This window comes from Blennius ocellaris (genome assembly GCF_963422515.1).
Source record: "Blennius ocellaris genome assembly, chromosome: 8".
In the NCBI taxonomy this organism is placed as follows: Eukaryota; Metazoa; Chordata; class Actinopteri; order Blenniiformes; family Blenniidae; genus Blennius; species Blennius ocellaris.
In genome coordinates this window covers 21,278,405-21,350,493 of record NC_137657.1, presented here as the reverse complement: position 1 = coordinate 21,350,493, position 72,089 = coordinate 21,278,405, and the positions used below count along the sequence as shown (strand labels likewise).

The window sequence follows — 72,089 nt, the reverse complement described above, 5'->3', positions numbered from 1 at the left end:
TACCAGGGGGGTGACGGTGAGGTGGGGACAGGGGGTGAGGTATGTATACGGCTACAATTAAGGAGAAAAACATCCTGGTGCTTGTAAAGGGCAGTAATGTGACTCTAGGAGTGATGGATGCAGGAGGAATGAGTCTCGCAGGCCTGTGGGAGTATCTTATTATCTGAGGCAGGTGGGGGATCTGTCATTGAGGAAAATTAGAAAAGGGTGAGTAAAAGAGTGAGAGGAAAAGGAGAGAAATGGAAGAGGAAGAGATGGGAAAGATAGGCCTCCTGAAACTGGAGAGGGAAGATGAGACCAGCCAAAAGAAGTGGCGGATGAGCGGGCAGAAGGTGAAACTCAGGTTTGTCTTGCTGGTCTGTAGCAGCCATTAAGAGAGATGGGACTACATTGATGGGGATTTATGCATTCAATGCAAGGCTTTCCATTTGTGCATTTTCAATGCTGCAGGGGGAATTACATTATTGGCATACATTGGACATTATGGGTGTGTGCATGTAAAAATGTGTACTTTATTGCAATCATAGTTGCCCTGAATATTTTACTCAGCAACTATCTCATGACATTATTGTACCACTGCAGATCCACAGTAAATAATGTGTAGCTGGAAACACATTCCTGTGTGCATGTGCAGAACTTGCCCATAAACCCCTTTTTAATAAGTAGCGATCTATTTGAATTAGTGTAAACAGCAGCATCCATAGTCACTATTTTACCCCGGGGACTCTGTCAGACAGACAGCATGGGTGGTCAGTAGCAAGCAAATCTCAATTACACTGACAGGTGACAGTGAACTGAATAAATTATCATTATGCCTGCAGAGTACAGCCAAATGCATTACTGGCTGTGAGTGTCTGTGCGTGTTACTGCCTGTACACGTGTGTCCGCCTTTCGGGATGAACAGCCATATGCATGAATTCATTCGGTGGGGCAACAAATGCCAGGAATCTGCCTAATTGCACCATTAGAGCCTGACGAATGAAAACACTAACTTGTTCCACAATGGAGATTCATATGTTTCCGTGCGTTTGGTTTCTTAACTCTGGGGTCAATTTTATGATTATCTATGGCTGTGACATTTTGAACTGCAGTTGATTCGAATGAAACATTCGTGTCCATGGATCACTATGATTCAGATTGTACAAGAGATGAAATTGTGGGACAGTAATGCAGCCTTATTTCATTATCATAGGTGATTGGTAATGTCCAGTTGGAATAGAGGAAAATCAGGTAATCAAGCAAGGTTGACTCTACACTGACTTAGACTTTTAAGTTGATATATTTGCCGAGTATGCTATTTATCCGATTAAGCTGAATAGAGACGACACACAAGCAATGCTTCAGAAGGAATACTCAGAAATGTTAACATCTAAAATTCATGTCTAATGTGAGGTACTGAAAAATCCACCTGAAATATTTACCTTCATCATGCTTAACCATGTGTCACAATACATATGATAATTACAAAAGAATGAATTTATATTATTGCAAAAAAAAAAGTGCTCCACTGAAAGTCCAGTGCATTGCAGTCGAAACCATTTTTTCGTTGATGCATGCTGTGAAGAAATGCAGTACACAATCTTGAAAAAAGTAATTGGTATTTTACACATGCATGGGAACTAGGCAAGTACAGAATATCCCATTTACACCATGCTGATATGCTGTGTAGACACCATGCAACGTTTTCCCATCTTAACCTTATCTGGATAATCCAAAATTCCAAAAAACGGGAATAAAATGTCATGGTCCTCTATCTCATGTACATAACCGTGACATTTCTTGAGAATAGGGTGTAAACTTTGTATATTCCTCGGTCTGTCTGAGCTGTGCACGTGTGGTTTGGAGTGTGTGTGTGTGTAACCTTCTGTGTTTGTTGCAAGCATGTCGTTTGATGTTACTGTGTGTTTGTGTGTGGAGTTTTTTTTAAATTGACTTTCTGGTAGATGTCCTTGATTTGCAGTGTCAGTGGCATGCATTGACAGACAGACCAGTTTAATACCCAAAAAGATAATCCTTAGCCTCATGGAGGATTCAATGCGATAAGAAATTTATTGTTATTGGGAATGTGCCTTCATTGATATCATCATCTGCCAAAGGTATGGGGAAAGCATGCAAGAGCAAAAGCACCAAAAAAAAAACCAAAAAAACTGAAAGACAGAGAGTAAGGCAATTAGTCAGAAAATGAGACTGAATAGGCGTAGGCAAGAATATAAACTCATTCAGTTGGGCAGAAAGAAAGAATGACAAAGACAGTGGGACAGCAGGAGCAAGTGATAGAAAGAGGCAGATGGGGGACATTAAGTCAAAGTTAAGTAACCATCGTCTGCTTCTTTATCTCACCCAGATATGCTAATCCAGTGAGCCTCTGCTGATATGAGTTTAACAGCCTGCCTGGTGTGTGTGTGTGTGCGTGTGCATGTGTGTGAGTGAGAGAGAGAGAGAGAAGGAGAGAGAGGGAGCTTGAGAATGAGAGTGAGAAAAGACCCAGTTGTCCTTTTTCATCATGCTCCCAGTCACACCAGCTCTGCTCAGCCCATACAGAATGACACAGTTACTGTATAATCTCATTGCGATGGAAAAGTGAGTATAAATTACCTCTGGGGCACTTAGGAAAATGCAACTGTCTGTGTGTAAGTGTTTAACTAAAGGGTAAACATGAGCACAGTGCATGGGGATAGTACATGAGTTTGTCAGTGAGAAGGAAAAAAAGTTCTCCTTTGGGTCTTTACTTTGGAGATGGAGACTTCAAAGAGGTGTGTATGCGTGTTAATATGGGCGGGAATGTGCCAAATCAGAAGTCATAAAGGGTAAACACTGTATGTTTACATATTTACAAAAATTCAGAAGTTCAATGTGAGGTTATTGCTGCTTGAGTACGCTTTTGATGTATGTAGTAATCAAGGTAAAGACGCTGCCTAATCAATACCAACATACTTACATCAGCTCGAAATGTATACAAATAGTCTTGAATTTGTTGGCAGTGTTAAATGCACAGGCCATGACATGAGCGTCTGAAAGCAATGCAGGCAAGGTAATTATTTACAACAGCAGTAAATACATTTTCCAACATGATTTCATATTTTTCATGTTTTAAGAAAACATGCTTGTTTAAAAATCACAATATTTTCTAGCAGTAGCAATGAGTCTATCCATCTCAGTTCATCACAGGGATGCTTCAAATCGCACCCACACCCATGTGGGGAAATAAAGTCACCAATGTATCAATAAAGCATGTTTTTTGAAATGCGGACACACACACACACACACACACACACACACACACACACACACACACACACACACACACACACACACACACACACACACACACACACACACACACACACACACACACACACACACACACACACACACACACACACACACACACAGTGAAAACAAAGAACAACTCCACAGCTACAAGGCAGGAGTGTTAATCATTGCACCCATTTACTGTCCTAGTGGCTATACAATCAATCTATAATTTTAAATGATTGGTTTACTTTTGCCTATAACTACCCTTAAGTCCTTAGAGCTTTGCTAAAAAAATAAATGAATCAGGACTAAAGCCACATTCTAAATTTCACAAACTGAAAGGCTGCTTTTGAGAGATAGATAAAGAAATAGATAGAGAGATAGATCGATAGATCGATAAGCTTCTTTCTCAAGGACAATATAGAAGAGGAGGATCATCACAGCTCGTCTGCCAACATTTGTAGGTGTGCTGCATTACTGGAAGGGAATGAAAATATCTCATCCTTTTCTGGAATCCATATTGTAATCTCCATCTCAACCAGAATTCATCACAGGCTCCCAAGGGAGCAAAAACTGGCATCCTGACATCCACCTTTGGTGGTGGTTTCAAAATCTCTCCTCCCATTGGGATTTCCCCATGACCAGAACCACCAAGCTCCACTCATATGAGTGATACATTATCACAATAAATCATTAAACATCTTGTACATTAACTTGATATTGCCACATAATATTCTCCTATTTTAATATTTCATTCACACTTGCTTCAGTGTGAGTAACATATAAATGACTGTACAGAAAAGCTAGTTGGTGACAAGCTGTCTGCCACGTGCGTGAGGATGGTCATTACACAGGTTGGATGACATGTGCTCATTTAAACAGACTACAATGTTGGTTTTTTTCATTTGTTGATGACACCTTACCATTATGTGACCTTTTCACAATGTCAACACACATCTCCACACTTGATAACAGATTCAGCTGATCCAATGACGATTGTGTTGCTTGGGGTGGGGTTGTGCTTATATCCAGAAATGTGGCCTGATCACAAAACTAACCGCCTGTCTTTTCGATACAACTTTAATTTTAGTGCAACTTCAAGTTGTTACAGATCTCTAATTTGGTTATCGATAAAATATTTTTAAGGCAGATTAACCTGCCATATTATGTAATATATCAACGTTTTAGAATTTCACATCTGATTATTTGTGACACTTTATCGCATGGCTTCTGCAGAACTCGACTGTCCATTCTGGCAACCAGTCATTGTTACATGCAGGGTGATCACTCTGACTGTGTTACTATCAGTTACACATTTAGGGTTTTATTTACAGGTTCTTTTTTTTCACAAGGGCATGAATGAAGAAAACTGCAACTGCTTTGTTCTTGCATGTCTTGCCCGAGAGTGTCTCGGGTGTTGCAAAATTGTCATGCTGGCTTCAAACAAGCCTCGTTTGATTTACAGTGTTTATGGGACTTTGTGCTCGGGTACATCTACTTACTACTTTCACTGGGAGTGACATATTGCAAGGTGTAACCCTACACAACTGCTCACAGTCTGTAAGAAAAAAAAAAATAATGCATGGTCCACCTGCAAGCACAGACATGTAAATGCCTGCTCACACAAATGAATACACTCACACAGAGCTCGTTGCTGGTAGAATGACTATTTGAGGTCCTGATAGCTAAAGTGAATAAAGCTCCATTAACTTTATCACTTCCCTCTACATTTCTCTCAATTCCACCCCCACTTCCTCTGTTTATTTCCTTTCTTGGGTTTTTTTCTCTTCATCTCTCCCTCTTTTCTTCCTAACCCCCGCTTTCTATCCATCTAACTCTCCTTCCAAGCCCTTTCTCTAATATCTCCCCTGCAGCCATTTTCAGGACTCTACAGGGAGGGAAGCAATCTTAGATTTATTCTACCTCCAATTTCCAATTTGAGAGACCCCTGCTGCTGGAGGCGAATCTTCAGTGGGCCTGATGTGAGTCGTCCTGTTAAATTAAAGTCTGTAAAAAATGGGCAAAATATTTCAATAGCTCCCCATGTTTCTAAATAGAGTAACAAGAACCAGAACACCATCCACGCACAGTACAGAGAGTGGTGTGCATCAGTTTCCATCATGGTTTCCAAGGGATAAGATTCAGGGATCATTACAGTTTAGTTCCCACATGGCGTAAGAGGTAAAATGAGTCAAAGGGGCATATGAGACAGGAAAGAGCCCAGAGCTAAAAACTCATGAAATATTTTTTTCAAATGAGGAACTTGGATGGTAACTGAACTATCCCGCACAAAATGAGTACATCCTGTAGATTTAAGCCTGTAACCTTTAAAAAAAAAAAAAAATCCCTGCTTTATATTCATTATTAGTTGCTTGTTCATTGCTTTTGTTGCAATTACTTGTTGCATAATAGATCTGGGGCCACACTGTATCATCAGGCAGCACCACAAAAAAACATTCAACAGTTACAGTGGGTAACATTCAGAGTAAAATGAAAGCTCTTCTTTTAGTCTTTGTGTTATGGCTACTCTGACCCCCTGCATAATAAAACCTCAACTATTCCCCAAATGCCCTTTGATACTCCATTACCACTGAAAAGAATACAGTCTGCTTGTAGTCTCCATATGTCCATTCCCAAATCCTCACACAAAAGAGCCCTACGCGCGCGCACACACACAACTTCTTTTATTCTCTTTTTTTGCTCTTGATCTCTCAGAAACAAACTGTCTACCTCTCTCAAACACACGCTCTCTACTGCTCTCTCTCTCTCACACACACACTGTACTCTTGCATTCACACTTACACAACGCACAGTTCTCTATTCCCAGTATAAAGCCTGGAGACAGGTGTTGGATTAGCTTTCTGGAAGAAAAGAGCTCAGCTCCTTTGATAGGAGTTGAGCTGGCCTGGAGAGCAGGGAGGCAGGTGCACCACGAGAGGAAGAGAGAAAGGCATGTGTGTCTGTGCATGCATAAGTGTGTGTGTGTGTGTGTGTGTGTGTGTGTGTGTGTGTGTGTGGGGGGGGGGGGGGGGGGGGGGGGGGGGGGTGTGTGTGTGTGTGTGTGTGTGTGTCAGAGGATGCAGCCCAGTCATCCCATCTATTGAGAAGAAAAGAGGGGGCTTTTGGCAGAGCCAGCTCCTGTAATTGGAGAGCTTGGCGCGGCCAGAAGTGAAGCGTGGTTGGCTGTTGCCACGTGGTGACAGTTGCTTCCAAGTCTTCCAGTATACACACACACGCGCACACACACACACACACACACACACACACACACACACACACACACACACACACACACACACACACACACACACACTTAAGCTTTTGAAAGCCGTCCACTGACTGACAACTGTTCTGATTCATTTCCAATTTTTTGGCAGACAAATTTGCTACCTTCATCATAACCTAAAATGGAATTCACAACGTCGCCTCCAAAATTAAGGACAATCTATCCGTTATTAATCCTAAAACCATGGCATAATTCAATCAGGAATCAACCACACATCGCAAATACTTACATTGCAGACTCGCATACTATACAAACATGCACAAGCTGCCAGCCAGTAACCAGGGTAACGGAGGGAGAGCAAAGGAGGCCTCTTCCAGATGCTTTTGTTCTTAAGGACATCCCTTGGAGACAGTCTGCCGTATCGCCATGGGACTGTCTCTCGCTCAAACGCGCGCACGCACACATGCGCACACATACACACACACAGAGCGTGAGACAGGAGAGCCAGAGGGAGACCTGCATCTCTAATCCTCCAATTTGAGGCTTTTTCATTTAAATGACCAATTACAGAGATGTTGAGGGGGGTGGGGGTTAAAAAAAAAAAAAAAGGAGGGAGGGGCCACAAAAAAGAGGGGGTTTGAGGAGAGGAGGAACGTGAGGGGCAGATGGAACAGTACAAAAAAGAGCAGGAGATGGGAGTGGTACTACAGTGTGTGTCTTGTTAAAGCTCCAGCTGGATCCATGCAGGTGCAAGGCTGCATGTATCGAGGTCATCCCAGGTTCAACTTAATTTAGGATTATTATGCAAGATAAATTACAACACTAAATAAAAATATAAAACAAGTCCATAGAAACTTGATTTTGATTCTGAAATACAATCAAAATTACTTTTACTCAAATTCAGCTGTTTTGATGAAAACAAAAGAAACCTGTGGAGCGTGAATATGCTGATGATTACTCATACTGTAAATTATTAAATTAAAGTCACGCTTACGAGGCTAAATCACAATCAATCCATCAGTTCTGGTGGGAAAAGTAAGTAAACCTTTATATGCCTTATTAAATCAAATTTTGGCAGGCGTACAGGCCCCTCTGGTAGCTGAAGATCAGCTTGTATGGTGCTTTCTTGATCATAGGCCACCTGTTTGATGATTTGTTTTATTATTGATACAATACAATCTACTGAGTGTGCTTTCAGCCTCATAATATTTTGACTAGATCAGCATACAAAGAAAGTAGCATGTACGTCATGCAAATGAAAGGACATTATGAACCGATTTACCCAAAATCTGAGACTGTGTGGCTTTATGTGGGGGTCAATATCTTTTAGCCAATTGGTCTGATGTCTATTTGTGGTGTAGTTCAGAACAACCACTGACTGAAGCAAATAACAAATATTATGTATTTATCATATCTAGATGTGGCTTGGACATCTTCAGCAGCAAGTGAATATTTGGTCCTCAAAATTGAGGTGTTATAGGCAGATTCAAGCCTCAGTGAAGGTTGTTGGGAACGAAGGCTGGCCAGTGTGGTCTTATCCCCGAGATGAGCCACTACAAGTGAAACAGCAGCAGGGGTTCATGTTTGAACATGCAGTGTATGGCAGTTCCTTCGAGAGCTGCAATTAAAACGAGGACCTACACAACAAACAGCTGCTCATATTGTCAGTGCGGATCAGTGTAGGCCTGATATGATATTTACCATGCTGTGGTACCCATAATGGGTTTTTTTTTTCAGAAAATACGGGAATGACATGAGACAAAGGGGATGACAGGTGTGGTTTTAGAGCAGATTTGTCTCATAAACAGTAATGACAGCTCAAAACACTGACATGGTCCACATGTTTCCAGTTGTGCAATATTTTGCACCTCTCGTCTATAAATACATATTATGACAACAAATATAGAAACGGCACACCTAAAACGCGTGTCTTATGAGTTGTTATGAGCCAAGTTAAAAAAACTATCTTTGCAAACATTCTGGCATGATAATGCACACCTTTAATTCTCATTTTACTCTTCCACTTAATGCATACTAACAATCTCTTGATTTTGCAATCCAGCCACAAGGATGACAGATTTTTGAACGCGACACTTACCTGAAATGCAAGTGAAAAGAGAGGTGGGGCACAAAGTTTGACTTGGAGCTGATGAGGAAGTGGTTGCGCATGCGCAAGTGGGTATCATCGAAGTTTTCATAAACTTCCTGGAAGTTATCTGCACATGGAAGAATGCGTGTTTATTTTGCTTGAAGGCAAAAATTACCCAATTCTAGAATTAACTCTTAATCCGAAAATACCCACATCCAGTGTTCAATCAAATGCAAACCCCTTCTTCAAATGTGCTATCTGCCATACACCCTCCAGGACACAGCCCTAACCCAGTTTCAATAGCTTGTCTGATATTTGCTTTTTTGGCAATACTCACCCAAATGGCTTGAAAAACACACCAGGGAGCTGCGTGTGACAGAGAGTCTGCAGGGTGTGATCCAGCATGATTAATTGCCATTAAGTGTGTCTCTTATAAGTGATGTTGTGCCTGGAGAGCAAAGCAGGGACTATTACAGCTCAGACCCATACATCAAACCCGATAGACCAATGAATGATGATTACTCAGTGCAAATGCTTGAAATGGTACAATTAAAATATGAGAGTAGGTGAAGATCACAATAGGGACACCAGGCAACAGACCCAAAAAAATCTGCATGTGTGTGTGTGTGTGTGTGTGTGTGTGTGTGTGTAGTGCCTTAGGCTACGGTGTTGTCACAAAGCTTCAGCAAATTACTTAGTTTAAATTATGTATGACATATGATTAATACTTGACACTTGTTCCAAACACAGACTTTATGTGTGTGCAAGGCTTCTCATTACTAGAAAGTCTTTGGCAAAAATTAGGTTTTCAGTATAGGCATAAAAATGCATATATTCCAAATATGAATCTCGATTTGTGTCATTCTATATTCAACCTATTTCTGACCATAACCAATCTCAAAGTTTCATCATAGAATCAACATCAAAATCATCAAAAAAAACATATGTGATTGGTAAAATCGAAGAAAAGATTACATTTCTTAACCATAATGCATCAATTGCATTGTTATCACTTAAGCAAGTGAAGATGTATGTGTGAAAATATCATGGGTTCCTTTTCCCAGTACAAAATCAGCATTTGATAAAATGATTGCAACTAAAACCATTACTCACACATCAGCCTGGTGTCAGTGGGTGAGGCTACTTATATCACATCAGTGCAATTCTGTCTCCAATGATTCAGTGAAAGGTAAACGGTGAAGCAAATGTACATAATGTCAAACAAATTTACATTCAGTTTCTCAATCTAACAGTAGTTTGCATTCCCTTGTATATATGTTGCCTCAGTTTAATGTCCACACAGTTCTAACTTTGACAGCTTTGTCCCACAGAGAAAGATCACTTCCATCAGAGCGACACTTTTTCGCCCCCTCCAGTCAGTGGTTTATGAAATACTGTATGGTCCAAGTCCAAGTGGAAAGTCCGAGCTTCCAGCTCTCCTATGGCAGAATGACAGAGGAATCAATATGATGATAAATGGACAACAACACCAAGGCTAAGGTTCCTGAGATGGATAGATCTTGTGTCCATTCCTCTCATTTATCATAAAATATAAGAGAGGAGGGGAGGGCTGGCACAAAGCAGCTAAAATCATTTGTACTCACAAGAATGCAATTTATCAAGAATTTTGAGGAATTTCACAACAAACCTTGAATAATTACTTTTCCTGTGAAAGAGAAATGTATAGTTTGGTTGTGATGCACATGTTGTCACTATAAAAACATTTACTTGGAGATAACAGAGCTTCATAGTGATGTAGTGGTGAACATTCCCATCTCAAGATCCCCCGTTTGAGTCGGACTTGGAAGCCATTGAAGTTTTCACATTCTCTCGCACAGGACAAAAAACAACAACATGCATTTGAAGCTCTAAAGCTGTAAAACTGAGTACAGTATAGGTGATTGGCTGTCTTCCTGTGTTGGGCTGGTGACCGGTCCAGGGTCGACCCTGCCCTCGCCCATTGTCCTACGCTTCATGACCCTGAGTTGTGATTACAAGATGGATGGCATAATATAAAACAGTGTAATGCAGGAAACTAGTCATGTGAAATCTCATACTTAAAAGCTCCACTACGATGATCTGATATTTACACGATATATAAATATAGGTTAGTGGGCCTAAGCTATTAAAGCTGCACCTCCAACTCCAATACTCTTCACACAGATCGTTTGTAATGAAGACAAGGCGAATTCTACACACTATATGAAATGAAATAAATCCATGCTTGGAGCATGTACTCACTGTTGTTGCAGATCCCTTGAAGGCCAGTAGATGTCAGCCTTGTTAGGGAGAAGTCAATATTGACTCTCTTGGTGCTTACAATGGTACATGAATGGCATCCAGTGTGCTGTTTTGTGAAGCATAAATTATTTTTCAGTTAATCAGTATTTATGGAAACATTGCAGTGGCTATGGAAATGTATTCACCTGAGTCACGTGGAGGTGAAAGAACAGAGGGAGTTGTTTGCTTAAGAGATTTGCAAGAACCTTGAGACAAATGTGTAATTTGTAATGTTGGTTTATCTACTAATACACTGACTAGATTATGTTAACTGGGCCCACTATCAAAATAAACTGCAAAGTATGTCAATTCAAATTATCAGAAAAAAACTTGAATACTTTGTTTGAAATCTTACACTGCAACATGTGTGGAGAATTATTGCTCTTTCCAGGTAAGAAACTAAGATAAACACTCTGTAAATAGTTTTGAATGTATTTTAAATGCTTGAATTATATTTGATTCATTAGATGTAATGGAGCAGCTGCATATTGCAGCATGAAATGGAAATTTTGTTTAAAAAAAATGCTCTACACAAGACACATGAAATAAAGAGCATCTAATGAGCAAAAGGTATATTTTTTGTGGTTTGTGGCTCCAGTCGTTGACAATACCATCTCATAATGTGAAAAGCATGACAAAGTCTAGCATTCAATCAGGAATTACAAACTGATGTGAGACAAAACGTGTGCAGCATTAAAAAGTTGAAGGTTTTGGGAGGTCAATATGGTTTAGCCTCTGTCAGGGAGGGGCTCATCCTCACCACAGGTATAGCAGATGTGAAGTGTTTTTGTTTTCTCAGTTTATGTTTTGATCATAAAATATCATTAACTACAGAATGTAAAATTCACAGGTGCCATCTATAGTCTTTCATAGTTTGTGTACACTTTGTAGCAATGTTTTGCTGTTAGCTGACCGTCACCACAACCTGATCCAAGTAAATCTGCACTCTGTCAAAATGATGTACTCTTTTATATATGGTCCCATGATTCTAGTATTTAAGATTCAAGGATCAGGCTTAAAATCAAAAGGGAGGAAGACTATTAATTTTTCCTGCTTTGCCATAAAATGAGGCATTTTAGTTTCTGGAAATGTGAGTAATTTCATATCTTTGCAATGGAGCCTGCAAGGAGTAAATATGTAAGACGCTCACACTGAAAGGGGAAGAAAACAATACACACTCTGGAAGAAACCATGAGCTTAATCCTAAGCATAGCCTTTGGTAAGATGAAGGAAAACAAAAGATTACAAGCTTAGCTTAAACATGCATCTTTAAACCAAGGTTAAAGCAACTCAAATGATCATAAAGCTCTGCCTCTTTAAACACAAAATGTGCAGCAGGGCAGAAGCCTATGACAAAATTAAATCAGAAGAAGACATACTCTGAAGGACCTCTGGACAGAAGATCGTAATTTGATCAGGCAATTTGATATAATTGCTTTTTTTTTCTTTTTTTTTTAAAGATCTCTGCAGGTTACTTCCTCTTAGGCTGCATGCAGTGGTAATGTTAATTCAAATGGCCTTGGTAATCACATCATGTCATAGCAGTATACAAAAGAAACATGTTCCCTGTCAGAATGTAGCTGCAGCTTTGCTGATAATGTAGGTCACAGTGTCCTGCCAAGCCGCCCGGTAGCATTGCCCCACACATCACGGAAGTCTTGTTTCTGTCTAAGTCATCTACCAATAAGCCAACCCCATAACATAAGAAAAAAAAAAATCAGCGACATATGTCGTTCATTTCCTTTATCAACCAGGCTACATAATTCCCTGCAGTGTATATTCTTCTGTGCATCACTTACATGAAGCTGATATTCCACATTATGTGTGTTGCATGTGGGAATAGCATCTTTGGACAGTGAGATACTAACACATAGCTGAGACAGTGTGACATACCATTAGTAGAAATTCTCTATTGTTTCCATCCACTATAACTAATAATCCCTCTCGATCCCCCCCTCCCCTCCACCCTATCACTGTCTCTCTCCCTAATGAGCTGCAGTCTGTTATCAGTCATTACAGGAAGCCTGATTATCCAACTGGCATTCTGCACACACCTCCCGGAGAACTTCCTGAAGGTGACCTTTTCACGTCACCATAGAAACCGCCTCTATCTCTCTCTCTCTGTGTCTCCCTCCCTCCCTCCCTCCCTCTCTCTCTCTCTCTCTCTCTCTCTCTCTCTGCTCGGCAGAGATGCTTAGCTAGTACACAGACTGAGCGAGAGAGGGAGGGAGAGAGAAAGAGATAACAAAATGTTTTTTTTTCTTCTTCATAATAAAACTGCATTAGTATGCTGCAATGTAATAGCAGAGCCACAAATCGCTTCATGATGAAAGCACACATTATTTGTTAACCAGTGATAAACAGATATACGCTCGCCTTTTATTAAACAAGGGGCTTCAATCTCACGTGTTTTATTGCAGTCAATTTATGACTGTAGAGGTGTATTATTCCCTCTGCCATTGAGATAGTTCACACAAATCCACACCTTCTTGAGATGATTAAAATACTTAATTTTTATAGCAGCAACTAGACATTCAGTAACATTCTCAAGACTGAGTATGGCACAATCTCTTCAAAGGTATTTGGTAGTTGAGCATCACCAAAATATTAAATCCAGGGTAAACATTTAAGCTTTGTGTAGTTATATTGAAGGTTAGTGTCAGCTTCCAGAAGAGACAATACAATGTTAAGTCAAATAAACTGTGTGTATCCCTGACCTTAACACACAGCCTATCTGTGTGCCTATCTGTCAACACAACCCGCCACCACTTAAAACACAAAAACAATGTGTAAAACAGTACGATTCTGATTCAACCTTAGAATAAGTTTAATTACCTGCTGGACACTAACAAAGACAGCCATTACTATAATGTAGTTTTTGTACGGTGTCTAATTCATTCATGATTACATATATTTTAAAATGACTCATGGCTAAAGCCCTAGAGGATGTACATTCATAGGAGCCATAGACTTTGTCGTATCATCCAAAGGAAGTACACACGCTCCATTCTTTGTCGAGGTCTACACCCTGGCTCACGAAGTTGGATCGATTTTTTTCAGTCCATGTCAAAACTCAATTTTTGGTAGGATTGTTCTTGTTTCACAAATACAAGATGGAACATTTTTTTCTTCTTGCCTTAAGTTGGGGGTTTTTCAGCAATTCTTTTAAATTTTAGCTGCTTTAGAATGTTTGCTTTTTTTTCTGTTACCAACTTTTGTGCTTTGTTTAAATGTTATTTATTTATTTACATTTTTTGAAAGGAATTAGTCCTTTGAAAAAAATAGTCTATTGTGCAAATACAAGAAAAATATGAAGAGCCACATTGCATGGGAGACTCACTGGACACCTGTCCATCACAGGGCAAACACACACAAAGACAAAACACCTACAGTCAAATTTTAAATTATCAATACAACAATCAGGCATGTCTTTGGCTTGTAGAAAGAAGCTAGAAATCTCAGAAAAATAAAAAAGCTCTAGTGGAGTGTTCTCTCTCCGCTGATAAGAGCACTTACCAATGGGAGTTTAAGACGGGAAACAGATTTTATTGACGGTCAAATGATACAGATATGTGAAGGGAAGAAAAATTGGCCATCTGGTCTGAGCTGATAGATACGATACAGAATCAAAAACTGCTGGGAAAGTTCATATTGGGTCAGACATAAAAGTGTGAGAAGATTTACTGCATGACAGTTAATGGGGCTGTTTATCTACAGGCTGGTCAGGACACCAACGTTAACTCTCCTCAGCAACAATTTATACTCTGAGAACAAGAAATTGGTCTTGTTTTCCTCACGTTTCACAGCCTTTTTTCACCTGGGGAAGACATGTCATTGCAAAAGTTTACCCTCCTTCAAGGAGGCTGCAATAAACTCAAGTGATTCGCTCTGGTCTTTCTGGCTGGTTCTAGATATTTCCTTGCTACTAGACTCCTGATTGTAATGAGAGACGTATGATCAGGTTTCCTACTGAGCTAGTTGATGATGCATTTGTTAGATTAGAACAAAAAAAACCTCGTCTTTGTGGCATTTTGGGCAACAATGAGCCTCAGAGGGGTGAAGGGATGAATCAGGATGAAATAATAAGTGAAAGGTGAACTATTAATTATCTTATTAAAATGCACATTTTAGAAATGAATGAATGAATTGGATTTATATTCAACCCAAATTTACACTTGGTATGAGACAACGCATGAATGTCATGAGAGCTGTGAAGGAAGAGCAATTTGCTTGAAGGTGTTTAAAGCGGGTTTATCCTCAACCTTGAAAGCCCCTTTCTAACACATACACTTTGGATGGGACTGCACCGCATTAAAAAAATGATCTGCTGATAAACCTTTCACGTGTGTCACATTGTAAAATTTTCCAAAGGATTAAGAAACAAATGTTTTTCTAATTTCACAGTTTTAGACTTTGCACTGGAGTATCAGTAAATGCACTGCTTCATAAGCTGATACTGCTGCTCCTTTTGTGGAGCCGATAAAGATTTACATAGTATTAGGTTGGAGGTCTCAGTCTTTATACAGAAAACATTCAAACATTTACAAGAAATCACTTTCGAAAACAAATGCCACATCTCATTGTTACATTCTTCACCCTGTGTCTGACATATACATCCTGAACTCTGAATAAAATAAAGCTATTAGTTGCATGTGGGTAAACTCATATTCCCTTTCTCACAGAAACTCACCTCTCTGCATTGTTTTACTCAAGATATTGTCATGGAGACAGTTGCAGTGACTTCTGCATGCTTTCCTGTCTTGAGTACTGTGAGTGTTTCCTGTATGCAAACCTGTGACTTTCACACACACGAATTCATCGTCACACCTGCCCGACATTAATCAGACAGCTGCAGAAAGACGACCTGGTTTGACTGAGCCGACTCTGGTTTCCCCGCTGACAGAGGTGTTGCTGGAGGACTGATTTTGTCAGATTTATTCAGTGTCATGAAACTATTTTAGGTTGCATGCTGCTAATCCACTAATACTGCACTTCCACCATCAGCCACTGGAAATTAATACATGTTGATGGAGGCTTTCGAGGCACAAGTGCAATCACTTATTCTAGCAATTGATTGGTAGGGAAATCAAACATATTTAGAGACATTGTCAGAATTTATTTGTCCTCTCTTGAATTTATTGACTTTCAAACCTGACAGATTTCCAGCCTTGGAAGGAAAGTTTCTTTTTCACATTGCCATCATCTCACTGTGACCTCTCGGGAGGGTTTCTTAATACTTTGTAAGTATGAATACTAAATAAGAAGTATTTACTATAAAAATAAAGATCCTCATTTTGCATCAAGCTGTTTGTACTTGAGTCCTGACGCTGGACCGTCTCTTGAGGTCATACCTTCTTGAGGAGGGACACTGGTGGTGACTAACACTTCCTTTAACAGGTTACGTCAGAGCCAAGAATAGACCAGCCTGGAATGTGACTGGAATTCCTGAAAACCGTGTGAGATGTACCTCAATGTGCACCTACTGTGATGTGATGTACATGTCCTTGATCTATCTATCTATCTATCTCTCTCTCTATCTATCCATCCATCTATCCATCTATCCATCTATCCATCTTCCATTCACTGTCTCATTGATTCATTCATGAATGTCATTCTGCCCTGCTGCTGGTCCTTCCAAACCTTTCTGACTGCCTGGTTATTTATATTCTCCTCTGAATCATAGCCTATATTGTCATGACAGAGGCGCATGCGCAGTTAAGAGCGTGAAAACGTGAATCATCGACGGAGAAGGAGAGAGAGAGAGAGAGAGAGAGAGAGAGAGAGAGAGAGAGAGAGAGAGAGAGAGAGAGAGAGAGAGAGAGAGAGAGAGAGAGAGAGAGAGAGAGAGAGAGAGGTGACTGTAGAGTGATGGGACCCGGCTGAGGGAGCAGCAGCGAGTGATCACTCTCCGAGCTGCTAATGACAGGTAAATAAACATTTTTATTTCAAATTTTGCGATAAAGCTTTCAGAGCATTGCCGCCTTGAGGCTTTTCTAAAGAGCGTCAGTGTTTATTTCCAGTGTCGCTCCAGTTCGTGCGCGCCATCCGCTTGCACATCTGGATCATGTTGAAATACATTCAATATCTGGATTTAACTGCGTGACATTTTCAATTTAATATTTTGCAGTACTCAATTACTCCGAATATAAATTCATACGCGTTTTGGGCGTTGGTAACTTAATGAAATCCAAGTAAACTTAAGCCACATGATTGGACTCCAGTCATATTTTTTCTCTCATTAATTTTTCTTACTACCTTTTTCGCAGTAGATGATCTGATTCATTCATATTGCACATTTAAAGTGCACCTGTGTGAAGTGCGGCTGAAACGTACGTTGTGAGTGTTTTCGTCCTGAGAGGGGGGTTGGGAAGTGGGAAGACGGTCGGATGAGGTTTGTTTTCAGACTGGCGTCACACATTACGTGTGTGTGTTTTCCTGCTGGGCTGTGGAGGGCAGGATGGAGGCTAATAATGGCGCTCCTGCTCCAGCGGCTCCTCAGGCGCGCTGTTGGCACGGAGACACTCCACCGTGCGTCATTTCACTGATTCAATCATTTCAACTGAGAATTCACATTCAGAATGCAGCTCCTGCTGCAATAACCTGAGATCAGCCCAGTTTGTTTCATGGAAGAGGTTGGCTTCTGTTTTAATTGTTGCAGCTGCTCTTGGATTTTGTGCGTCAAAGCAATGCAAGAATAACAGCTGTGTTTTGTTTTTGTTTGTTTTTTGTCAAAACTTTTTACATTTGGGAGTTGGCTTGGTTGAAAACCAAGTTAGTTTTTTCAACATTACTTTTGAGACATTTCATGTTGGGTGTCAATGAAAATGAAGGTTAAAAACTAGATGACATAATTTTTTATTTTTTGTATCAAAGTAATGCAAAAATGACACATACTTTAAATTGTAAAGGCCCTATCTACAATCATAATAATTTCCCACCTTTTTATGTTAAGCTTCTCCCTTAGATCGTTATTTTTAGAGAAGGCATGAAGCAAACTATTTCTACTTGAATAATTGTGCTTTAATGGTGATGAATAACCTTTTTTTTTAAATTTAGGAATGTGTTACACATATGAATATATAGATTGATTTTCTATGTCATTAGGCTGTTTTAATAGAAAGCCACACAAAATTAATGACACACACTAGATAGAATTGTTTTCTTTTTCTTTTACCATTACTTGATTTTCCAGACAGCACATTCCTTTATGCTCATTACATTTTAGCACAAGTATCTGTTCTCCTTATTTCTTCCTTAAAAAAAGCCCTCGTGACAGTTTTCTTTAGCATCCATGGATCACAAATCAGATTTACAGTGAAAGGATCGTATCAGCTGTGGGGAAACATTATCAATCCTGAAGCTGCAGAAGTTCACAAATTTAATAATTTCAAAATGTATTGATCAAGTTACACTGAAAATGGAGGGCAGGACATTCACTTTTCTGCGTAAAAAAATGGAAAGTAAAAGTTTTGAAATGAATTAATCATTAAGTAATATTTGATCTTTATTTTTTTGTACATTTAACTCAGTTCCTGACTTCAAAATATTATGCTATGAAGTTCAATTATGATCTGTCATTACTTATGACTGAGCTTATTTACTATGCTTGCTAAAAAAAAAAAAAAACAAACAAAACCTTTATGAATAAAATTCAAGTCATATTTTCCTATTTTCTCACTTTGACCTTTTTACTTTATACTGGAGTATATCTCCAATTCTGCAGCTTAGTTCAGAACTCAGATCGATATGTCATACTTTCTATGGTTGCTTTTGTCAATTCTGGTCTTCTTTGGTTCAATGCAGGACTTCCTACGTTTTCGCACCATGACATTTGTATTATACCAGTTTTCTTTCAACCGTTCAGGTTAATTTCTCTGATGAGACTTTTTCAAAACTGTGGACGACACTATGGAGTACAATGGAGAGTTTCTCACCCAAAAAACTGACTTGTAGTCTTACTTCAGGGATTTAGCTGATGTTGTCAAAATAAAAGATCAGCTGCTTTATCAGCATCATGAATCCTGGAAATAGTTCCATCACACAAACATATAGTTTGCTCCACTTTTATCAGAAACACAACAAAATGTGTATCATGATTTTCACATTCAGTTCCCAGTAGAAAGTAAAAGCATGTTGGCTCAAGTCAAATTGTCTCACATAGATACATACACTTACATTACAATATATATAGCAAACATAATTTAATATCTATATGTTATATTTAGTGTAACACAATATTCAGATTTTAATGCAAACTGTCCTTGGCAGCTTTCATATTTCGAGGATTGTGATCTGAAGATCATTATAGTTAAGTGTCAAGAAATTGGTACAAGTCCTCATCAGCCATCATACATTTTTCAGTTTGTGTATGTGAATCTGATAGATTCTGACAAGTGAAATAATTACATATAATCACATATAATTACCGATCACATTATTAAAATGTGATCGGAAGTTGTGAAAAGCTAAATATTTTCATTTGGAATTATTTAATTTCCTGGTCACTGCTCTAAAATCCTGTGGTGATTGTACAAACCTACAGAGAATGGTGCAAACCCTTTTTGCACACTTGTACCATAACATGTGCATCTCGCTCAAAACAAGAAACAATAAATACAATTGTGCTGAGATTGGAACTAATTGTTTTTTCCAAAATAACTTTCTTTTCAGGAACAAACAAAAGGATTTTAGAAAATGTTTACAGCTTCTGGGACCAAATAGCATTAAACCAAAAACTGTTATTGTTGTGTTAGTTAACTGGTTCCAATGTGAAATATTTGGTCTTAAATTACATATTGCAATTGCTGTAATTGTTAAACTATTAGTCTCCATTACACTCATCATAAATCCAGCTTAAAGATGTTTTTACCAACTTTACCTGCCATGTATGTACAGTATGTATGCATGTTTGTATGTACATACAAAGAACAAATAATGCCAGTGAAAGCTATCCTTTCCTGCTTCCATATTCCCATACCAATGCCAAAATCCTATCCATACAGCACATACACAAAACAGACAGATTTCATCTCTCAATCAAGGCTGAACGCACACAGACACATTCTGAGCAAAACAATCCAAAAACACCCCGCCACACCCTTTGAACCACAGTTTCAGACTATTAATGTTGGCTGTTGTCCCAACACACCTATAGTCAAGGGAATTGGCTAATTCCACAAAAGCTATAACCAATAGTATGTCTGAAAAGGTTTTGTTATGATCAAGAATACAACATTGTCTGCATCTCTGTAAAATAAATGCACATTTTCCCAGAGTGGAAATATGACCTTGATGCAAATGTTGCAGCTGTTGAACGTAATGCTGTTTGTCATCGTCACTCTGCTATTATCATATTATATTTTTCATCATTTAGCTGCGGGATGAATATTGTTTCAAGCCTGCGAGCACACAGAGTCTTTGTAAGATCTGGACAGAGGCTGTTCATGACAGTCCTGAGCAGGTGCAAATTAAGCCATAATGTGATTAAACACAAGGCACTACGGAACAGTGTGTCACATTATACTAAAATATTCCACTAGTCATGCTTCTGCTACATTACCTGGCTGTGGTCCTGACACGTCCCATCTCCTGTGAGTATTTATGTTTGGTAATTTGTCGATGTCAGACACTGTACAACATCTTTTATGAACATCCATCAGCTTTGTGACCCAAACATCCTCGGGGGGAGTTGAAGTGACAAAAACAGGCAGACTAAAGTGACTTTCCACCAAACGGCAAACTTTGATGCAGCATGATTATTACTCACTTCAATAATCACTTAATATTATTTGTACTAACTCTGTAGACATATACCCAATTTGTTTCCCAGAAAACACTCCCAGTTACAAGCTCTCTGCAAGATGTGTGTAACCAAAGTCGCTTTATTAGGGATTACATCACTCGATTGATTTCCTTGATTCACATGGCTTTGCTGATGAACCAGAATGCCTATTAAGCCTCCATTTGTCATGCGAGCCATAAGATCACACAGCTCTGCTCTGGAACCATAACACAGTGTGAGTTATTGCTTTACTGGGATTTGCATTGTGACTTTTTTTTTTTTTTTTAATCAGTCGACATTTACAAGAAACATTACCAACTGTGCAATCAATATTTCATTTTCATTTTTGTTCCACAGTCCAACTCTATTGTGCGAAACAGAAAGTTGTGCTTGTAGAAACACAGAGCTTTGTTAGTACATGCATATCGGATTTTGTTGTGATATTTATCACTGGATTAACTATGAGAAGACAATGCTTGTATTTACTTCTTTTTTTTATTTTACAGTTTCTTGTCAGCATTGGAAACAGCAAAGCTTGTACAGTGAAAGAACAGAACATAATTGTCGTTAGTCTTCTTTTTACATAAAAACATATGTTGATAGATGTTTTGATATCTGTCAATGTGTGATGTGAAAAATATTAATGCCTCATCAACCTTTTTAAAAGTGAAAGCTACTTCAAATTTACTGAGACACATGCAGGGAGTACTTATTACAGATTTAACAAATATTTAGGCTTTTTTGTTGTTAGTATTGGAAGCTATTTTCAGAGTACACCCTATGAGCTCCTCATGTAATGATGTTTAAGCCCTCGATAGGAGGACTGGAAAGCGACACAAACTGTGGTACAAAACCTCAGATATACGAAACATTACAAACTACAAACCTACAAACTAAAATAGATACTGACTGCATTCATCACAATGTCAAACTAGTATCTGAGAATGTTATCGGTAAGTCATGTCACAGTTCACTCAGTTTCAGAAATATTACATGCTAAAAGGAGCAATGTTACAGCATGACAAACACACATTGATGCTTTAGAGAACGGGATTGATGTTAGCTAGCTTGCTTAGGTATCACTAGACATTACTTCATCAAATCATATATACACAAGCAAGTTGATCATAAAATGTGTACGTACATTTACCCTACATAACCACCAACCACTTACAAAGGGCTCATGCCCAAAAATGGTAAAGTGAAGTGAAAAATGCAGTGAAAAACTAGAAGATAATTGATGGGAGGAAGGATGTACCCTTCCTATATTTCACCAACCGGGAACATTGGTGTATAACCACACAACAGAAAAATTTAGTAGAAAAGAAACTGGAAAACATAAAACTACCTGAAGAATGACAAAATCAAAAGCAACACAAATTAGGCCTTCTGACCCTGCTTGCTCAGGGAGTAGATACAACTATAAGTGCACATTATTTCATGCATCACATCCTGTGGGCTACTGAGATGCTGCATTGGCTACCAATGTGTAAGAAATTCCCACCATGGCCTGAGCTAGCCCTTACTCTGTCCAACGCCTGTGGTTGTCTGTATAACTCTGACAAGATTCAATATGCATTATGTAATTTACAGAGGGAAGGGCATTTTCCTTTCGATTTACGGATCCATCTTCATGGCTGTATTATTGCTATTGCCAATGGGAAGAGAGAATCTATCCTTCATTTTTATGCTACTTTGACAGCAGATTATGGAGAACACAGAAAGTATTGCAACAAATCAATGGTCGAGAGGTGAAACAGAAAATTCAGAAACTTTGCTGTCTGCACTGAAGCTTTAATGAAGCCTTAAAACGGCTGCAATCACAGCATTTCTGGCCTTAAAAAAATACATCACCCACGAGTCAGTGACGTATTGTACGCAGTATATCACAAAATGTGCAATGTCTGAGATCTTGTCAAAGGCAGGTACTGAACAACCTGTTCTACACATAAATCTATAGAGAAGGTAACACTAACAGATATCAGCTTATATTCAGGGGATTCTTGGTACTGAATACACAAAAACGTGGTGTGGGAAATATCAAAACATTGAAATAACCTCTTTCACAAATTGGAGAGTGCCACATATTGCTTTCACCACAATGCATTGAAACAAAATGTTTGTTTATTTTTCTCCCATGAAGCTCAATATAAAAGGATGAATCTGTGCATGTCAGCAGTCTTTGCATTCAGCTGGAAGTGTAATATGTCACGGTTTATTTCCTCGCAGCCGACAAGATGAACGCATCATTAATCTAGACCCGCAGCACAATGTTACATAACTTTCTATGTGTGTGTGTGTGTGTGTGTGTGTGAGAGGGGACACAATTGTGTGTACACACGTAAATGTGTAGTACATGTACATCTGCATGCACAACAATTATGCCCAAGTGAAAGCTGGAAGCAGTTTGTCCACAAACTGTGTGGGTTATCTCTTAAAGGGGGTGGATGTGTGTGTGTGTGTGTGTGTGTGTGTGTGTGTGTGTGTGTGTGTGTGTGTGTGTGTGTGTGTGTGTGTGTGTGTGTGTGTGTGTGTGTGTGTGTGTGTGTGTGTGTGTGTGTGTGTGTGTGTGTGTGTGTGTTCTCAGGGAGACAGATGTGAAGGATGACTTCATGCACAGAGATCTGTGGGTCAAACTATGGAGAACAAGCTCAACCCAGTGGAAATTGCCAGCAGTACGGAGTCCGATCCTACCTACACCAGGTAACAGTGGAAACAGGAATACAATGATGCACAGAGGAAAAAATAAGGAGCAGCTGTGGCTCAGTGTGGAGAGCAAGGCTGCAGGTTTGATATCCCCTCCTCGCCTTGTATACATATGGCATAGTGTTCTTGAGCAAAAAATTTAACCCTGAATTGCTCCCAGTGGAGGTTGAATACTTTACGTGCGAGCTGCCACCACCAATAGTAACAGTCTTAATACTTTGTAACTGCTGGAGTTCCATTGTGTGAAGGTGTGATTATGTAATTATGCTTTTCTTTTTTTTTTTTTTTATAATATCTTCATGCCTTGTTTATCCTTCATTCAGTTTTATGAGGAATGCACAGCTTCTATCTGGGAACGTGATGAAGATTTTCAGATTCAGAGATCGCCTAGCAGGTGGAGCTCTTTACTCTGGAAGGTAAGGCTAAAATACATCTCATACTTACTGTTGAACAACCAAAAGGGCCAAGAGTTTTTAGAAACCCTCCTCAGATTTGCATCACTCCTTAGTTTCCCTGACTGTTATTCCTATGTGCTCCAGGTCTGTCTCGCGTTCGGGGCCCTGATCATGCTCGCAGGCCTTATTGTCGTTTTGGTGGGTTATGCCACTCCAGCCAGGATTGAAGCGTTCGGTGAAGATGACCTTCTTTTTGTAGACAGGTAGAGTATGTTCTATGAAATTGGCCTTCATGCACGAAGCATGAAAAAAAAAAAACGATGTCACAACATTTTCCTATTTGTTGAACTCGTTACACTTTCAGTGTTTCTTACAGGTTCTCTACCAGTCCCATGTCCATCCATTCATTGCTGAGTCCTTACTCTTCTTAACTTGTTGATTTTATTGGAAAGTGCTGTTGCTTGAAGTAGCTCCCATTGCTATGTATAATGAAACTATTGATCACACACACTATTGATAGCAAATATACAACAAATGAAGTGAATAACTGATAATGTTACTCTATAAAATGTATCTTCAAACTAACTGCCTCTTGTTTTGTGCAGCCACGCAGTCAGTTTCAACCGTGCGCTGGACGTTTGCAAGCTGACGGGCGCCGTGCTGTTCTGTGTGGGAGGCACCTCCATGGCTGTGGGTCTCCTGCTGTCTGCCTTTGCCAAAAGCTACTCCAAAGAAGAATTGTATCTGCAGCAGAAGTTTAAGGAGAGGTTGGCAGACCTGCATGCAACAGTTGGTAAGGCTTCAGTCTCCCGCTAGATCTCTGGGCAGAAGAAACATTACTCATACAAAGAGATTGGTTTCTCCATTTTCATTTTGAGGGAAATGTGCTTCTGGGCAGATTATGAACAAACAGGGATGGGGCGGTAATGCCATTATCTCACTGGGCGGCAACAACTCATGACAGGAAAATGAGAGAAAGAAGCAACCATTTTGACTTTGAATGAGATTGAACTTTTTCAACAAGATTCACATGGCTCAAACTTTTGCTATTTGCCACTGGCTTGAAACTGATGAACAAACGTTGCTAATCAAGGGCACAACAATTATGCCAGTCAAAACAAAACAGAATTTGTATACATATGAATATGGGGCTTCTCCCAAAACTGCTATCATCACAAGTAAGGTAAAATGGAGCTAAAAAGACGGTGCAGAAGCTGCTTAGTGATGACCACACAAACACCCTGAAGGCTAACTTGCAATTTCATGTAGTTTCCTGTTCTCAGAAACTAAATTAAGAAGAGTTTCAGGCATGGTATCATACCTCTGCGACAACTGAGAATATTTTATTTAGAAATTGAAGTTGCACATTTGCAAGAAACTGTGACTCAGAGGAGGAAACAACTGCGAATCCTTCGAGTTCCAAATATGGGAAGACCTCTCTTCTCCGAGAAACGATAAAAAACACATAGAACAAATCTGATTTTGATAGAATTTTTAAACCCAGGTAACCGGACACCAGTGCACCCATTGACACATGCACACAGAAATACACGCACAATAATGCAATTTTGCATTATTTATGTTTGCTCAATACAGTTGTAGATACAGTTTACAGTCTCGTGGCATTGCTCTCCTCTCTCACTGATTTCACTCCAACCATTGTTGCTCTCATGCTCCGGTTCCACCTGCTCCTCACATAGAGCATCATCCTCACTGTCATCTGAAGCATTTAAGATGCAGCATTTCAAAGCCTTCCAACGGAGTGTTAGCACTAACATTCAGCACCTATAGCTGGCGCCCCGGGGATGATTACCAAGTCACTGTTCATTGACTGCGCCCTATGTTTGGGTGGTTCAGTCATGTTTCTACAAATCACATCCAGCGTGTTCCTTTAGTTTCTGAGGCCCCTTTGCTATTGTTACGTAGAATTCTGTACAACACAATCAGCTGAGTATTAAACCCAAAATGAGACCACTCCACTTTTTCAAACTGACTTACAGCTTGTCTTGAACCAACAACCGTATCAATATTAATATCATTTGTACTCGCAGCCCAGTGAGAAAGAAGGACCAGACATTCATGCTTTGGTGTATATTCACTCTGAAATTTGTTTTAAACCAAGCCCAATTTTTTTTGCTGCCTTTACAAGGCTAATTCCCAGAACCACTTATGCATACGTCAGTGTTTTGAAAACTTCAAGGATGGGTTATTGTGTGATATTGTGATACCAACACATACCTTTCCATGGACTTACTTGTATCTGTAAAATATGCAAAATCAAATTTCATTCTAAATACCTCCACTAATAAAGTGACAGACCTGTTCCTGCTGCTTCACAGTTGAATGAAACTTAAAAAAAAAAACGTGTTTTTGTTGTAAATGAAGGTGTTCTTTTTAGGAGTAACAGTGGTGTGGCCTTGCAAGTGCACTAATTGCTCATGTTACAGGTACCCCAATAATGAGAGCTCCAACACCCGGAGAGGGAAAGGTGCCCGTCACTCTTTCCAAAGTCCAGAACATCCAACCAGTCACTACAAAGTCAGAGACCTGATCCCATCGGAGGCATAAAAAGAAGTGCGTGTATGGACTAACTGGTGTGCAGACTTTGTATGTGTGTGGGTGTATGTCTCTTTTTATGTGGGCAATTTGTTTTTCTCCTCTTTTCAAGAAAGGTCAGCTTACATGACAGATAGTATTGGTTATTTGTCTTTATTTGCCATGCTTGACATTAAAGCTCGGCTTCAAGTAGTTAGTAAAAAAGAACAAAGATTTTCTCTCATTCATGTTATGAAACTCACAATTATGTAATAAAAGCTCATGCTGTTTTTCAGTTTTATTCAGAAAACAATCTGCAAGAACAAAAGAGCAGCATCGTGGTTCACGGTGGTTCTTTTTTCTGTCAAGAGCGCTCATGTTTGATGAAAGTGACTCTACTCTGAACTGATCAAAAGTAGCACCGAACAATCTTTACCTCTGCCTCGTGAAAATCAGTTGACGGTTTAGCGCTGCTTGTATGTACAGAATATTTGCTTGTCAAAGTGTGTAATTGTTTGTTCACTCAAGAGAGTTGTCAGTCATAACTTGAAAGTTCACGCAAGGCTGATGCTACTTTGTCCAGTTCCACATGAGTTCAAGAGTCTATACAGATTTGAATGCTGAAATGTCAACTCTGATTCGACACAAACACTGATTAAAACAGACCTTAAGGGCAGATTTACACTGACATTTTCATCTGTCTTATTAGCCTTCTGACCATGTTTCTTTCAGTAAATCTTCAGACAGGATCAATAGACAAGGGCAGACAGACAGTGGACGGCGCATTGAGCAAGGCGGAACATCGAGAACAGCGTGACCTGTCAGATTACCATCCAGATTTGACAAATAAGGCACTCATCACGCGTTTTGTGTTTAGAAAAGATTCTTTTTTTTCAGACCTGAACACATACTGCTGACTTTTTTTTTTGTTCTCCTCGTGGAAAAAATCAAGCTTGTACATTTTAAACTAAAGTGTTGTCAGTGAGAAGTTAGAAGCTGGTGAAAATCAAGACAGGAAGATAAGGTGCAGAGCGGCAGCAGCTAACAGACGGGTTATATAACAGGCGGATGACAAGAGCACATCCCACACTCCAATGAGACATCAGCCACATCGTATTTGACAGCAATCACTGTGCTCATGTCATGAATCAAAGATGCTTCAGATACAACAACTGCCGTCCTGGTCCCACACACAAAACTTGAAAAATACATACTGTAGGTTGCTACACTCCGTTAAACATGCAATGTTTGATTCTGTTGAACTGAAGAAAATCATTGAAGCCTTTTGAGAGAAGTTGTGTAATTTACATTAAAGACGTGATGTTTGTTTTGATGTATAAGAGTTTCAAGTTCACGCTGTGTCACTGTACAAGCACAATCGTTTTTTATTGGGCCTGCGTTGCTGCTTTTTAAGATGCTGTACCTGAATGGATTGTTACTGCCAGAACATTATTTCTTTATTTTCACAGAAATTTATAGTTTAAAACAGTCATTGCAGGAGTTTCTAACCAAGTGCCATCAAGCTAAACACCTCCTGTTGTACACAACTGCTGCTGGTCTTACAAACAACATCTCATGTTCACTTTAGGACTTAATGAACCGATATGCCACGTACCCTCATGCAAGTTGACCTTTTAATATAGACTTTTTGTCTTTTTACTTTGAAAGAAAAAAATCTATAATGTCATTTCAACAAGATTGGTCAGATACAACACCAACATGTAGCTCGATCTATGAAACACAGATTACTAATAAGAAGACGTGCTCAAGAGTCTCACTATATTTCGGAGCTGCAAACCTACAGTACAGAAAGAAAGAACCAAGCTGTCGAACAAGCTGTTGTTGGGGAAAAAAAACTCCAGTATGATCAAAGCTATAGCAAGTGATCAGTAAATGTCTTGATTTGTAATTTCATGCTGTTTAATGCTGTGTCACAGTTTCACATCCATAACGGATATGATTTTATTCTCAAACATTAAGTGACTGATGTAACAGTGGATTCCCCCAGTGAATAAGTTGTACGCTGTACTTGTTAAAGATCCGATTGGATGGAGGAACAAATAGTATATTAGTCTCTTCATGTACATACATTATGTCTATTTTTCAAAGAACACAATAAAACTTGACAAACATGCAGCTCGACAATTGTGTGTTGATTGTATTTGTTCCCAAAACTGCTGTGACTGATTGCTTGCCGATAGCTTTTTCCTTTTACATTACACTCATTATATTAAGGCTCCACTGCAGTTCTATATACTAAACTGCAACTTTTATAATGAAAAAGAGAAACAAATAAACCACATCAACACTTAAATTAATTAAAAGTACATCCCGTCTTAATTCTGGCAATGTAACACTTCAATTTTCAACATCCAGGGCTTTGAAGACATATTCTCTGTGCAAAAATAGCCTTTAAAAGACAGGATTCACTGTGAAACTATACGGCTAAAAAGCCCACCCACACATCCACCTACTTTGGGAGCCATTGGGTTAATTGGGGTCTTAAAGCCTGCAGGTGTGACTGTGTACTGGACTGCTGACCTTTACAGGATGCACCCTGCCCGTCACCCAATGTCATCTGGGACTGGCAGCAGTCCTCCACATGGATAAAGGTATAGAAAATTAATTTACATCATGGAATATGTGGTCAGGTTGGTGCTCTGATTATTGATATTTTATTCACAATATTGACAACAGGAAGAGAAATTATGCTCAGCTGTCCAATGAGACAGTATATTCGTATATCTTATCTTAATATTTGCCACTTACTGTAAATCCAGATGCTGCCAGTTAATCGGCACTTAGACTTTTAAATGCATGCACGTACAGGGTAACTGAAATGGTTTACATACTATTGCTTTAACTGAAGAAAACCAGAGAGAGCATTTGTCATAAAGCCAGTCCAGAAGGTAAAACTAAATTGATGGCGACTCCAGAAATAGCATAGTCAGGATCATCACCTTAACCAGCCAGGCCTTATGACTCACAAACACATTTCCGCCCCCGCTGCCTCTGCTCCACTGCGTTCTCCCCCCTCTCCCTCTTCCTCTCACCCAGGTTTCACGTCTCCCGTGGGACGGTGACTCACCAACACATCGACTGTATGGATCCCAATTTGAGCAGATGCAAGGACGAGGGGGGGGGGGGGGGGGGTGAGGCCATCATGAACAGAATGAGATCACAGTTCACAATCCTACTTCCTGCCTGTAGGAGGCACTTCATAGTGGCTCTGTACAGCATGGCTTCAGGGTAAAAACAGGGAAGCAAAATGAGGGGTTAAAAGTGGAAGCTTTGCTTTCACAAGAGTGGTGCTTTTTGCTCAACTGGAATTACATTTTTGAAGACAGACCTTGTGGAATCTTGGCTGAGGTGGATGAATCTCTGTTGAGAAGTGTTTTGCAAAGAGCTGATCACTTGTAATATGATAAATAAATTATTTCCTACAGTAAGCGACGAGGAATATAAACAAAATTGCATTTGGAAAATCTGTATATCAAAGTGTCCACATTAATTATACCACAAAGAAACTTTCACAGTGTATTGCATCACTCGGCTCAAATTGCTAATCGCTGCACTGCCAAAAGCGATGTAGTGGTGAGCACTTTCGCCCCTCTTTCCACTGAAGCACTGTTCAACCAGTGCAGCAGCCCTTGAGACATGAGAACAAATAAAACACATTTTATTTCAGAGAAAATATTCCTGATTTAAGTCTGGGTTCAGTGGGGCTTTTGGAGTTGAGATCGCTTGAGTTTCCTCCCTCAGTCCCTCAGAGGTTAGTTGGAATTGTTGTTAGTTGGTTAGTTTGAATTGTTTGTGTTGTGGGTCTCTTTATTTGTACTGAGATGGACTGGTGACTAGTCCAGTATGTAGCCTTCCTCCACTGATATATATATATATTTGGTTTTTTTTACCCAAGGACTTTCCACTTTAAAAGATACAACCAAAAAAACAGTACTAAATGGTGAAACATCTGTACGATCATAGCTCTCCTTTCCTCATAAACTAGTCAGCAGTAAGTGCTTAAAATTACTTAAACTTCACATCAATGGGAGTGATTCTACCAATGTGTGGAGTGAGCCCCCAGAGTAGGTCTTACCCTGCAGGTCTTCTAATGTCAGTCCCAGTTGGTTCATAAAGGTCAGTCCCTGCATTAACTCCATGGAAGTAGTTAGCCCCGAGCCGTTAGCGAGATTAGCTCCCATGGCTGTGCAAAAGTCATTCCAGCAATTTGAAACTGCTGAAACAGTGCAGACTGTAAGTCCTTGTGGAAGCATACTAAGCAGAAAAGAGTATACTCACAGTGCAGTTAGTATTTTTGTTTTTATTTATTTTTGGTCTTATTTCCTGGCCATGGATATAAATACATTCATTTAACATGATACATAACTGAAATGGAATATTATTAATTTAAAATGAGACTTAAAAATTATATTCATAGGTTGACTTATCATTCAGACACATACAGAATTACATGTATCTTAATTTACTCACTTAAAAGTTCATTTGCATCATCTGCTTTGGAGAGAACACAAATACGCTCTACATACAAACCAATCAAAAACAAGTTACTAGTATAAACTCACAGTTTAAAAAAAAAATTAAATCAGTCCAGTAACTAGTTTATCACTACTTTAACTAATCGCCATCATTCACTACCACAGGAGAAGAGAATTACTTAATGCACAATAAATGTATATTGCTGTAGCTTTGATTTATTTGTTGTAAATATAATAATAGTGGTTTCATCAAAGTGCACCCTAAAAGTTTGAGAGTACTGTTGCACATAATAGCCAGTCGATCAAAGATTTGGATTCTCAGCCAGCTACTTTGACTTTTTGTCCTCTTTTTTTTATTTCATCTACTTTTTACTCTTGTCATCACCCTCCTCTTTCTCTCCATTGGCTGCAGCCTCTTTGGAAGTGGCTGAATTATTTTCCTCCGAGTTGAGCTCTGCTTCACTTTCCACCTCGTCGTCTGCACTGACCTCTCCATTCACCTTGCCCTCTTCAGTCACTTCTTCTTTCACTTTGCTCCCATTTTCTTCTTGGTTAGACTCGCCACTGCTGCTGCTGCTGCTGCGGGTTTTATCGACAACTTTCTCTCTTGTCTCGTTATCCGACTGACTTTTACCTGCTTCTTCAGTGTCTTTGCTCTCTTTCCGTTTCTCGCCCGTGTCTGCATCGTTAGCGTCGGCTTCACCGCCTTTTTCTGCGTCGCTGCTCCCTTTATCTTGCTTGTCCGCTACAGATTTTTCTTGCACCTTTTCTCCCTCAGAAGATGTATGGCTACCGTCCTCCTTCTCGTTACTGTCCTGGTCCTTATCACTGTTAGTGCCGCTGGACCCCTGCTCCTGACTCTTGTCTCCCTCCTTACTCTCGGCGGTGCCCTCTTCCACCTTCTCCTCTGTTGTCGCCTCACCTTCTCCCTCATTCCTATCATTTGTCTCAGGCTCTTCCTTCTTCTCTTCTTTGGTGGCGTTTGCCGGGGGAGCTTGCTCTTTCCCCTCGGCCTTTTCGCTGCTCTCCTCGGCAGAGTTTACATCATCCGCATCAGGTTTCTGTAATGCGGTAGTACCACAGAAACAATTTAGAGCTATAAATAGTTTAACAGATATTCTGTAAGCATTGTGATCAGCAGTGATATCTCAATCATAAAGCAAGCTATTCTGCAATGATGTCAGGACTGCGACAGGAGTGCATGTGCGTACCTCTTTAGCTGGTTCCTCTTGCTTGGTTTTACCCACAGTGTTTCCATCATCAGCCTTTGATTCCAGGTCATCTGAAAATACCGATTGTAAATATGTGAAGTCCATTTTACAAAAGTGTATGTTACAGGAGGAGTGTTTCATCTTCATGTGTTATATTGCCTCTTTCATGCACTTGTTGGGGCAAGTGTAAAGTAAATAACGAGTGTCCAAGTGTCCTGGTGTAAATTTGAGACAATTATTTTATACTGTAAAAATGTGTGCAAGTGGGCTTGACTTGCCTGGGCCAAAGCTGAAACAAAAGGTGGCAAAACAAAACTGTGGTCACTGAGATTTTACTCCTCACACTAATTAGAATGCATTTTCACACTTTATGAATAAAAATACCTATATACACTGCATGAAAAAAAAGCATGTGTGTTCACTAACACATTCAAGTCACAGCAAATTATTTCCCCCAAGATATCCATAAAACCTGCCCTATAAATAAGGAAGCTTTCTTTATCCTGCTTAAGACTTGTTGAAATTACACAGCTTTCATTCAGCACCCACATGAGGCGGCACCAAACACAGCACAAGAGTGACACCTGGTGGCCAAGAGGAGCAACCCAACACCATCATTCACGTAAACAACTTCCTCCAGACAATGGAAACCTGCCAGAGAGAGCCAGTAAATATTTTACAAGCTCAGTTAATGATCTAAATGTCACTTTGGATCACTATCATCTCCATCATCATTTTTTATTATCAAGGCTGCAGTAATTAGCACAATCATCACCACAGGCAATACTAAACATACCCATTAGTTCTAGGTAATACTAGACATCAACATGCACAAACATGATTTGTTCCAGGGACTCGTTCTGGTCCACTCTCTCTCTGTAAAGTTCGGTCTGCTCTGGCACAAAGCTCCATTCAACCAGAATGACTATTCAAGGTGACAAGACGGGTAGAAAGACAAACCTGACATAAGTTTGTTGCAGATGTAAAGCCCGACGTCACTTATAGCAACACCGTGGCTCAGTTGATGGAGCTTCCAAACCAGCGATAAGTGGTTCAAACCCCCATATGCTTAAATGTCACTGGGCAAGACTCTGAACCCTCCAGTCGCCCGCAGTGGTGCATGATCGCCCTGCGTGGCAGCTGTCAGCTGAGTGTTAATGATGTGTGTGAAAGGGTAAATGTGACTGATCAGTTAAAAGCTGAAGTGGTAAAATCTTACCATACAAATGAAGTCCATTCACCATCTAAACATCTGCATCAACAAACTATGGGTCTCAGTATTTAAATGAAGCCATCTCATAGTCAATACCAGCTCCACACCGGTTTCGGTTCAAGCAATCAGCTCAGTGGAGCCGGTGTGTCGGAGTGCAAAATGAATATGAAGCTTTTCAGCTTCCATGCGAACATGTGCATCAAAGACCTTGGAGTAATTAACCCTAAACATCATAAGAGGAATACAACTATACGCTCTGATAAACAACATAATTACACACTTGTTTTGAAACACTGGATGAGACTGAAAATTCCAATCAGAAATATGCAGCAAACGAGCGGTGGAAGGGAAAAAAAAGAAAAAGAAAAAGAAAAACAGCACAGTGTAATTAATGTCTTTAATATTAGTTTCCCTTTCTACACATCTCAGTTAAAGAAGAAAAATGACTCGGGAAGAGATTAGAAGAGTTTATGGAGACATTTAATGCATTTCAAATGCAAAACTGATTGAAGTTTGGCCATGGTGGAAGATGAAACGCTATGGTAATAATATCGGACCTCTTTAAGAATATTTTATGGAAATCACCCGCATTCATTAACAGCAAGGGCCAAACGATTGAGTGTAAGCAGTAAGCAGTGGATGAGCTGCTATGACTCTAAACATCTTAACGTGATTTGAGGATGAGGCACAGGCTCATGAAAATGCTAAATCAAATTAAATACAATATTTAGAACCTCTCCTTCTTACTCTTCATTAAATCCAGTGGATCTGGATTTCAGCATTACAGATGGTTGGGCAGCTTTGTGTACGTGTAGTAGAGTGAGTGTAAAATGTTTCTGACTTGAAATTCTCTTTCATGATCAGGCAAATCCACACACAGACACACAGAGCTCAGCACAACCAGATTTCTTAGGTAGCACAGCATCTCATCCATCATTTTGAGGTAAAACAAGGATGCAACTGTAAGTGGGTTTAATTAGTCATATAAATGGGTCTCGCTGCCATTGTCTTGGAGGGTGAAGTAATAAATGAGTGTTTTTCTAAGAAGGTGTGATGAAAAAACAACTGAAGATGAAGCAATAGTCTATATAAATGATTCACAACCCTTAACAAGCAAATCTCATTTTTAGGGTTCACACACACACATGCGCGCACACACACGCACGCACACTTTTTGGTTTTTTTCTTGTGAAGAACTCCATAATGTGTCTGTGTGAACAGATTTAGGTCCATCCCACCATTTATCTTCCACACTTCCTCACTTTGGCAGTGAAGCTCCAAAGAAGCTGGAGTTGGTCAGATGGCATTGTACACCCTGAATGGGTCACCAGTCCCTCACCAGGCATACAGACAATCACACACATTCACACTAAAAGGCAGTTTTAGAGTCACCAATTAGTCCGATTGAGATTAGCAATAAAAAAAAAAAAAAAAAAAACCTGGATATACTCACACATGTTTGCAAACTGTATTTTCTAACACATTTTACCACAAAAACTGATGTGGGCACCTACATTTTAAGCAACGAGTGGCACCCCACAAGTAATGTGATCCCAGTTTTGAAAGAGAGTTTCATGACCACTCACACCGACAAACACACATTTCAGCCTTACTGCCATTGTTTTGTTTTCCCAGATGAACCCATAGCCTGACACAGAACTCTATGTGAAGGGGAAAAAAAGATGAAGCTTCTCATTTATCCTTGCGATTGCTGCAATCTTTGCTTGTTTACAGAATCGGTAGCAATGATTTTAACTTAGCAGGGAGTTGGGTAATGAACCTACATGTGAACCAAGATTTTCTTTCTCTGAATGGAATGAAAGGGCCACACTCTAATACCACACGTGAAAGCTTTCCCACTTCTCCAGGAAGCATGTTTGAGATGAAGTTATACAGTGCAATCAAGTCCTTAACTCCACGGGACATCTGTTTCTAGCCAGGTGAAGAACACAGTCTTCAGTAAAAATGAAACCACAAAGAGGGTCGCTCAAGATGCATGTATGCTTTTGTCAAATCACCCCCACTACTTTCTTTGTTTGTTTTTTTGTTGTTGTTGTTTTTAAGGCAAATTTCTGACTCTAGTTTGTTGCGGATATAAGATTTCCAGGATCAGAACATGTTGTCAATGCTCAGACATGGAATATTTGCAATTTTCCACCTTGGAAAGGGTATTCAAAAGCCTAAAACTTGGGTGTTAAACACATTTTAGTTCAGGGACCATATAAAGTCCAATTTCATCGTGTGCCGGACCGGTCAAACAGTGCCACAATGACCGTTAGATTTGAAATGTACAGTTTAATGTCTACATTTTCACAATAAACAAACAATTACCAAGGAAAATGTAACAAATTTAACATAAAGCCAATTTTAATGATACTTTATGGTATAAAATACAGTGAACTGTCCAGAAAACTTCTCTTGTAGCTGTTGCATCATGCATGTTTTTACAAATTCATAACAGCATGGCCTTGAGGCTAATTTGCTAACAAGGCATCTAACTTTCACAGCAGATATCTCAGTTGAGGTCTCACTGTAGTCTTCTTTATTTATTTATTTTTTTAAATGTACTTTTTTGTTTAAATTTAAGATTTCCTTGGAGGTTTGGCGGGCCAGATTGGAGTCTCTTGCAGGCTGATTTTGGCACACGAGCTTTATGTTTAACACCCCTGGGTTAAAATGTTCAAAACAATCCTGTTAAACTTGTACTTGTTGCTGTTTTACAACATGAAATCTTTTATGGGAAGATGAAATTACTGAAAAATGCCAATGGAGCTTCCTCTAACTCAAATTGGATCATTTTACAATGGAGGTTGGGGATTCCACATTAAAACCGATCACTTTGCATGGTGTGGTACAATTTTCAAAAAAAAATAAAAATCGAAGGAACTGTTGACATGGCGTCGACAAGCCAATTCTACTCTCAGCAGATTAGCTCTACACTGTTAAATTAACACTCAGAGCTTGAAATACTACTTAATGTAAATAAATTACTTTACATAACACTCCTTGAGTATCACCCTACAGTATGGTAAATTGCTTATTTACAGCCAGTTGATTTAATCCACTCAGCACATGCCTGAGTTATAGTAGGGTGTAAAACAACCTGGGCAGTAACTCTGAATGGTAATTATGAAATGTTGCCACTCAGCAAGTGTGCTCCAGTCACTGACCAAGGTCCTGTTAAAACCTTTAATGACTGTATGGCCCGCTACCACGTGAGAGACCACATCTCCTGTTTAGTTTATGGCGATGGAGAAGAAAAAAAAAATCTAAATGATGCTTTGTATAAAATCTGAAGATGTGATGACTCAACACTTGTTTGCCGATGCTTACACACATACTTTCATGTAAATCATGGATTCTCGAGGCAGAGCAGCATGAATGGCAAGCGGTGGTGGTTAAGATCAGTCCCATAAATATATAGCAGAAATGCACAACTGCACTTAATACAGCAGGAAGGTAAGATTTATGGTGACCTCCGATGGATGTCCTAATTATTGTGAAAGCGTTGCGGTTATGGTGCGTACCATACGTTTCGGAATTCCGAGACGTTATTGGAGATACAAAGTGCAAGTGGAGTTCAGGAGATCACAGCTCAGTTTTCACGTGGATGGTGAGCAGTGTTACATTTTTCTGTTTTTTTTTCTGTTTGATAAGACCTTTAATGTTTTGTTTAGATAATTAAAAATTCCTCATTTAAATAATCTGTGAGCAATGATCTTCATATTTTCTGACTTGCTGTGACCAACAGAAACACAAGCAGGGTTTTTCGGGTGTTTTTCGGGTCAAAACGGCATCATTACACTCCAAACATCACCACAGTAATCCCCCGCAAGATTTTTCTGACTCAATAGCACCATTTTCTGACAATGGCTTTTTTTAAGTAGTCCAGAAAATTCTTCATAGCTACTGTAGTCCTGTTTAGATAGCTTTGACATTAAATCAAGGAAGAGCTTCGATTAACAATGTTTCAGTCAGACAGGTGGAGTAATATTTATAAAGGTCATGGCTTTTGTTAAATTTTTAAATAATTCAGGGACCTTGTTCTCGCTCACTTTTGTCGCTGTTAGCTGAAGTCTTACCATCTGGTATCTTCATAATGAGGGTTTTGATATGAATGGTTTTGGCCTGATTGCTGTAATAAGAACAGTGAAAAACAGAAATGGCAACACAGAGCTAGTAGTGAGGTTTACAATAATAAGTGCTGGAACTTGGAGACTAAAACTTTTAATTTTAATCAAATTTGATTTTAAATATATTTTCTTACATGTCTGTTCTGCCTATAATGTTCTGATCTCTTTATGCTCTCTAGTATGAGGGCGAGAAATGCCAATATAACATTTTGCATGTTTCACGGTGAGTGACTCAGTAATGCAAACAGTTCAATTTGGCAACTTCAGCCATTTCAAACGCTCCCCTAAACCCAGCTTCCACACGCAATGTAAACTTCATTCATCCACAAAATGTCACTTATTTGCCTTTGCCATTTAGGGTCTGTGTGTCAAAGCTGTCCCAGTGTCTCACGCTGATACAAACCCAACAAATGTTCTTATCACGAGGGTTCAGATAAGCGTAAAACCAAAAACGTGCAACGCAGGCTAGATTAGACACAACAGACATGACAAAAAAAAGGATGCCATTGAAAGTGTCATACATTAGCCTAACCCTATGCCCCGTGTGTCACATCCAGCACTGTTGTATGTCACAGCTGAAACACTTGTTAACAGATTAATGTGGCAGATTAGTAGAGCTACCCTGCTCTTTAATCCAGTAATCCTGCATCAAAGGGTAATGAAGAACCTTTCCTGTGCCGAGGCAGAAAAAAAAGGGGGGAGATGAAAGAAATTGAAGAATGCAAGGATAGACGAGGATGGCCGTGGTGTCTGAAATGTGCCATATGTGTGCAAGAGCACGTAAAACAGGCAGCGCAAGCCGCACTTTACAGGAACTTTGCAAATGGGGAAAAAAAAAAATCTTCCTTTAAGTGTTGCCATCTCTCATCCCTCGCTGCTCAGCTTTTTTTTTTTTTTTTTTTTTTTGACACGCGGACTCTTTGTGTACATGTCTTCTGCCTTGCATCGCTGTTTTGAACCCTATTTCACTCTGACAGGCATTATGGATACATATGCTAAAAGCGCTAATTCCCAAAGGCAGAATCACATTTTATGACATGGGGAGGCAGAAGGTTGAGCCGGCTGGATGGCTTGTGCAAATACATGCGCGCAAACACGCCACACACACACACACGCACACACACACCTTTATTTCTCTCACATTCAACTTGCAAATAATAAAAAGAATGTTTTCTTTTTCTTTCTTTTTCCACAGACTTTGAATCAAACACCCTTCAAGGAAAATCGTGGGACTGAAAATAATGTGCATCCTTCATGTAACATAAATTGAACTGGCTCCTTCTACGTTCAAAGCTGGAGCCTTGTGCGCCAAAAGAAGGCAGCGGGCTATTCAGACCAGGGAGGTTTTGTGCAGAGTGCGGATGCCCTTGAGGTTTCAATGCGGGTACGGACGGCGCTCGCTGGGTTATTGGGAACTCGCCATCACCAGACATACAAATGTTAAACAAAAGCAGGATGATCCGTATTCAAACACGGTGAGGAGATAACAGAGTTTAAAACTGCTCTGTAGGTGAGAGGAAGTGGTCTCTTTTGAGTACCCATCAGTCCACTTACTGTCACAAAACTGTATTGTTAATTCATACTGTGCTTAGATTTTTAATGCATTCTTTTATTCATATTCTGGATTTTAATGAATCTGTAGTTTGCCAAAAGTGCAAAAGGACAATTAGTTGAACTTAGAACACCAATATTCACTGTTATTATGCAATTTCTTTATAGCATCCAGCAATTTCTCACATGCTTTTTGATAACTGAAACACCTTCTTCTCTGGAAAAATCAGGTTTAAATACTAAAATTCGCTAAAACAACTTCAACGTGTATGATTTACTCAAAATAATTACAAAAGTACTTAAAGGACCAGAATAAATATAACTTGTGGCTCTCCACCTCTGGGTTTAATTAGCATTCTCCCTTATTACTGCCTGCAGGAGGCACGAACAAAGCATGTGAAAAGTTGGGATAATCAGTCGACACCCTTCTCTCTATCTTTGACTGAAAGGTTTGTGCAAGAGGAAATGCAGTCCTTCCTTCTTGAAGTACAAGACTCTTTTGTTGATTTCCAGAGTAGCAATTTGGCCCCAGCGAGGGGCGCAGGCAAGTAAAAATCTGCTTTGATGACTCTAAATGGAGAGATTATCCAAATGAAAGGCAATCATCCAAACCCCACCCATCCCTGTACCCTTCAACATCTCTTTTTTTTCTCCCCACTGAGCACTCGCGCTTCATCATCTCAGGCTATTCATCATATTCACTATTTGATTCCACCTGTACTCCATTTTTTTTCCCACTTCTTCCTCTTAATGTTTCCTCTCCCTCCATCATCTTGACCTTTTGTTCCCACTTCTTTAGCCTTCTCTTTTATCTTGCCTTCTCTTTACATCCCATCTTCACTCACCTGACCAAACACACTCGTGCCTCTTTTGCTTTCCCTCTCCTCTCTTCTCCCTCATGGGAGCCATTAACAGAATCGGTCACAAAGGTGCCTTAACAAAGAGAACCGTGATGAACATCCTATTCCTATTTTGAGGTTAGCAACACCCGCTAATTGCCTCATTACAAATGGAACATGTTTTTGAAAACAAAAGCCAACACTGGCAAAATTGGCCCAATAATGTACCCAAATGTGGTTCCATAAAGCAGAACTATGTTAGGTGAGGCACAAGACAGGCAATGTGTCATGTTGGTTCAGTCTTTTAAGCCAGATGTCTTTGTTATAGTAAGTTCAAATTCATTCTATGACCTTTGCTGCATGACTTGTCCCACCTCCTCCCCCTTGTCTTTGCCGTCACTCACCGCTGGGTTCACTCTAATGAAGCAGAAAAGTTCCAAGCTTTACAATATACCAGACAGAAACTGCTGGAGTTATCCTCAGTCTGGCTCCCAGCAAGCTGATAGACAGTGAATAATGGGGATCGGCGTACCGACACACACACACACACAGACACACACACACACTATAACCTCGCTGTCACAACAGAGTCGGCACAGAACAGAGGGGGAATCTCTAGTTACAGGGTCACCGTCTCATTTTTGTCTCCATTTCTCCATCATCTGCTGGCTTATCTCAATGACATACACGTCTTGATCCCCCAACCTAGTTTATAATGACATGACACCTTTATAATAATCTTTTGCTTTTGTTCCAGTGTTCCAGCGCATCAGCGATCTGAAGTGTGGGTTTCATGCTGGGCTCTTTCCACAGTCTCTGCCAGTCAGCTAACTTTTTGGCCAAGTTCCTCCTGGCACCAGTATGAGATACGTTTACCTCAAATCCAGCCCAGGGTAAGATTTCCCACAGGGAAAATAACACTAAAAACAACCCTGTGCTGTTGTGAATCATCATAAAAAGGTGATGCAAACACTCCAGTGATACAGACAAGCTAAATATTACAGCAACTCTGAGCTTGGCTGCACTGAAATATGCCAGTTAAAACGCAATTTCATTGTTTTGAAAAGGCCACTGACTGCCTGTGCTTGCTCTTGGGGACTTATATGGGCTCATATTATTTTGGGGGAATTTTTCTCGGTTGAACATTGAGGGGAAAAAAATGAATGTGGTTTGGAGAAACCTCAGCTTACAGTATGTATATGAAGTATATGAAAAGAATTCAGCACCATGGACAGCGACAGACTACATCACGTATAGGCCAAACAATGAAGAGTGCACGTGAAAGTGAAATTCTCTCAAAGACCTTCAAAGCAATCGGATCCCGTGCCCAATCTTGTTTTCAATACTGTCTGTCTGTTAATTTAATTTCTGGTCAATGTCATCCAAGGAGACCAATAATGTAACATGTTTTTGTTTTTTTTCTGTTCCTGCAAAAACTAGAGGACATGCCATCTTGATACAGAGGATTTTGAGGATGGCATTAACAGAATCCAATAGACAAACAGGCGCGCACACACACGCCTCAATCCTTTCTTTTGATGCAAAATGCCAGCTCCCCCTGAACCACAGATACAAATTCTCCACGCTCCTTTTGGGCTGCTGCTGTCAACGGTTTTTGCCAGAGGAGCAAACAAGCAACATCCACAAGGAGCTGCGAGATGACGTAATGTGGTTTGCACCACAGGGGCAGGTATTATAAGGTCAGCAGCAGCCTGCACAACATCTGCATTCTTTTTACTAGAGCTAATATACCAATATATCTACACATTACCTAAAGCTACTGTCAGTGTCCCCACAGTATTAAAGTAGAAATGAAAGCTCGTCTTAAAAATAATAAAAAAATAAACTAAAGAATAAAGCAAAAGTTGCAAGGGGACATGATAATATACTGATCGTAAGCCTAAAAGATGACGTAATGTGTTTCTTCTCATAAGTGGCAATGTCATCATCCGAGACCTACTTTCAATATTTCCAGCTTCATGTTATAAAGAGCAACAGTGCCACTATGTGGGCATTTAGGCATGCAGCAGGTTACATAAGATTGCACAGATAATGCATTACATCATTTGTTTATATAGCTTGTGGTCTTTATGGTAAATAGGCTACTGTCTGTGACACATGAGACAACTGGAATTAACAGATTAGAGAAAATTATTGATGTGACACCATGATAATTCTTGATAAAAAAAAAACAACTCATACTTTGCACAGGGGATCACTGTGGCTTTTGTCGATTGAGATTACATTTGAAAAATGTAAATTTTTTGAGAGGCTTCAAAGTTTGCTGCATAGAGCATGTTTAGGGTGAGGACACATGAAACTATCTCAAGGCAAATCCTAACAAAAACATGGACAGCTGTTTGTCTTCTCTGTCATTTCCGTTACCTTTTAAATCGACATAAAGATAAAACTAATACTGAAGAGCGGGTACAGTACATCCTACACAGGCAAATATAAAACGCGTCAACATAACTTCTTAACTGTGACATTTATGGCTTTTGGTGTGACAAATATCAAAATAAAAAACACTATATAAGATCATATGTTTCTGAGCTACAAACAAGAAAAGGCTTGGGATTTGAATGTAACTCATTTAAAATTATATGGAAAAAGTTCAGAAATTGACTATTTCATCGTGATCTTTTTTTATATGCACCTGTATAATCGGCATCTTCATATTAAATATGGCATTATTGTGCTCAAAAAACAAAATAGCGGGTCAGGTCACCTTGAAATATAACCACGCATTCAATTTCATTCATATCCATTGATTGGTGCGTTGGATTACCATTGTCAGATGTCCCATGAGTCAAGCTTTGTCCGCTCCTCCTCTTCCTGAAGGAGAGCAGTCTGGCCTGAGAGATCTCCCTCACGATGGAGGACAGGTGTTCCTTGTTGATGCCATCCTGACTCAGAGGAGAGGTCTTGGACTCTCCGTCTCCACTGTCACTGCTGCGAGCTGCAGGCTTCCCCTGCAGGAAAACAGCGGGGAGATTCAGTAGCAGTGACAGATGATTTATACATGCAGTGTGGCAAAATAAAAGCAAAAGACAGATTATTAGCAACGTAATACTGTTGAAAAGCTACGTTTTGTTCAACTTTGCTGCATCTGTTTTTCTAAAGCTCACTGACTGCTGATCAGATGTGCCGTCTTACAGTTTCACATTGTATTAACAACAAAACATGGAACAGTGTTAGGAATTACAGCATACGCCCAATGACACAGAATATATCAGAATTTATCAGGCTTAACTTGCAATCAGTCTGTCACCACTTTGCACATTTTTGAGGTCTGGATGAGGATTTTTTTTTTTTGCACTTGGATTTTCTTTTCTACTATCAAAGGTAGGGTTATGAACCAGTTTAATAAATGATGCAAGAAGCACATGCAATACTTACATTTCCACTTTGCTTTGAGAATCTGTAGATGGGCGGCAGAGAATAAGCTTTCATTCTGGAAATGAAAGAGACAAGTATGATTTGATTCATGACATCAAAAACTATCACATCACAAAATAAAGATATGACACTTTAAAATTGTCATGAGATTTAAGAAAGACTAAAAAAGGGTATGTGTGTGTTATTATATATACATTTAAAATAAAATAAATAAATATTATTATTGCACAAAATAGATGAATGATTATAGCTGGTAGAATTGTTGAAACAATAATGAAGAAAATAGGTTTGAAGGCCCCGATTCTGATTTTCATATCTGCGTTTAAAAATCCCCTCCGACGCAGTAAACAGAATCCTTAATTTCCTGTTTGTATTTACTTACCGTAGGTGCAATAATAAAATATAGACTTTAATTCACCAACTATTGAAAATAATATGTGCCAGGAGATGTAGCCTTCAGAGGACTTGAGAAGGATATCAGTCCTGAAGGAGTAATTAGCTGTGACTGTCTGTGTGTTCACATACAAACACAGACTGAACAGTCTCCAACAATGGCTTCTGGTAGCCATAGTACTGTATTCTTAAATTTCCACAACTCTTCATGAAGGATGGTCCACATAGTGATAGACACTCATGATGTATGTTGGTATGTTCAAGTCAATAAGTGAAATTCATGCAAAAATAAAGAAGCCAACAATAAAATAAGAGTGATAATATTGGATGTAGACTGCAAATCCTCAATCTCCCGTCTTACCCTCTGGCCCGCCTTGTTCCTCGTGGTTTGGTGAAGAGGAGATCGCTATAAGGAAGCTTCTTAAACCTCTCTCGTCCCACTGCCACATAAAGCTGACCGCTCTCCAGCTGATTCCCATCACTCACCTGCTGGCCTTCATACGTGTAGAGACTAAAGCGAGACACAAAGATTGTAAAGAGACTTTTTGCCCCAGTTTGCTGAAAAACACGTGAAATCATGATAAAAAGAGAACAGAGTCGAGTTTGAAACGGACATTTCCGTGATTCATTGCAATCTAAATGTAACAAGGACTAATTACTGCTAAAAAGAAGCTGTGGTACTAATGTTTAACAGGTCCCGTGGTTGTAAGGATTGATATTATGACATATCCTCTCAAAAGCTTTAAAAAGTGGCCCTACGTTACTTAACATCAGAGATTTCTTAAAACAAGTCAAACTTGGTGCATAATGTCATGGTTAAAGTAGGAGGAATCAGCTTTATTATAGTTAATGAAAGGAGTGATAACAGAGAAGGACTAAAGGCATTTAATGTCGCATAGGAAAAATGTGTATTTTAAAGACATGTATGTTAACATGAGCAGTAAATGCCATTTGTAGGAAGATGTATCATTTATGCAAATTAATGCATCAAGATGTTAGAAACCCTAATGAGATCATCTGCTATAATAGCACAACATATGGCGTCAGCCAGAAGCTGCATAGAATGTAGGTAAATAGAGAGAGAAACTATATCATAAACAAGAGCCATATGTTCAGATTCTTTATAGCATACCTTCGCACACCACCCAGGACTTTCAATCCCATTTTCTCTGTGATCATTTCCAGTACTCTGTCGAACTGGCCCAGCATCCTCTGGTGGACGAGCAGCCGCACTGCAGGGTCCAAGATATCTCCATTTGCTACCACACTAATTGAGAGAAAACACATGGTTGAAGTCAATGTGATGAAATCAGTTTCACAAATCAGCAGACTCAAAAGCAACGGATGTCTGTATTTTTTAAATACAGACATCCGTAGCATTCATATTTAAATTAAACATACACCGGACAGGAGCTTCTTCCAATCCAGAGCCATCAGATTCATTTATTCACTGTGTCCATGTTGAAAAAATACTACGCGACAATGAACTTTGATGACTGTATTACATGTACATTATTCTAGTTTTTGAACGTGACTGGTTTCAAGATTTTATCATTGACCTCCACCACTGGTGTCCAACTCCTCCACCTGAATCTAAAGATCACACCTTCAATAAGCTCCTAAGAAAACCCGAAAAGAAGCCCATCATAGCATTCAGGCATGTTACACCAGTGATCTACACTATTTCTCCAACCTGTATACTGTATGTGTGCTTATATTTGGTAATACTTTCAGCTTAGTTTTCGATTTACTTATATTTGTGACTTGTGGTTGTTAAAGAAGCATTTCATTTCCTGGTTCAAATCTCACAACTGAAAAGCCACCACTTATGATCCTTGACCTTAATGACCTTTGGTCCTTCATCTGCTCAGGTTTTGTTCAGGAAGTACAATTTGCATAAAACTTGTGCCAAATAAACTTATTTTTGTTTTGTTTTTTCATATTTTGAAAGCTCCCATTTGTTTGAACTTCATTGTTCTTTTTGAAATGCAGTTTAAAGTTAATGAGCACATATTTATGAATTTGTCAATGGAAATGAGTATGTTAGGCGGTCGGTAAAGGAAAATGCTTTTGGAAATTCTACTTACAATATTGTGCAGGGCTCTTTGATGGGTTTCAGGAATCGAGCAGACACAACAATTCTATTATGTGGAAGTGGCTTGGCCTGAAAGAAGAAGAATAAAAAGAGTCAAAATGATCTGGCACACATCAGACATTGGTGATGAAGCATAAAAATATGTCTTACTACCAAGGGATGGCATTCTACAGTGAAAGCATGTTTGCAGACAAGTTTTGCCCATTTGGGATTTTAGGGGCAGTTGGAGGCTCAAAATAACAGACCTGAACAAGCATCAGGGAGTTGTCCTTCAGGGATCAATGTCAACATCTGAGTCAGCATCGAAAACCCAGAAGGCTAATATAGCATTCAGGACAACTGAAGCTTTGAAGTACAACTCTTTGCAAAGGACATTTAGCTGTGTTCACTTTAGTTCAATATCTTTGTAATTGACGGTCATTTACTTGAGCTTACGTTGACATCACCTTGTATAGCCACAGTTACCAAAAATATAGATTTCTGACCCCATGTGTAACAACCAATGACATAATTTTGGCTATGATGAATGTAATACAGCCAATAACGTAATGAAACAGTAAAATACCTTCTACAACCACTGGGAAACAGTGTTACATAGTATGTACGTATCTACAGTTAATGAATATGATCACTCTCCCATCCTATGCCTATTTTTGAGAAACAAACTGGACATTTCTGAGAAACCCATCCCTATTTATGGATTATTACATTTCGGGCTGCAAATATTACACTTATTTACATTATTACATAGCTACTTCAATCATGTGATAACTTGTATTATTAGCAAAATATTATGATAATAGATCAAATATCTTATTACACTATTGGCAAGTTATGACTGTATGGATTTCAGTACATTGGAAAAAGACAAAATTGGCACATTATTAGCAGGTCATTACTGACCATAATTACATTATTGGTTTGTTACACCATGTATTTATTTTAATGGCTTGATTGTCAAGTTTAAATATCAATATTTACATTGTAACTACTATTTTAAGATGTGTCTTTCGAGTTTACTTAATAAACAAACATGTGGTTAGTGATGCAAACAACCGTATAAAAAACGAAGCTTCATAATAACCCAAATAATAAATAAAATACATTTAACTCCTTTCCCTTACCACACAAGGTCGGGCCCATGCCCTGAAAAAATAATAAGGCTCAAGCACAAAGTATTGTTGTGATCGTAATCGTAAGGTTATTAGAACTCTGTGGCATCACTACTTGTAATCTCGAGCCATTTTTGGAGCTGCATGGTGAAAAGTACAGCAAAAACCTTCCACCATTGGATCCTGATGATGGTAAACTCACTTCAGCTTCGACCCCAACTGTCATTTCTAAGATGGTTGCATGTGATATGAATACTAGCATAATTAGTGTTTTCATGTTTTTGTAGCATGTTGAGGCTTTTTTCTGCCATTGCAATTATTTGCACATAGAATTGTGGTACAGGGACGCCTATGCATAGTAAGGTTAAATGTATTTGTGAATAAAATGAGCAATATTGATACTCACAAAGAGCTAGTGCTGTTATGTTACTTGAAACTTTGTGATTTATAGAAACCTATGACCTTTTCTTTTATTATTAGGGGGAGTGACATGGAACACAGCATTAACTTAGCAAACTGGGCCACATAATATAGTTGGTTAGATTTGGATTATTTTACACAATTTCAAGTTCACAAGTTCAATAAGGGTTACAGTACAAATTATCAGTTAAATTATTACCCATGTACAAATGAAGTATTTTTCTCTGTAAGTGACAGGGTGTATTTGTTCAAATAAAACCATTTAATGTATTTCCAACCTTTGAGACCTTCTGTTTTTAGTGAATTCAAGAGCACCAAACAAAGACATCAAACACTTTTATGTCTAAAAGTGAAGGACGAAAATCTTTTGTACACAGGAAAAGAGTCTGTCTCTGATCTGTGTTGACAGCTGAAGAATGAGTTCCCTGTGATCCTCACAAAGAGCGCTGGTCCCATAACATCCGCAACCCACTGTGACTCTTGAGACGAGGATTTGGATCCTTTGAGATAACAGAGGAGGTGTATTAAAAGTCTTATGGGGTCTGGCAGTGCAACCTGGCAACTGAGATGTGATACTGGCAAAATTCAACAGCCCCATAGCACAAAGAGAGTTGAGCTATTCAGAGATATGTTAGTCACACGGAACACACCCATATATTGTATCAAGACGAGATAAGGCCATTCAAAATACAGGGAGAGGCCCGAATAGAATTTAACATGATGTCTCGAGGCGGAAAACGCATATCATAAATACAAAACAATGTGAAACACTTGCAGCTGCATTTTTATCTCACCGTTTGACCTTCAAAGTGCACAAACAAGCAACGAAAGACATGGGCCACAGAGGATTTGATTTCTACTGAACCTTAGTTTTTTCTGCATGTGATCTTTCATTGTAGAGAGGTCAAAAAGTCTCCTCAGCTCACTTTAGCCTGGGATACAATCAAAATTAGGGCTGCACCATTTACCTCGCTTTTTACACCAAATTTGTGCAGCTCCAGCTTTAGTCCGTATGTATAAATCAGTCTTTAATCACAATATTACTCCTGATAAGGCCCCTAATCTCAACTTGTCACAGAAATCACTACGAGAACCAATTTTCATCATCAAACACTCCATGAGCTTAGTATCATTACTGTTTACTCAAACCAGATCTGAATAAAGTGGATTGTCTGAAGTGCATGTAATCATACAGTAACAAAAGAAACCCATGCATTTTTTTTTTTGGGGGGGGGGGGGTTAAATGTAAACACAATTGAAAATCTGGTGTGAGCAGAAAGGAGAACATGGGAACATCGATAAAATGTAAATACTGAGATGCAGCCAAAATAACAAACTTTGAAAAATGTAACGTGTACATGCAGGGTCTTTCAAACTTGGCTGGTTTGTCCTGCAAGTCCCCCAAAATCAATAAGGGCAAAAATCAAACATGTTAACTACCTGCATCAGCCAGGAGTTCTCATTAATTGAGCCAATCAGGAAGGTTAAGTGGGGTAAATGAGGGGGAGCAGGGTCCTTGGGAGCTAAATGCGTTCTCTTTTTGCTCACCAGGCAATCACAGAAGCAAAAACAGACTCTAAAGGTGATCTGTGAGTGAAGTTTCTCAGCTTGCAGGTGACAAACACAAGCGAGGAAACACTCCCGGCAAAGTGTTCTCATTCTAAGATTACCAGGAACATGTGTTCATTCATTCCTACTTGATTGCTGGTCTTTATATGGAAAGAGAAGCTGCAGATGAGCCTGTGGACGAGCGTTGGCTGTGACTTCATAAGCAAGTGATTAAAGATGCATTGAAAGACGGGTTGATTATGATCCATAAATCAATAATGCATGGCCATTGAGACATCAACAAAGTGATTCCTCGCTCGGAACAATAGAGGAGGAATGCTCAACATTACACTTCGCTTAAAGGGTATTTATTAAATCTTTACAGCATGGGCGTTCCCAAATCCTCAAGTATCCTGCATGTAGTGGCAGCTTCAAATGTTGACAAGGTGGAGCAAAGGTATTGTAGAAATAATGGTTGATATATGGCTAAAATGCACCCTGACCCATGGTTACTTAACTACAGAGTTTGAATTTCCACGTTGGGCCCTGTTTGCATTTTGATTGAAGAATGCAAGTAAATTTGTGTGTTGTGCATCTCCTAATAAGTGAGTGCCCCGGAATGTTCTTTTTAAATAAGGCAGGAGTATAGTTGTAGAAGTGCCGCTCACTGCACAACCATACCATTAGAATGCACAACAGCCTGATACTTTGGCTCATTAACAATGTTACCTAAACCAATCATCCTTTACTTTTTCCTTTCTCGAACTGGCTCATGATTGATCGAAAACAAACTATATTTTGTTTGAATTGGCTGCACATGCCCACGGTTTGCTTTGCTGCAGTCAACAAGCCCCATTCTAAAACAACCAAATCGTGTTAAACCAACGCATTCACGATGAACATCAATATAGCCAGAGTCTGCCCATTTCTCTCTCAGGCAAGCACGGAGGTGCTAATGCATGCTTTTATCTCCTGTCGGATTGACTATTGTAACGCCCTGCTCTCTGGCCTCCCCAAGAAAACTTTATCACCACTACAACTTTTACAAAACTCTGCGGCACGAGTGCTGACGAGGACCAGAGGGCGGGCCCACATCACGCCTATTTTAAAATCGCTGCATTGGTTCCCTGTTCCCTTCAGTATCGATTTCAAGGTTCTTTTATTCGTTTTTAAGTGTCTTAATGGTTTTGCACCCTCCTATTTATCTGAACTACTTTTATCATATCGACCGTCATGAGCCCTGAGGTCCTCCGACACCGGCCTTTTCATTGTCCCTCAAACGAGGACCAAGACACACGGGGAGGCTGCGTTCAGCTCCTATGGCCCCCGTTTGTGGAAGAGCCTGCCGGGGAACCTCAGGGCTGCAGAGTCCACATTGAGGTTTTTAAAAAAAGTGCCCCCTGTGGTTAATAGTTGTGCCACCCCCAGTGTGGAAGGCCCAAAATGCAGCCCTTTCCTCACCTTAGTCCTCAGTGCCCTACCATATCTTCATACCACTAGGCATGTCCTCACTTATGTGTGTGTGTCTGCATGTGTGCGTGTGTGTTAATTTTACTTTTATTCATCTGTTTTATCTTTGCACTGTTTTTAATTCTTGTTAAAGTACTTTGTATTACTTCACTGTATAAAAAAGTGCTATATAAATAAAGATTGATGGATTGATTGATCAATATGGCTTTCTCTGCTAACGCAGCCTTATTATCGGCTCTCCTCAGAAAGAATTGTTTGCTTCTGCAACACTTTTGTCTTACCTGCATTGGAAGTGTCTGTAACATCCTCTTCTTTTTGGAGCCAATTTGTAGATAACTGAGAACAAAGACAGGGAGGTAAGTAAGTATAAGCTGATCAGGCAGTGGTGTGAGTAATCCCTTGTTCATATTTAAAGAAATCTTGCAACAATGTTTTGATTATGATGGGAATGTGTTACTTTGATGATGATGACTAATATCCATGAACACCATGGACGTTTCACATGACAGACTAAAGTAAGTAATGATGAAATTAATCAACAGATATGGGGTTTGTGTGTGTGTGTGTGTGTGTGTGTGTGTGTGTGTGTGTGTGTGTGTGTGTGTGTGTGTGTGTGTGTGTGTCTATAAAGTCAAATATCTATAAAAAAAAAAAAAACATTGTCATGATGCTCTACATGTGCTTATTGAATTGAATTATTTGGTAAATTACTCATGCAGGCATTATCATTTCAGTATACAACAACACAATGAGAAGGTGACATCCAAGGAAAGTTCTGTAACATAATGCACATCTTTTTCAATGAGAAGTTCCCATTAACAAAAAAACTGCCGTTCATAGTCCCAGGTCACTCAACTTGTTCACCCTGCAGTCTGTGAATAACTGGCTGTACAAATCTCATTAACTGCTGTATAAGTCTTCTTATTTTTAGGCCAGGGCACAGCACACCTCTCCCTGGTCGGTTACTGATCTCATTTGGGCCTCAAGCTGTGACTCAGCAATGCTGTGAAACTGTTGAGTCAGAAACTTTAAAGACTCGCTTGACTGCGAAACTCTCCTACGAGGTCCCCCGCGGAGCAGTGAAAAGAAACCACCGAGTACTAAAAGAATATTGCGCAGATCAACGAGTATGTTAAATGATTCTTACTCCAGCTTTTTGAATCTTTCCCTCCCAGCTGCGACGTACTGCTCCCCGCTCTGCATGCTGTCCAAGCAGTCCACCTTGTGACCTCCTCTCGGCGTGTAGATGTTTCTCACCGCTCCAAACGGCGGCTGGATCCCGGCGGTCACCTCTCTGAGCAAAGTCTCAAAATTGCACACCCTCTTCTGGTTGATCACCACCCGACGAGCCTCGTAGTACGGATCACCATTTCGATACATGAACACGTTCTTCACCACGGGCTGGGCGAGAAAGTTTGGCTTCTCCGAGCTCATCTTTGTGCGTAAAAAGTAGCAAAAGGCGCGCGGCGTGTAGGAAAGAAGTCCGTTAACGTGATCTTACAACAGGATGATCCCAGTTGCGAGACAAAGGAGCACGGGCCATTATAATGTCATTAGAGTTGGTGCATCCTGGCCAAATGTTGAGTCGAGCTGTAGCGAGGAGCAACAACAAGAGTCACGCAAGTCTTTGCTTTGGAGACGCGCGACGGGGCGAAAAGGTTCACTCACAGCAATGGAGAAAGTTGCTGATTTAAAGGAAAAACTTGCACGAAAATGTCTGTGTGTTTAAAATATCAGTAATCCGTTTTGCTCTCCGGGATCTGAGCAGCTGCTATCAAGACACACCGTTCGGGGAGAAAAAAAAACGTTGCGTGCGTGTGCAGTGCCACTCCACAGGTGGCGGTCGAAGTCAAATGGCTGAGTGTGGTTTTCCCCATCAGGCTGAGCATCATGGGAATTCATCTGTTGGGATGTTTCTATGGGAACAAGCCGCCGTTCTCTCGCTGGTCACGGGACCTAGGCTGGTAGTCAATCATTTAAGTCAAGAGAAACTGGATTATTTCAAAAAAGGCTCACTGCCTTGTGCGCGGCGCGTAAACAAAGGCGCATTAAAGGTTTACGATCATGAGTAGTGAACTGAACACGAATGAAAAAAAACAAAAAAACAAACACATACAAAAATACTACATTAAATTCTACAGAAGCCACGTGAGAGGGTTAATTGGGCATCAAGAGACAAGGTAGAAAGCAGGTTGCCGGTGACATCCTGAAAGTGGGACAAAAACATGTTTGTTTTGTGAACTATAATTGAACTGTGCAACAGGTACACGCTGTTCTTTTTTGCTTTATTGTCAAGTGTCATGATTAGCGTTTAGGCCAAAAGCCAGAGGAAATCATACCACACTGTAAACGCGAGGATTAATTTGTTTTTAAACCAAACCCCAAAGCGCGCGAGCACGTTGGATGCTGTCGATTTGTTAGTTTGTTTGTTCAGTCTACTTGTGTGCATTTTTGAATAGTTGTCAGACGTCACGTGGTCCTAATAGAAACAATATAATCAAAAACGTGCTCTTACCTCTCACCTTCCTCATTCTCTTATGTTAAGTTTGACAGGATCGTCAGCAATCAGTGGCTAAATGAGCTGATTATAGGCTTGTTCAGTCGCGTTAGAAAACCAGTGTCATTTCAGGGATACATTAATCTAATGTAATTAAGATACAGTGAACAGGTGGACGCTGTTCAGTGACATTGGTTGCAATTCTCGTCGAAACCCACAAGATGGAGGTAGAGCATACCATAAGGAATTTTCAATTGCTGGTAAAAAAAAAAAAAAAAAAAAAAAAGATGTATTTTTTAACTATATAACTTTGAATAATTGTATGTATTTATAGTTTATTAATCAAAACGTTTGAATGATTCAAGGTGCGCTCACGCAATCTATGAAGTTTCTGATGGGAAAAAGTGTCATTTCTCAGTAAGGTATATTCATTAAAAAGAGTTAAACTCACAAAATACGAACCGACTGGACCGACAGACTCACCTCGGTTTCTGGTGAGAAGAGAACTCTGGAGCTGTGAGTAATGGTCTCATTCTTCTGAGCCCAGGTAAGACTCCACCTCTGGTTCATTTCCTTGTTTCTTACTTGCAAGGCTCCCCTAATTACTTGATTTAGCTTCAGCTGAAAATCTTCTCAAGAATCCAGTTAATTTTGAAAGTCTCTTGTGACTTATTATTTCTATAAATCTGTTCTTTGAACAGTCAGCCCTCTCAGAAATGATCTTCCTTCTCTTTTAGAGGATGTTTGTCCTCCTCATACGAGTTTCGTGGTAGAATATATTTCATAAACAAGGATTCATTTGCTATCTTTCCAAAAATTAAAAGTACCCTGAAGTATGAACAATTTTCTATTTTTTTAAGTAAACTAGAGTCTGCAATATAAAGTTTTATTTTTTTCAGTCCATTTCTTCACTGCACAAATAGAACTGGAACATTCTTTTATGTAATATGTGTTTTGCATTGCATGTACATCTCTTTTTTTTTATCAAACAAAGGAAACGTTATTCTTTATTTTAAAACAAAATTTCCATTATATCCATTTGATTTAAAAAAAACAAAAAACATTACATGCCATTTTTGTGAGGCAACTATTCTTACCACTATTCCACCATGGCTCCACATGAAAGGTAAAACATCACATTACTCTGATTACACACTCTCTGTTCTCTGTAACTGGTGGTCAAATTCCAAGAACCAATATTCAATTAGTTTCACAAGTTATGTTATCGCAAGACAATACTACTTGTAATTCATCTGTAACTGCTTTAATAAAGCTAAATAGAGATGATCAGTGTGTTTTTAATCATTAAATCTCGTGTGTATTCTATAGACCAGGCGTTCAGAGGCAAACTGGGGCAGTATACCTCACTTGAAATTGAATTCTCATTATTTGATTACCAAAAGGTTTCGGGTAAAACCACAGGTTGATTGCTGGTTGTTTGTATTGTTTTGTACATGATGTAAAAATCTTGAATACTACAGCGTCTCTCCTTTGTGTACCTCTTCATCTTCAACAAGACATAAAATTATACATAATTGTTGTTGTTTACTTGATGTGATAATGGCACCTTTTAAAACTCTGTCCTTGCATTTCCAAAATTGCTTGACGATGGCACCGGCTTGACGACATTTGGACAATCCACATAGAGGTGAGGTGCCGTTGTGGTTCTTTTTGGTTCAAACAAAGCAAAAAAAACAATACCAGGCACTTGTTGGGTATAGTGAAGTCAACAGTATTGATTCATTCCGGCATTTGCAACAACACGTCGTGTTTTTAATGCTATAATGTATATTCTCTCGACCGAGTCGTTATTATATAACATAGAGACTTTACCAAGTAAATCCTCACAAAATATTCATTGAGAAGTGCGAAAAATTAATATCTATCTGAGAAAGTCAGACTTGGTGCCAAAAAGAGGACTGGGTTATTGGTGCAGGGATTTTACTGTTGTGAACAGAAGAAAGTGCTTAATTTACAATAAATATTCCACATGGGTAACTAATGTAACCAGACATACTAGAGCTCAACCTGTACTCAATTACGAGCAAAAGTACTGCTTCGGGTAAAGAAATGTAGGCTATTCTTCTCAACAACTGCTTACAGTAGAAGTTAATTTTAACAATCAATAACCCATGTTCATATCATTTTTCACACACAGGCATACACACACGTATTCTTTGAAATTAAGCTTTACTATTGCCCTTTGAAATGAACAAACACATCATTTAAATGTAATATTTGTATTAATTATACTTTATTTGACAGTACAAAACAAAATCATACAGTCAGAAACACCACAAGGCACGGTACAGCAGCACAGGCATACAACTTGGGACACAGTTATTCTTTCAGTATGTTACAGGCACCACAAGGGTTCGCTGACTTATTCGTAAAGGATTCCATCCTTTCTGAGCAAACATAAAAAGTTCACAATTAAAAAATTATAAGGGTATTCTATATAATTTTCTTAAGGCAAATATATAATTTTGCAAGTATACAGTACATAATATATACTTGTTGGTCTTGTCATTTGATATCATACAGTACAATACAATACTACATTACATTTACTTACATCAATATATAACTTATGTTACTTCATTTATTACAATACACACTATTTATTTGCAGTTTAATAAGAAGCAGCTTTTTAAACAGTCTTGAAATACTGAATAGACTCATGTAAACGACAAAATTAAAGCTGTCTGCCTTCTTGTGGACACAGGAGATTCAAAGCTTCCCAATCACAACTTGTTCCTTTGTGAGGGGGGAGGAAAATACACACACAAACAAAAGCCCTGGCGGTACGAAATTGAAAAGAGTAAGCAAAAACAATCTGCTACATAAGTCAAAACAATCAAGTGGTCAACTCATTGACAGAAAGAAGATTGTGTTGCAAAAATATTCCGGAAGCAATATTTGAATTTGTGTGCTTGTTGTGTTCTTTGGTTGGTTTAATCAGTGGGGTTTTCTGTCACTGACAATTAAGTGTCGGTTCAGATTGGATTTTTCATTCCCTTGTTAAGCTGATGTGTCTCCAGGGCTGCTGTTTTAGTTGACAGATTCAGTTTGAACATACTTTGGGAGTACAGTCACCCATGTGATTATCCTCCGAAAACACCAATGAATGACAGCATTACAATGAATCTACGCCTGCCAACCCCACCCAGCTGTTTAACCCTTCAGTGTAAAACATGGTGAGAAGGAGGGATTCATTTTCAGGCGCTTTCATCGATTTGAAACGTTCCTTTATGTTGAAGAACAAGCTCAGTGCGAAAAGTTCATGTTTACTCCGACATTGATGTTACAATATTGTTGTCTGCAGATAATGGAGCAATTTGGATTTTTAATGAAAGCAAAGAAGAAGTATATATTGCAAGAGGTGCTAACCTAATCATCATAACAGTCTTCAAAAATGAATTGTCAATAATGAATCACGATAACATGATACAGGCCGGGATTCAGCTGAAACAGGGATATTCAGAGCTTTCAGCCAGTATGAAAATAATAAAAGGGCCACCTATTTTAAATAAATGAGAAGATGCTATTGTATTGTAGCACTTTGTCATCGCCACCTATCTTCTTTCAACCAATGTCTATGACATCTGATATGACACAAATGAATCCATTCGTTTGCATGTACCTGTCAGTGCTCATTGTTTTCAGTGGAGAATGCAAGAGAAAATAAGAACTCTGATGTCTTGCAAGCTTAAACACGCCGTGTTCGGGAACTCTTGCATTGTGAAAAATAACAGGCTTAACACCACAGGAACTGTTTGACTGAATCCCAATCACCAGCGGTAACTAAATAGTGGAGAGGGCCAAAGCACAGCTTCACACAGCCACAATTAAACCCAAAGAACACTAAAGTTTCTATCACTGTTTATATGTGTATGTGTTGGCACTTTAAGACTTCTCCCACCACCATTGTCACTGTGATAATTTTATTTTAAATGGCTCTTCTCTTTCTTCTTCATAGCTTCTCTGCTCATGCGCATCCAGAGTCCGTTCTCTCTCTCTCTCTCTCTCTCTCTCTTGCTCGCTCTCCCTGTAGCTTTCAGACCACCAGCCAGTGATGCAGCTGATGGAGTAAAAAAAAAAAAAGCGATATTATCATAAGCTAAAACAGCAATTTTGCCATTCAAATGTCAATGAAATTCAAACAGGAGAAAACATGCAGGGACGTGATGTTGGACCTGGATGTATTTGTATCCTTACATAGAAATAAGATCAGATCAACACTTACAGTGAACTGCCGCACCTCTCCTTGGTCTACCAGATGATGCTCCGTCTCTGGAGTGATGGCATAAGCCAGTCTCTGTCAGACCGAGAAGAAGAATTAAAGACACAATCTTCACTGAAGAGACTCGGTCATAACAAAGTGTAGCAAACGCGAAGGTTTTAAATGAATCACAACAATTTATTTAGTTCAGACTCACATCGCAGAACTTCCCAGGGAGTGAGCAGAGCTTATAGATGGCGTAGAGAGGCACCATGGCCATTGAAGACATGGCCAGACACCAGCCCACCGTTGTAGCCCAGGGAGGAAACGTGTAGGAGCCATAGTTTGGGGGGTGGAATGTGGCAAAGCTCACCACGACCATAACCTTTTGAGGAAAAAAAAAAGAAGCACATCATTGCTGGGAATAATCTTCTGAAAGCAGATAAACTCATTGATGAGTGAAGCAGTAGGACATCAGTACTGGTTCATACAAGAGATATACCAGTCCCTCTGAATTTTAAATACTCGACCTTGAAATACTACAATTAACACTAAATTGTGGTTTTTATTGCTGTGGTTAAATGATTTCTCGATGATCAACTTCACATTCTCCCTTTGGGCTGGTGTATTTTACTCTATATTATTTGGAGGTGGCAGCACTCACCAGGAGGAAGCAGGGGCTGACAAACTTCCAGCATAACCTCCAGTACCTGCTTGGTCGGTGGCCAATCATTTCCTCAATGTCGTCACTGAAACGATCCACTCCTAAAACACACAGAAATACTTTTTAGTATTCCCTCTATGGAAACATTTAAATCATGCAGCAACACATAGTTACAACTGTAATATTTTCCGCCCATTTTGGAAGAACTGAAGTCAATCAATGAAGTCATCAGCAATAAGTCCAAGCAACATTTTTCCATTATCTTGATTTTCCTATATTGATACCTTCAACTGTACCTTCTTCTAAAAAGTACTTCCAACCTGCCTGGAAGGCAACTTTCACTGCTGAGAGACTATATCCAATGTGACAACCAGGTATTCAGCCCGGCATAGCACACTTATGCATTGGACAGCAGAACGAAAAATCACAGTGGACACGGTTCAAGGGTTCCTGTCAGCAGATATGAGGATAGGGAGAGGAAAGGCCCACAAAAGGCCCAGTGAAGCCTCAGGCTTGATTTATCTGTCTTGCCAAGGTCAGGACCCACCAAAGTGGGGCAATATCCTGACCCCACTGCCGGAGGGCTGGTTAGTATTTAGTCCTTTGTGCTCCTCCTCACAATCACGACCACCAGACATGAGACAACTTGATGCAGAAGTTCAGGTCAGTCACTCTCTTTAGATTGTTTTTGAAGCACCGCTATAATGTTTCAAAATGGAAATCAGGTTTACACGCAAGCAGGAGGTGAAAATACAATGTATATACAGTATTGTAGTACAATGTGTTTATTGGCAAAAGCCATAAGAGGTCACCAAACAGCACACCAGAGGCTCGAATACAATGCTCTCCATTGTTAAAAGTGTCTTATTATGATTTACCTTCCATGTGCAAATGAAAATTAGGCAACCTCAGTGCTGGCAAAGCCGAGTTCCCACCTGGGATGCCCAGATAAGGAACAACTTATCCAAAGTACCCCAAAGTTCAATTACCAAACTGCCCAGAAACATTGTATTCACACACACTAAAAAAAAAAAAAAACCTTCTTATCTCATTGAAAAATAATAATATTTCCAGATAAAGGAGGTTTTGAAGATTTTAACAGGGTTAAAAATTGACCGGGTCACCGCCTCTGAGCAGAGTACAATGTAGTTATTAGACGGCTGGCTCCTGCCCATGACAAATGGCAATTGCCTTTTCCCCAGCTGTAATTTTCTTTATGTGTCTCCTTCATGAAAACAGAGGTAACACTGGCAGCGATCAAAATGTGGCCCATTTTTCCCCATCACATGAGCACAACAGCCACAGGATTACATTCACCGAGGCCCCGGCTGTAGACTGAAGAGGCCAGAACCATGAGCAGGAATACACTTGCCAGCTGTAGTATTCTTATATTTGATAGAGGTATTTCACATTCAGGCACAGAATATCTATACCAACAGATTTCTCATCAAGTCCCTAATGAACCATCAGCTTTGCCCACCATGACAAAAATGAATCATCTATTTTCCATCCTCTTTTTTTTCGTGTGTCTTTCTCACCGTAGAACCACGCGATGCCGATGGCCTCAATAAGCACTCCAAAGAGAATCGATGTCCCAGCTGCAAAGTAGTCCAGCAGTGTGAACACATACATCCCTCCCTGGAGAGAAGAAATTCAAACAAATAGAAAGCATACACTGTATAATAATTACATTAAAATTCTAAAGTCTATCACAGTTAAGTGATCTTATACAGACATTTTATAGACACAATTTTTGGTCAATGGTATTTAACCACAGTGTAAAAATTAAATAAACAACACCAATGTGTCATGAAACAAAATCGCCAGTGCGAAACCTACATTTGTGACACAGAAGAGGGATATAAGGAAGGTGGCTACAACAATGAAGAGTGTGAACAGCTCTCGGTGCTTGTGGAGAAATTTGAATTCGTCAATTAGCCCCGTGATCACGGACTCCATGCCTCCCATCTGCAAAGGAATGGAAAACACACAAGTAAGAATAAGATGTCAAGTCAGGTAATATGGGGCTGTGATAGATCTTCACAATTTAAACACTTACGAATCAAGAAAAAAACCAAAACAAGATTTAAATGATTGTTTTCACATTCATATGGTTTCTCTTGATATTAAAAAAAAACCCCAAAAACATTGAATCAAAACATCCACAAACAAACATAGCATAATGTCATTTTAATAAATCTAACTCAGTACAAGGTACAAAAGGAAAGGTTTAAATTGGAGATCTACTTTGTGGTGTGAATGGGTTCACACTCACAGCACTGTCAATTCCGAGTGTCAGCAGCATGATGAAAAAGATGACTGCCCACACTGATGACCCAGGCAATGTTGCAATGGCCTCTGGGTAAATAACAAACACCAGCCCAGCACCTGAACAAGACAAAAGGAATAAAACCAATGTGAAACAGAAATACAAAAAAAAAAAAAAAAAAAAAAAAATATATATATATATATATATATTTTTTTTTTTTTTTTTTTTTATTAACCATGAACATGCAAACCACTATTCAATTTATAAAATCTTACATCAACTTACTGACATATGAGGAAATGCAGAAAAGACTCAATCCAGTTTGGAGGGTACACATACAAACAAACAAATAAAGAAGTACATACCGTCTCTGGCGACTTTGTCTAAAGCAACGTTGTGCTTCTGTGAAAGGTACCCGAGGAAGGAGAAGACCACGAAGCCCGAGAAGAAACTGGTTAAAGAGTTGATGGAGCTGGTGATGATGGCATCTCTAAATCAAGGGAATCAGAGGGAGAACTAATTAATTAAATATAGAAAAACAGCATTTTTGGATACTTGCTTGCTCTTGGTTTTCTTAAAGTGTTAATTTCACCTTTTCAATTGGTCACATTGTGATATGTATTCCAAAAAATTTTTTACAAGTAAGATTAACAATACTTGTTTGTCTGAGAAATGCACATTAAATGTACAGATTTGTATTTATTTTATTTTTTACAACATTTTTATGTTTAAAAAATAAAAATGCTTGCTTGTAATGGGGTAAAAACCTAAGCAATGAAGCTGATTGTCCATTAAGAAAAATAAATCTGAGAAGAAGTAAATTTAACTAAATCTATGAAATCAACAATGAAAATTCAAATTTATACAAATATATTTAGTATTGAAGTCAAAAAATGCTTCTTCAAAATGCAAGACATTTTTTTTTTTTTTTGGAATATGAATAATTAAAATAATGTGAGCGAATCTTTTGAAATTCATCCACATAAAAAAAAAATCTTGTTATATTTACTTTATGCCATTTGGTATTCAAAAACACAAAATACTATGATACCCATTGGCCATCAGCGTTACCAATCACCACAGATAGCCAGAATGAAGATAGACAAAGAAGCGGGCGATATTGTTGTATTAGTGGAAGATAGACTACGAACAATCTATCATACATTCACTCCAATTTATACAGATGATTAAAGGATCCTGAGAGAGGAAAACATTAAGTTCACTTGACTTGGATTTTATTATTCATGTAAAAAAAAAAATATATATTTTCTTTAAGTAGGTCTGGTAGAATGTTTATATCAGTGTCGCTGAGGACAAATATCGAGTCCCCCTGCCACGTCTGATCATTCACAGGAAAGTAAAAATGTTTCAGCAACAAAACATTCCTCCAAATGTGTGAGAAAGATCAAATTAGTGGGGGAAAAAAAGAAGGACTGTTTGTAGGAGCACTGTGTCATGTGTCAGTTACCAGAAACATACAAAAAAGCCAAAAGAGAGAGGATAAAAGCACTCTGAGGGATGCTGATGATTTTCAAAGAGCGCGACAGTTCTGATTGGTGTTGCCCAGCATGGTGTCAAAGACATACGGTGGGGTTATCAGGGAGCTTCAAAGGTTATTGTAATTCACCTGCTTTAAGCTCTTGCGTGTTTGAAGGAACTACTTTACCTCACCAGCCTCCTACCTTTACTACCCCCCCCCACCTCCCACCCTCCCTTGCCACCTCCATCCAAGCCCATGTGTATCTTCTTCACCTGTAACAGTTGTTGCTGAATTTGTTGTAGCTGGAAAAGGCGATTAGCACACCAAACCCCACTCCCAGCGAGAAGCAGATCTGGGTTGCTGCCTCGATCCAGACCTGGGGAGCAACAGAACAAGCACACTTGTGTGAAGCGGCAAACAAAAGGCACACGAGAGGAAAAAAGCCATTATTAGAGATAATTGCAGGAAACTCATTCAACAGCAGCAGATGAAAGACGCTTGTGAATACGAGGGGTAATTTTGCAAATTACTGCTCCATGCATCTATCTAATCTAATTCTCCAATTGCTCCTATGCATCTCCCGATTTCTCTTCTTGCTGTCTCTGTCATTCTCCATAACTGAATCCGTTTTGAGTGCTGCAGTGTCACGTATTGAGCTCCTCAGCACATGCTACCACAACACGCTGTGTGTTGTCAAAGCAAGTTTGTTTTTTGTTTTTTTCAGACAGGAAAAAAAAATATAAACACTTTGCAAAAGCCCATTTTCTGCACTGCACAAGCTGTCATACTGGATTTCTGTTTGAAGAATCATGACAGTTTTTTTTCCAGCAGTTTGAAGTTAAATAAAGCAATTAGAAACCAACTGCTTAACTGTTACCACAGAGCTGTGTACTTCATACCAAAGAATCTGTTGCCATCAGTGCAACAGATCCGAGTGTCTGAGTAAATTCTGGGACACTGTTTCCTCTTTTGCCGGTGAACATTACAGACCAAAACTGAAAAACACATCAGTTTTGCTGATAGAGTCTATTGCACATGTGAATATTGTGACACACAAGTAAAGATTTTTAGTTTTCATCTTTGCACTATATCTGTCTGGCCTATTAGGCAATTCAGGCAAATGCTAAGGGCATAGCAGCCTCCAGCAGGAGCCACAAAATTAGAAAAACATTAAATTTCAATCTAATAATATTGAAAGTACTTATTACAACATGTATCTATGAGGTTTTTCTTTTTTTTTGGGGGGGGGGGGCATTAATCATCATTCCTAAGTTATTTCAAGTATGTAAAGTGGATGACATGTTATAAATTAATGACAATGGTAAAAACATGCTATTCGGTTTCTTTTGTAAGTGGATGAAAATCGCCTATGGAAGAGAGTGCCATATAAAATCTCGCCGAGGGCACCACAGGGTAGGGCCAGCTCTGGATACACTGCATTCTTAAAGCTTCTTTGAATAATGACATAAAGATGCATGTATTATTATTTAAACATACTCTTACTATTCATAAGGCTTAGAGTATTTCTAATGGCTATTTAGGAATCTGGAGATGATCTTTACACTAATGTCCACTCAGTACCTCATCTTGAAACTTTACAATACTCCTATATCAGAATATAAAATTCACTTCAGATGCCACACATTACAAAGGCACTGTCAACAACTTCAGTGTTTTTGTTTTTTTTTTTTTTACCTGCAAAGTGAAAATGTTAAATATAACAGATCAGCTGAAAATGTCAAAGCATCTGCTTCTTCCCCTCTCTTCTCTCCTCCGCTGGCACTCACCTTGGCATCACAGAGTCTCAGGAAGTCCACGGAGAGGTAGGCCTTAATGCCATCGATGGCTCCGGGCAGAGTGACTCCACGGAGCAGTAGCACAGTCAGAACCACATAGGGCATGGTGGCTGTGACCCACACAACCTGCAGGAGTCACAAAAGGCATGCACGCACGCGCACACGCACGCACGAAGCAGGTCATTTATTTCTTCTCACACACATTTATATTTGAGTAAAATGTAGCCAAGAAGGCTTGAATCACTGTCGTTTTGCGCCAGTAAAACGTTGTGTTATGTGCTACCTTGCCAGAGGTCTTGACTCCTTTCCAGAGACTAAAGTAGAGCAGAACAATCACCACAGCCAGACAGGAAGTCAGCTGCCAGCGCGGGCGACCCAGGTCATCTATACCGTTACTCTCCTGAATGTGGAGGACGCCTCGGCTGAGGACAGAGAACATGTGAGAAACACGGCACCCCTCAAGTTATCATTAACAGTTTTTTTCTTCAACCACAAAGGGCTTTTTGTGGGGAAAGAGTTCAGAAATATAACAAGCACTCAATCCATGTATCAAACCAAGAGGTTTTTAAAAAAAAAATTGAGCTATCACCATAATATTATTTGATGTATTTCTTTCAAGCAACAAATGTGAATGTGTGAGATTTCTAATAGTCATGCTCGCAAGAAAAAGTGCAAAACAAGAACAAATGCATCTAAGGAATGATAATTGTTTATCCACATGCATAATCTGAAATTAAGAGAATTTAAATGTTCGTCCAACCAAACATAAAGCAGCAATTGTTATACAATCTAGACTGTATAAATGACCACAGTCTGAATTGAACAAAAAAGGGCAAATAGTTTCCAAGGAGTGTAATCCTGTTTAAAAAACTTGAAAAGCGTCAATACGGGTGTAATACAAGATGATATTTTCCATTGTTGCTTTAACAACAAGGCTATACTATGTATTTGTATTTATAGGTGAGTGCAGCTGAAATACACCCTTTATGGGTTGGCCGGACATAGCAAATCTTTGTAAACGTTTAAAAAATAAAGTTCCGTTTAGATAGTCATAAAATCTCTGGGATTGTGGCAGTCTAACTATAAAAGATTATAACAGATTTCTAAGTGAAAGTTTATGTAAAAAAATAAATAAAAGGTTTGATTGCATGTGTCACCTGAAAGGCTGAAAGCCCACTGAACCGCGTTGACGCCATGTTTCAGATAATTTCAGAGGTGCACTTCACAGATCAGATGAAATACGATTGCCCAATGTTCAGCAAATCATCTGCAGGTGGTTCTGGGTAAATGGCAGGCTGCTATTTCGGCCATTGTGGATGATATGCCTCAAATGTCACAACAAAGCAACCCCTCACTTATTGCAACAGGAAGGCACCTGGTCAGCTTAATATAGCAAGAAGCAGGAGCTAAATGGAGATAAAGTCTGGAGTCATGATGATATACTCATTTGTTCTCATAACTCAATGGCATTACTACATCTATATCCCAAAGACAATCTTCACACTTTACTTGCACTTTTTGGAAGGTGCCAATGGTATTATAGCTCTTGGAGATAGGCTTCGAGTTTGGGAACAAACTCAGCCACTTACTCGAAATACTCCTGAGCAGGGGTGACTTTGTAAATGTCGCTGACAGAGCTGTTGTCGGCCCAATCTGAGCAGTTGGGGCTGTTCCAGGTGTTGTTGCAGTGGACCCAGGGCAGCTCGTCGGTGAAGGAGGAGAAGAGATAGAACAGGGCCCAGGAGATGATGACGTTGTAGTAGAAACCAACATAGAGGGAAATGAGGATCACAGTGAAGCCTACGCCTGTGGGAGGGACACAGAGAAGCAAAATTATAGCCACTGAATAGAGACGATAGTTGAGAGAAACCTTCTTGAGAGAGCTTCCATCCAGTTACATAACCTTCATGATATGTAGCAACGCTAATCCTGCAGACTCCTTATCATCTTGATAGCTGTTTGGGAATCTTGCTTAATGGAATAATTATTTAATATTTCGCCCCAGAAAACTGTCCTCTCCACTCTGTAATCTACTGCCTGTTACTGCCATTATTCTCACGAGTGAGAGTCTAACCCAGGGAGCCGCAATCTTTACAACAATAAGGGCAATTTACGTCTCCCAATACCAAATAATAAAACATGTCTGGAGTAACAAAACAGTTTTAGCATTTGATATGAAGATTTGTACTGATTTTAAGTGCATACAGACTATAGTTTGGTTATACATACCTAAATCAGACTTTATATTGTATTTATGGAGTTGTAGTTCAGAAGAATATCTTTCAACATTTCTCTTCCTTCCTGTCTGTCAGTTAAATGAGGGCTATGATCAGAAACTCAGTAATAATCACCTGTAGTGAAAACTACAGTGCAGTTGATATAGTAGGATGTGATATATATTCTGATTACGAAGTAAATATCTGTTTATCCACATATGAGTTATACTATAAGGAGTCACAGTGGAGAAGTTGAACCAGCTGGAGAGTTTGTATATTGTACGTAATTTGAGGAATACACTGCATCTTTAATGTTTGTTCGATGGAAGAAATCTAATAAAATAATAATAACAGTGAAAATACATAATTTGCCAGCTATATTACCTGATATTCCCTACTGCTCATCTCATTTGTTTCCACTCTGCTATTTAGCCTCCCATGGCTGCTTCCTCCTCTAGTGTCATGCATTCCATTCTTTCCCTGACAGTTTTGTTTTAATTTTGAGTCTTGGTTTCCTTGTAAACTTAACCTCTGTGTTGTTTTTTTCCCTTGTTGTTGTTCTTACTTGTTTTGTGGAACTTTGCCTGATGTTTTACATCTTAAAACCTGACAAAAGGGAAGCGATGTGCACACAATATTATTTAAAAAAAACCCAAAAGAAATTAATGTTAAATCTTATATTTCACCAAATCTAGACATTTTCCAAAATATTTGACTGTCCCGTTTGAAGAAAACAAACCTCTAACTTCTGTGAGATTGACACAAGAATCAACTTGTTCATGCTTCCATCTAACATGCATACTTCAGTATAGTAATTTTGTCATGCACCCTACAGTGAAGTAAATTATATCCCGACTTGGCAGCTGGCACCGCTAATCATAGATTTCCACTGGTTTAATGCTTTAATTATTTAGTTATGGTGTCATTCATTGCATCATTTAGAAACCTTGTCAATCAGCAGGAAACGTGGCACAACGGCTCAGAATTCACCACTGGAGATTTTAGCTCCAAGGCGTCCATTACAGAGCAGTGAATGTAGAAAAGCGTCACTCAGTGCCTCACACAAGAAATAAAGTTGAGGGAATGTGTTTTTCATGCCGTAATTATCAAGAAATCTACCCTTTCCAGACATGAGAACCAACGTCCACTCCTCTAAAGCTGAATTTAATTCTTAACCTTTGCCAGGAAGCATGACTGCAACTGTGCCTTATTGATTTCTTTGTAATGGGAATGTGATATTTGTCCGGGGTGTGATGCCTCTTATTAGCGCCGCATGTGTCCAAACTATCTTCCCTTCTCAGCCCTTTTCTTCAAATACATTGATCCTGAGAGGAAACCAGCTTGTTGATCAGAATAATTACTGTCAATACGGGCATGTGTATGTGGATTTGAATAATTACTGTTATCACCCCGCTGAGAGACACAGAGAGAGAGCGAGAGAGAGTGAGTGAGTGAGTGAGGCGTGTGATTACAACGTCAACCTACTCAGTGTGGGTCCCTGACAGACTGACACAGAGGGACACGATCGGAGAGACACACATGCAGAAACATATGAAGCTGCTGTGCATTGTGGGCCACCTCCAGACCAGGAAGGACATCGTTTGACTGTGGACTCATGCTGTGAAGCAACAGATGGTCTGCTGGTTTTATCTGATGGTGTCTCCTGGGTGTTAAATATGATTTCAAGTGTGACTTGTTTTTTTTTTTGTTTTTTTTGTGGCAATTAAAGAATTGAGGAAGACAAGAGTATATAAAATACATCAAATAGACAAAGATGGGTGAACTCAAAGAAGAGTTACAAATGTAGAAAAAAAAGTTTCAACAAGCAAGGTGTAATATCATATTGTAATCCTATGACTGAGTCTCTTCGATGTTTGCTTCTCCAGACCTGCTCTTTGCCTAATGATGTGTTGAAAAGTACGTCGAAATAGTCTGTCAGCCACTGTAAGCCACCACTGGTTGACAGAATGGATTTGGACAATCAGGAAAAGAGTCTAAAAGCCCAATTTTCATTTACTTTCCGTCTGAGTGCCATCAGAACCTGATGTTCCCAGGGAGGATAAACAATGCCTGTCGCTGCTCAGCGCAGAGACGAGCAGACAAAGGAGACTGGCATGTGGACAGGCAGGGGATGTGGGCAGAGAAGCAGACAAGTAGATGTTAAAGACAAGCAGCCATGTAGGCTGAATAGCATACAGGGAGGAAAAAAGAAAGAAAAATCTCAACTCATTGCAATCTGTGATACCAATGTCATAAGTATGCCTATGTGGATCCATCAATGTTTGCGTGTGCGGGCAACAAGTCTTTCTAATTACAAAGATCCTGAGACATGCCTACCTTTAAATATGGGACATATCTTCCAGACACCCGCTGCCCCCTCTCTGTTGTACTGCCCCAGAGCCAGCTCCATGTAGAAGAGGGGCATGCCTGCGATCACCATGAAGAAGAGGTACGGGACCAGGAATGCACCTGAACGCACAAAACATATGAGTTAAGAGGTATTTTCTCACATAATGTCCACTGATTAGCTTGACATTTTGTGAAATCATATTTGGATATGTTATTATGCAAATGTTTGAGGAATGTGTGACTGATACTGCAATCTTTTCATGCTTTGGAAGAAAGAAAGAGCACAGAAAGTTTTAGGATTTGGGATTTACTATTGAAAACAAACAAAACAATAATAAATACAGAAACAAATGCAAATATGTTCAACTTTATTTTAAGTTGAGAAGTTGAGATTGTGCTATTTTGTACAAGATGTGGAGATTCGTTGGAGATGTAAATACATCACAAGATGCTTAATAATTTTTTTGCAGCACATAAAGAGATAATATCACAAGAATGACTCTTGTAATTATAAAAGAAAACAATTAAGAAGAGGTGTTTATACAGGACAGGCGAGAAAGTGTGTGTTCAAGCTGCGTGCCAGCCTTGACCATGTCTACTTTCATTTACAGCCACAGTATCAGTTACAGCTCTTAGACATAATGAGAGCTCTATGTTAAACAGCCATAATTAGTGACACTGATTGTCGGAGCTAATCTATTCGGAACAGCTGTGGTGGGTTTTTTTCCCCCTCTATTTTGATCTCTGTAAAGGGTTGGGGGGAAAGAAAGAAAGAAAGAAACACACACACACACAAACACACAAACACACACACGCATGTTGGGTGTGTGTGTGTGTGTGTGTGTGTGTGTGTGTGTGTGTGTGTGTGTGTGTGTGTGTGTGTGTGTGTGTGTGTGTGTGTGTGTGTAACAGCCCGACAGTCACATTCTCCTTTTCTTATAGTTTTCCTCTCTCTTCATCCTCTTCCACAGTGTATTTTGCTCGGTGAGACCTAAAGCATGCCATTCTGCCTCCCTTCACTTATCCACCTCACCTCCTCCATTCTTGTAGCACAGGTAGGGGAATCTCCAGACGTTTGCCAGGTCCACGGCGAATCCGATCACTGAGAGGAGAAAGTCGATCTTCTTCCCCCAGGTCTCCCTCTCTTCCTCCACATTGGCGTTCGCCTCAGCTGGAGCAGGAGCCACTAATGTGGTCGAGGTGAACTGAACCCCATTTTGCTCCTTGACAAGGATCAGTTCCACCTGACGGTTTCCATTAGGAAGGACGAAGAATCAAGACAAATGTTTTGCAATTATATCAGCGATAAAACCTTCTTTTCTTCAGAAGTGCAACCATATGCAATGTTTTTCCACAGTGTTCACACATCATCTCCATACCATCCTTACTTAGCAAACATAAACGGATATATGCCAGTACAAATATACACAATATGTGTGTTTGAAAGATAGAGCACTGGGTGAATTAATGTCTTTCACTTTCACCTTCATGTCATCATAGCCTTACTTCCCACACATGAAAGACAATGCAAATCAACAGTTTTTATACTACAGTCAGTTGTTCTGTCCTTGTGCAGTGAAAACAGGTCAAAGCATTACTAAAGCGTAAAACAAATTACCCCCACCCCACACTTTAAAGTTAGCCTCAGCTGAGTCAGAGACAAACGGGAGCCTGCACCATGCAGTGATCCAATACGGTCTTCATTTACATTTAATTTATTTTTAATCAAGCTAAACTTCAGGCCATTAATCCACTACATGCGTCTCCAAACTGTACTAACCTCTTTGGGACCCATGGTGTTGGAGGCAGGTTTTTCCGGGGCGACCACTGAGGACATGACAGCAGCAGGGACTTTCTCTGTCAGCATGAAGGAGCGTGCAGCCTTTCAGGAGTAGGATGGGCAGCTGGAGCAGAGGAGAACAGGGCAGCGAGAGCACCATATGACACAAAACATTGCAAAGTGAGAGGTGTCGCAAATATGTTCATGGTGCAAATATAAGGCACTTTGTCAGGTCCTGCATATTAAAGTCAATGTTGAGTTGGAAAAAAAAAAAATACAACAGAAAAGAATCAATGTGCAATCAAAATGTAGCAGTTTCAGGAAAATAATTGAATTTAACAAAACAAATATACAAACTGAATATGCAAAATAAAGATTACAATTGCTAAAATGATTATGTGAAATGCAGAATGAGTGGAGAAAGGCGGCAAACAATGGGGAGGATGCAGGCTGAGTGGATGAGAGAGCATCTTCACAAGGTCACCACTGCGTTCACATTTCATTTCACACTTGTTGATCGCCATTTTGCTCACAGATCCGGCCCAGCGTCTGCACACTTCATCAAACCACAACATGTTTTACGCCTGATTTCATTCTGTTTTTAATGGAGGAATAATCATCTATTGTGAATTTTATTTGTCAATTCCAATATCTGGCCTTTTTTTTTTTTTTTTTTTATTAATTCAATTTGCAACTTTATAAATACATGACTGAAAATCTTCTCAAATTAATTACTGAATGCAATAAATGCATTGCTCTAAAAAATAAATAAATTAAAAAATAAGCATTCAAATATAACCTTAACTAAACTTCACAAAAAAAAAAAAAAAGACTTTTTTTCTTGCCAAAGAAACACTCACCTTGAAAGAAATGTCTGGTGTAAACTCTTCCACTTGTCAATTTTAATCCCAATGCTGGTGTTCTTCAGTGTGCGGTAAACTGACGCTGACCATATTCATGCTGATTTTTGCTGATGAAATCGTTGTAAACCCAGATTAAATCAGAGACGCTGAGCAAAAGGCAGGCGGGGAAATGTTTGGGGGAAAAAGAAGAAACGCATACACCCAACTGAGAGTCACAGTAAGACGGGAGATGAGAGTAGAGAAGAAAAAAAGATGAGAGATACTGGCAGTCTATGATGAATTTGTAGAAAGCCCTCCCACCCTCCTTGGTGCCAGTGACAGAGACACACACACACACACCCGCACACACATCCACACACACAGACCAGAGCACCCTGTGGTCTCGTATGGAGATCGTCTGTGGGACCACTCTTAAAATATGAGAAACAATCAGCAACACCCCCCCACCTCCTCTCCATCACCGTCACTCTCCTCCCACCCCCTATCACCCAACCTCCATGTGTTCCTCCTCCTTTCTCACCCGCCACTGCATTGTCGTTCACCTGATGCAAGCATTTCCCTGGATGTCGCAGTTCTTCTTCTCGAAGTCAGTGGTTTGAGATAAACAAATGGGATACTCTAACATGCGCAAACAGATAAATCTTCATCTTCTAGAGCATGGCGCTTTACTTTAAAATGTGTTGTATTTATTTAAGCACCAAAGGAGTCTCCTCAGGCCTGAAGATGTGACTATCAGAGCTGAAGCTTAAAGCCAACTTGTATTTTAATATTTCTTGAATTTCATTTTCCCAGAATTGTGAAATTTATAGTAATGTTTATATTCATGAAATACCGATCCTGGGAGACCTGTACAGTGATTCAGAACAAACCCTTTGCTATATATTCTGCTTGGGTTGAGATGATCAATGTCATCAAAATCGAATTGATATGATTTGAATTCTTCTGTATGTTTCAACTCGTAAGCAGCCAAGACGCAATATCTGAAATCCTCTGCTTATATTTAATTCCATGTAATTGTACTGCCACCAGCAAGGTGCTCAACACTGTTTTGTTGTTCAATATCAAATACAGTGCCTTGCAGAAGTATTCACTCCCTCTTTTGTGTTTTGTTGTCTCTCAACCTGGAATTTAAACAGCTTGCTTGAGGGTTTGCATCATTTCATATACAGAACATGGCTCCAACTTTGAAGATGTGATTTTTTTAATTATTATTTTGAAGCAAAAAACAAAAAGGACAAACTAACAGAACATTTTAATATACACAACTATTCAACCCCCTGAAATCAATAGTTTGTAGAAATCAGGCTTCATTTTTCATTTGTCTCCATGCGCTTGCCACATTTTGCCTCTGGGAATTTTGATCATTCCTCAAGAGAAAACTGCTACAGGTCCTTCAGGTTTGACAGTTTGTTTGCACTTGTGAATGATTTTCTCCAAGTCTGACCACAGATTCTCACTTGGGTTGAGGTCTGGGCGATGACTAGGCCATTCCATCAAATTTCTGTTTCTCGTTAAACCACTCGTGTTGCCTAGACTCGCACCAGCTTCCCAGTTCCTGCCAGTGAAACGCATCCCCCAAAGCGTGATGCTGCCACCAACGTGTCTCATGGCGTTCTTGGGGCGATGAGGTGTGTTGGAAGTGCGCTCGTCTTAAAAGCACCTTCCTCCATACACTGTGGGCATTTTCCACATGGCTTTTTGCAAACACAGCTGAAAGGAAAGTCGTTCTTTTGGCCACTCTTCCATAAAGCCCAGCTCTATGGCGTGTACAGCTTATTGCGGTCATATGGAGAGAAACTCTTTCTG

At 39.4% G+C, this 72,089-nt stretch overlaps 3 protein-coding genes across 3 annotated transcripts; 1 reads left to right on the top strand and 2 right to left on the bottom strand.

Annotated features, from left to right (window-relative positions):
* The first annotated feature begins 16,661 nt into the window (after window positions 1–16,661).
* On the top strand, window positions 16,662–28,335 carry nrsn1 (neurensin 1). Its single transcript, XM_080500251.1, has 6 exons — window positions 16,662–16,776; window positions 23,219–23,334; window positions 23,661–23,753; window positions 23,877–23,995; window positions 24,338–24,525; window positions 26,180–28,335. Exons 2-6 carry the CDS (start codon window positions 23,236–23,238, stop codon window positions 26,281–26,283), a joined length of 603 nt encoding a protein of 200 aa, XP_080356377.1. The 5' UTR covers window positions 16,662–16,776; window positions 23,219–23,235; the 3' UTR covers window positions 26,284–28,335.
* Window positions 28,336–31,125: 2,790 nt separating this feature from the next.
* Window positions 31,126–51,581, bottom strand: LOC308133249 (doublecortin domain-containing protein 2-like; the record flags this gene model as incomplete). The annotated part of the gene is made up of 9 exons (XM_080500550.1): window positions 31,126–31,824; window positions 31,975–32,045; window positions 42,499–42,682; window positions 43,110–43,164; window positions 43,864–44,013; window positions 44,635–44,769; window positions 45,590–45,666; window positions 50,429–50,483; window positions 51,295–51,581. 9 exons carry the CDS (start codon window positions 51,579–51,581, stop codon window positions 31,126–31,128), a joined length of 1,713 nt encoding a protein of 570 aa, XP_080356676.1.
* A 5,120-nt stretch (window positions 51,582–56,701) lies between these two features.
* Window positions 56,702–69,507, bottom strand: slc6a3 (solute carrier family 6 member 3; the record flags this gene model as incomplete). The annotated part of the gene is made up of 15 exons (XM_080501521.1): window positions 56,702–56,725; window positions 56,891–56,962; window positions 57,084–57,251; window positions 57,531–57,631; window positions 59,069–59,168; window positions 59,370–59,498; window positions 59,806–59,918; window positions 60,165–60,289; window positions 61,552–61,655; window positions 63,067–63,201; window positions 63,359–63,497; window positions 64,665–64,881; window positions 67,629–67,760; window positions 68,674–68,884; window positions 69,421–69,507. The coding sequence occupies 15 exons, from the start codon at window positions 69,505–69,507 to the stop codon at window positions 56,702–56,704; spliced, it is 1,857 nt and encodes a 618-aa protein (XP_080357647.1).
* Window positions 69,508–72,089: the final 2,582 nt, after the last annotated feature.

Coding starts and splice junctions, on each gene's coding strand:
- nrsn1 (XM_080500251.1), top strand. CDS start 23,236: ATGACTTCATGCACAGAGATCTGTGGGTCAAACTATGGAGAACAAGCT. Junction 23,996..24,337: donor GACCTTCTTTTTGTAGACAG/GTAGAGTATGTT, acceptor TGTTTTGTGCAG/CCACGCAGTCAGTTTCAACC. Junction 24,526..26,179: donor AGACCTGCATGCAACAGTTG/GTAAGGCTTCAG, acceptor CTCATGTTACAG/GTACCCCAATAATGAGAGCT.